This window comes from Solanum dulcamara, chromosome 11, assembly GCF_947179165.1.
Source record: "Solanum dulcamara chromosome 11, daSolDulc1.2, whole genome shotgun sequence".
Classification (NCBI taxonomy): Eukaryota; Viridiplantae; Streptophyta; class Magnoliopsida; order Solanales; family Solanaceae; genus Solanum; species Solanum dulcamara.
The window spans coordinates 56,976,556-57,047,839 of NC_077247.1; the positions used below are offsets into that span (position 1 = coordinate 56,976,556).

The following is a 71,284-nucleotide window of genomic DNA, read 5'->3' on the forward strand; positions in this document are numbered from 1 at the left end:
GATGTGTGATGTCAGACGGGTGGCTGCCACCGCACTGTGAAGTGGTAGCAGCGATTGGGCGCATCCCAGTACTCCGTTAGTCCTGAAAATTACATTTAACAAATTAAAAAAATGTAAGGTTTAGCCTAAATTAAGTGAAATATAAAAGAAACCGACATAGAGAAAGGAACCTGGTAAGAATAGTGGAAAGAGAACGGCGAGACTGAAGGCGCTGGCCGAGAAGGGATTGTACACTTGGTGAGGAACTTACTGTTGATGGTCTACTGCTGGAGAGGAGCGTCCGAGAAAACGATATGCAGCGCCTCGCCATGTCTACTGTATCCCACTGACAACGGTGTGATTCAGATTTCAGGGTTTAAGGGACGAGCTATCAAAATATCGGGTCGGGCTGTGGGCCTGTTATGAAACGGGTACATTGGGCTTCTTGCAAGAGAAGTAATTGAAGAGGGAGTGAGAAATTAATATAGAGCCCGTTTGGATTGGCTTTAAGTTGGTCAAAACCAACTTAAAGCCCCTTTTTAGCTTTTGGACATGTTTGTCTAATGCTGACTTTAAGCCATAAAGTTCTTAAAGTCAGTCAAAAATGAAAAGTTAGAATTCCTAACTTTTTTTTCCAAAGTGCTTAAAATCATTTTTTTTGACCATGGAAATTACTTTTATATCCTTTATATTTTAACTAAATTCCCAAACTACCTTTTTTTATTCTTTTAACCCTAAAATTCACATCATAAGCACTTTTATCCAAACACTCAACTGCTTATTAATAAAAATAACTTTCAGCACTTCAAGCTTCTAAAAGCACTTTATACATAAAAGTTACTTTTTTTAAGCCCATCCAAACGGGCTCATACTAGCAACTTAACTTTACTACTCCCTCTATTTGAAATTATGATATTCCTTTAATTTTTAAGAAGTGAAATTCCATATTTAGAAATTATATAGAAGTATTTTAAATTACAATTGTTTATATTATGATTATAAAAGTTGAACAAAAAACTGAAACTATGATAGATAAATGAAAAGATTGTTACATGTAAAATGAGATAAAATTAAGTATATATTTGTTAAACCAATAATGTGTGAATCAAAATTTATTCCGGTTTTATTAGAATATCGAACGAAAATTAAAAAAGAATATTTGATGAAACAGTGAAAGTGCGTGCAAATCTAATATGAATGCTTTCGTTATCAAACATAGCAACGGGTCACGGCTAGTTCCATAACCTGGCGAATCCCTCGGCCCTCTTGCCAGAGAATACTTGGCCCATTTCATATGTAAATGAGCCACTCAAATTAATGACTTAAATCAGGCTCAACTTCCAAATTTATATGAGTTTCAATTGTGTTTCGTGTATATCTCGCTAACATGGCACAAATTCACCATTTTGGCCTTTAGATTGAATTTTTATTTGTACAGCCCTATTTCCTTATAATGTCTTTACTAATACATTAAAATGTAGTAATTAATACAAGAGTCTTCTCCTCTCGTGATAATCAAAAAACTTTCCATACGTCAAAGTCTACTACTGCTTTTGTAATTAAAGTTTGTCTTCTAATCAAATTGAACTAACAATTTCATTCCATCAATTGTATTAAGAAGTAGCTAAGTATGAGTATAAGGAAGGAAGTTGTAGTGCAGTTAGTAGGATCACATTGTTAGCTGTAGTTAGTTAGGAATTTGTATGTAACTAACTACTTACAACTGTCATTCAGTTAGTGAGAAATGATCACATGGTTCACACCACATAGTCTATAAAAGGAGATGATTCTCCTCAATTATATTCAAGTTTTCAATGAAATAATATCTTCTCCCTCTCTTCTCTATATGGAGTTCTTCACATACTCTTTCATGGAGGTTTAACTTCCATGGATTCTGTTCTTAATGTGTAAGTTTACATGGTATCAGAGCAGCGAGACTGCAATCACTAGCTGCGTGCAAAGTTTTTTAGTTTATTTCACTGATTGAAATTTTGCCACGGGAGATGCAACAGAAACAGAATTAACAATAGCAACTTTAGGACATAATCATCCACTTCATCTTCAATCTTCAGATACACCAGGTGCATCTCTAATTGCGACAAAACTTACAGGTCCTGAGAACAATGGACTATGGAATAGAACGTTTCAACTTGTATTATTGGCAAAGAACGAGCTTGGATTTGTTGATGGATCTTGTCCGAAAAGTTCATACAAAGGAGAGTTAGCAGCTCAATGGGAAAGATGTAATAATATGGTTCTTTCGTGGATTAGTAGCATAGTGGCTACAAAACTAGTTACCACAATTGTCTATGCATCGAATGCAAAACGAGTGTGGGATGATTTTAAGAGAGGTTCGATAAATCTAATCTTACTAGAGTATATTAATTTTGGTCAGATGTATCTACTTTAAGGCAAGGTACTGATTCTGTTACTTTTTACTATTCTAAATTAAGAAATCTATGGGATGAATTAGATGTGTTAGTGCCAACTTCATTGTGTAATTGTAATGAGGCAAAATCTTACATTAAACACCTTAGTCAACAGAGATTATTAATGATCTTAATTGTCTTAAATGAGTCTTACAGTCATGTTAGAAGTGATATACTACTTAAAATGGTTGTGCCTAATGTAAATCTGGCATGTGCTATAGTGATTCAAGAGGAAAGTCAGAGGTTATTGGGAGTTATAGACATTCACAAAAAACCACTTACCATGTTAGCAAATAGAAAACAGAACATTAAAGGTAAAATGCTACTGGATGTTGCCTGTGAGCACTATGGTTATAAGAATTACTTGAGCAAGGATTGTTATAGAGTGATAAGATATCCTGCAGATTTTAAGAGTAAAAGGAAATAAGGTATATGAGCCTCTCAGGATGTCACTAGTGGATACAAATCAACTAACAATAGCCAACCTGGAGGTTTCAAGGCTCATGCCATTATGCCAATAATGATGAACAAGGCCATGGACTCACACTCATCGAAGAGGAGTACAACCATGTGCAAAATCTCAGGTATAATGCATGAGGAAATGTTGGCGAATACAGAGTAAATTTAGCAAGTAATGTATGACTAACACCTAGTACTTCTGCACATGACTGAGTCATTGATTCTAGTGCTACTCACCATATTACATCCTGCAGGGATTTGTTAGCTGAATTGAGTTGCCTAGATGGTCAAGGTTCAAGCACAGTTCAACTCCCAACAAGAAATAGAGCTAAAATAACAGGAATAGGACATTCTACAATTCTGGGAAGTTACACAGTCAAAGATGTGTTGCATGTACCTGACTTCAAGTTTAACTTGTTGTTAGTTGCCAAACTAACTAAAAAACTATTGTGTATTGTTAGCTTATTTCCTAATTTCTATGTACTATAGTCCCTCTACAGTGGTAAAGTAATTGGAATTGTTAGAGAATCGGAAGGTCTTTACTTGTTGAAGGATTCAATAAAAACAGTAGCAGGTGTTGCAATAAAAGATGACAGTTTAACTATTCTATGACACTTGAGACTTGGACATCCATCATATACATCTATGCAACATATGTCATCTCTGAGTCTTAGTTTGTCTAAACATATGTGCTGTCATATATGTCCTCAGGCAAAATAAAGTAGGCCATGTTTTCTTGATAGTTCTCACAAGTCTAGTGCTATATTTTAGTTCATTTATGTAGATATATGGGGTCCCTATAGAACTCCAACTTATGAAAAAAAGTAGTATTTTGTTACTATAGTAGATGATTACAGCAAATATTCATGGTCATGTTTGATTCAGTCCAAAACTAAAGTATATTCTGTATTAAAAGACTACTTGTTAATGATGAGTACTCAATTTGGTATCAAGGTGAAAATGTTGAGATTTGACAATAAAACAGGGTTTATGAATTCAAAATACAAAGATTTATTGCCTCTTTTGGCATTGTTCGTCAGACTTCTTGTCCATACACACCTCAATAAAATGAGGTGGTTGAAAAAAAACATAGACATGTATTAAATACTGCTAGAGCCTTAAGATTTTAAGCTTTTAATCTAATTATCTATTTGGGTCATTGTGTAAAAGCAACAGTCTATCTCATTAATAGGATCCCTACAACAGTCTTGAAGGTAAATCTCCTCATGAAGTCCTCTATGGTACGATACCATCACTGGATCATTTAAGGGTGTTTGGTTGTTTATGTTTTACCTCTATATTGCCCAGATCTGATAAATTTGCTCCTAGAGTAAAGAAGGAAATATTTATGAGATATAAATCTCACTCTTTTCATGTTAGTAGAGATGTGAGGTTCTTAGAACATGAATTTCTCTTCAAACTTGATTCAGCCTTCACCATCTCAAATGATCTATTCATTCTTGTCTCACAAGAATTGGTTGACTGTAACACCAACACTTGCCTTGATGTAGTTGCTGAGGTAGTTACTGAACCTACTGTTGACCTTCACCCTGAGGCATTTCAAAATGTATTTACAAATATGCTAATTCCAATAGTGGTAAATGATGGTACCACACAAGAAATTGAGGATACATCATCAGAACATAATGCAAGCCTTGGTATTTATGATACAACAGCTATAAGTACATCATCAAAACATGATACAAGCCTTGGTATTCCTGATACAACAGCTACAAATACTACTATTATTCCACCTATATCTGAGTTCACCACTGCAAGGCCAAGTAGATCTAGTAGACCTCCTATTTGGCATAAGGACTACATTGTCCCTCATTCTCCAAAGCAATCTCATGCATGTCTTTATCCCATAGGAAATTATATTGATTATTCCATGATAAGTAGTTCTTATAAGTCTTTTTCGACAGCTCTTTCAAGTATTACTAAACCTTTCAGTTTCAAAGAAGCATCTAAGTGTAAGAAATGGGTGGCAGTTATACAAGAAGAAATAGAGGCTCTAGAACTCAACAAGATCTGGACAGTAGTTGATCTTCCACTGGCAAGAAGCCTATTGGTTTCAAATGGATGTACAAAGTTAAACTTCAAACTAATGGTGCATTTGAAAGATACAAAGCCAGATTAGTTTCAAGGGATATAGTCAACATGAGGGTCTAGACTATTATGAGACCTTTTCTCCTGTGGTTAAAATGGTCACAGTCAGGACCGTTATCAGTGTAGCAGCCTCACACAACTGGCCTATTCACCAGATAGATGTCCATAGTGCGTTCTTACAAGATGATCACGCTGAAGAAGTTTATATGGACATGCCTCAAGGTATTCAGAGGCAGGGGGAACACAAGGTGTGTAAGCTAATAAAATCTCCATATGGACTAAAACAGGCCCCTAGGCAATGAAATCTAAAGTTGACTGAGGTATTATTAGTTACTAGTTACTCACAAAGTCCATATGATCATTCCCTATTCAAAAAAAGGATGGTGAGCCATAGTTGTAATCCTTATCTATGTGGATGATTTACTCTTGACAGGCAACAGTGAAAATTGATACAAGAATTAAAAGACTTTGTGCATAGTAAGTTCAAAATAAAGGATCTTGGTGACCTCAAATACTTTCTAGGCATTGAGATCATGAGGTCCAAGGATGGTGTACTACTTAACTAGAGAAAATATGCTCTGGAGTTGATCTTAGACACTGGTTTGAGTGGTGCAAAGCCAGTGAACACACCTTTAAAAGTAAATATTAAGTTCACCACAATAGAACATGATAAGCTAACTGGAGTTACTAATGATCCTATATTCAAAGGCATTACAAGCTACCAAAGACTGATTGAAAGATTGTTATATCTAACTATAACTAGACCTGATATAAGTTTTGTTGTCCAAGTACTTTTATAATTCATGAAACAACCCAAATACAATAAATCTAGAACTTGAAGCATTTTGTGACTCGAATTGGGCATCATGTCTTAATACTAGAAGGTCTGTAACTGGATACTTGATCAAACTTGGAGATTCTCATGTATCTTGGAAATTCAAAAGGCAATATACAGTGAGTAGAAGCTCTACAGAAGCTGAATACAGGAGCATGGCTGCTACTGTTGCTGAGGTAATCTACATACTTGGAATATTGAGATCCATGAATAAGCGGAAGAAGAGGAATAAAAGGAGTTGAATGTGTTGATCAAAACACCTGAGAAACCTCATTATGACAGTAAAGCAGCAATACAAATTGTCAATAATTCTATATTTCATGAGAGGACTAAATATATAGAAATTGACTGCCATTTTGTGAGGAAAAGGGTAAAAAATGGACTGATACTGCCTACTTATGTGAACATTAAACAACAGTCTGCTGATCTACTAACAAAGGGCCTAGGTGTAACACCTCATCATATGTTATTAGCCAAGCTTCGAGTCTTCAACATATACTCAGCCTAAAGCTTGAGAAGGAATATTAAGAAGAAGCAAAGTATGAGTATAAGGAAGGAAGTTGTAGTGCAGTTAGTTGGATCACATTGTTAGTTGTAGTTAGTTAGGAATTTGTTATGTAACTAATTACTTACGGCTATCACTCAGTTAGAGAGAAATGATCACATGGTTCACACCACATAGTTTATAAAAGGAGATGGTTCTCCTCAATTGTATTCAAGTTTTCAATGAAATAATATCTTCACCCTCTCTTCTCTATATGAAGTTCTTCACATACTCTTCCATGGAGGTTTAACTTTCATAGATTCTGTTCTTAATGTGTAAGTTTACAAATTGAAGATTAAATTTTAAGTCCTTGAATATTTAAATCAGAGTTATTAAAAGAAATATCAAAAAAATTCTCTTAATATTTAAAATATTCTAAAGATTAAAACTTTCAGCCCTTCTTGATGGAAAAAATTATGAACATTATTGTTACTTTGTTTATCTATGACTACTCAGTACTCACTACAAGACATGGCTATACCTAATCCAACCTAACGAAGCCATGATGTTGAAACTTAAAAAACAATTCAATTTTCTTAATACTTGAAAATTGAAAAAACTTGTTTGAGAGTATTTCAAATGACATAATGATTCTTATTCATAACACTTTGATTTTTCCTAAATAAAATTATTAACATAATTTAACTTTTACATTTTTTTTAATCTTCAACCTTAAATATTTTATGCGTTTTTCTCTTTAACCAAAATAGCATCGAATCGGCTACTTATCCTTCACGTCTGGTATGATTTTTTTAAAAAACACGACGTGGTAATCTAAACCAAATATATATAGAAAAAGTTTTTTCCTTTTTGACAAGGGAATTCACGGCCGCTATTTTACAGATGCGCACAATGTAAACTCTGCTTCAATGTAAAGTTTGCAAACCCATAAAAAAATAGGCTGCACTATGTAAATTTCGTGTGACAAGTTCGATCGAAAAAACATGTAAAACTTAAAATTCTCATTTGAAAAATCACCTGCTCAACCAATTAGGCCACCCTCACCCATTTTTATATATTTTTGTTTCTTAAAGAGTTGTAAATACTCTACTTGAACATTCAAGTGCAACTTAATTCTCCCACAACAAGTCATATATAATGTCAACATCATGCCATTGTTGTACTAAAAAACTTATAAGGTCATCAATCTCTATTTAATGAAATGTTTTAGTCAAACGAGTACACTTGTAACTACATATTGACCTTTATTTGTTCTTTGAATTTGTCAAAATTCCATCAAAAGTAGTAGTTGATACATCTTTTTTGTGACAAACCGTTGCAAATTAACATTGATGATGAGTGAACGTTTGTGCAATTTTTATTTTATTTTTTAAAAAAATATGATTGAACCGTATAGTTATCGATTCAATCATCTGTTCTCACCCTTTCTTTATAATTGCTATCGAACAGTGAGTTAAGAAATTACGATCATTTAATCAAATTATATATAAATGTAACTTTATTAATTCAAATATATTTTTATTAGTCTTTAAATTATGATTGATTAAGTAGTGTGTGAAATAAAAATATTTTGAAGTAGTGGCTAAAGACTTGATTAAATATGAATAGGTCACAATTGCTCAAGAAGAAAATATTAATCATTTTTTTATCTTTTCTCTTTGAAGAAAAGAAAAAAGAGCCGACAAGTATTAGTTTCCGGAGCCAGAGAACATGCATCGCATTTATTGACTTTGTATAAAATAAAGTTAAAGATTAAATTGATTTTCTACTACAAAGACGCGATACGTAGATTTTAGTCGCATTGGAATTTTAAACGGTGACGAAACGAATGAATCCTTTGCCTAGCATTCGAGCAAAGCGGGCCACACCCGCGCCTTAATTTGTGGCAGTTGGGCCGGCGTCTAAAATTTTCCCCTCTTCCTCTTTCTACGCTGTCAACTTGTCAAACACAACCCAAAGATTCACAAATTACCACCATTGTCACACTGTTAAATATTCTTTATTTCCCTAATACATAATATAAATCGGTTATTGACATATTATAAGTGTTTGTTTAGCTTATCTTATCGAAAATAACTTATAAACTATTTTTAATTTATAAAATGCTTTAAATAATTTAAATCAAATAAATTCAAATATTTTTTGAGTTTATTTTTAAATACAAAATAATTTTAAAATTATAAATTGTTTTCATAACTTATAAGTCAATCTAAATAGGCTCTGAATTTGATGAGAATTTTCCGTTTACTACTAAACAATCAACGAAATAAAATTTCAATAATTGCATGGATGACAATCATATTAAAGATGGTAGGTCTACCTTCACTACATTATTTATTCTGCCCCCATTCAAATCCTTTGCTTTGTTATGTTTGTTAAAAGAAAAGAGAAAGGAATATCATGAAAAGATATAGTAACAGTAAGAAAATTATTACTCCTGTTTCACAGGGCCTCCGTTGAAGTCTAGATTTGGTAGTTGATAAAGTTAGATCCGGATGACTAATAAATCCCTCAACTTTGTCGTCTATTAGCTCTATATTCTTTGCGTGATTACTCATGGATCTACTTTCTAATCCTTCCTATTTATAATAACGACGATATTTTGGAACAATAATTTTGTATTGATTTCTAAAATTGTTAGAATCATAAATATTTATGCCCATGATGTCAGGAGTATAGTAAACGCTGGGTGTGTCGGTAGTAATAGTAAAGAAAGAACCTAACCTAGTTTATTTTACACTCAAACGTCAGTTACAGCAACCACTCGATCTGCTAAAGAAGAATTTTTTATACTACCACTACAAGCTCTCACTTTCTTCTTCATTTGCTCTCTTCTCTACTGTATAGTCATTTCTTGTTCTCTGCAATTCTTCCACTGCTTGTTTCAGTCCATTTTTCATCAAATGCTTCCTCCTTACTCCGACGAGTCGCCGGATGCCGATGAAGCCATGCGCAAACCTCCCAAAGCCAACAACAGTGATTTTCTCAAGAATGCAATGACCAATTTCCAGTACCAGATTTCTACTCACCCACGATTCTGGCTTTTCACCTTTTTCCTCTTTTTCCAACTAGTAGTTCTCATCTTTACTCGCAATTCCCCTTTCCCTTTCTCAGTTCACTCCCCACCAAGTCCTCTTCCCCATTTCCCTTCAGAAATCGACGTATTTGCCGATATACAGAAACCCCATCAACGTGGAAATGTAATTTATCCATTCGGCGATTCTGAATGCGAGTATGGTCGGGTCTATGTCTATAATTTACCATCCAAATTTAACAAAGATTTAGCCTTGTTGACCTGCGACGATCTAGACCCATGGAAGTGGCAGTGTGGCCTTGTGAGCAATGACGGATACGGAAAGAAAACGACGGAGCTCGCCGGAATCTTGCCGGGAAATCTCTCCGCAGCGTGGTATCGTACAAATCAGTTCTCATCGGAGGTAATATTTCATTACCGTCTTTTAAACTATAGGTGTAGAACCAACGACCCAGAATCTGCTACAGCTTTCTACATACCGTTCTACGCCGGACAGGCTGTTGGAAAATACCTTTGGACCGATGAAATCGAAAATCGCGATTTGCTTAGCAACAAATTATTGAAATGGGTCCAAAGGCAAAAGTATTGGAAAAAATATAAGGGGTTGGATCATTTCCTAACTCTTGGTCGGATAACATGGGATTTCCGGCGATTAGGTGACCCAGAGAAACTCTGGGGATCCTCTTTTCTCAATCGACCACAGATGCAGAATGTTACGCGCTTCACAATCGAGAAGGCTCCATGGGATGCAAACGATATCAGTATACCTTACCCTACTGGATTCCACCCTCACTCCGAGAAAGAACTCCGGCAATGGCAAAACTTTGCGCTTTCATATAACCGGACCAGTCTTTTCACCTTTATAGGGGCGGCGCGTGGGGATATCAACAGTGATTTCAGATCGAGGCTAATGAGTTACTGTAGGAACGAGTCAGACTCGTGCCGAGTCGTGGACTGTGCCGTGATTCCCTGCTCTAACGGTTCATCAGAAATCCAAAAAGCACTTCTGAGCTCGGATTTCTGTTTACAGCCCAAAGGGGACAGCTTGACTCGGCGGTCGGTTTTCGATTGCATGGTGGCCGGTTCAGTTCCGGTTTTTTTCTGGCGGCGAACGGCTTACACTCAGTACCAGTGGTTTTTACCGGAAGATCCGGGAAGTTATTCAGTGTTTATAGACCCAGAAGCAGTGAGAAACGGTACAGCTTCCATTAAGGAAATTTTGAAGAGTTACAGTAAAGATCAAGTGAGGAAAATGAGGGAAAAAGTTGTAGAGACAATTCCAAGAATAGTGTATGCAAGGCCAAGTGGGGGTCTTGGGAGTGTCAAGGATGCATTTGAAATTGCAATTGAAGGAGTATTGAAGAGGGTCAAGGATGAAAACGAATGGAAGGAATACGTGGATATGGGCAGTTGAAGATGATGAATGTTGTAAAGTATATAAATCTTTCCCTTAGTATTCAGCTATACGTATACTGTTATAAATACAGGGACAAGTTTGAAGCCGGACGGGTAATTCTGTATGGCTGGTGATATGATTCTTGGTTTTCAGAATCAGCTTAGGTTGCTGGATGATGGAGAGCTCGGATTTTATACATGTATTACCAAATATTTTTAGAGATTTGTTTTGAGATCAGAGGAAAAAGTGAGGTCAAGTATTGTTATCTGCAGGTAAGAGTTATATATTGATCAGATTTTGGCAATTCTTTTCTCATTTCGTCTTTCAGTTCCATGTACTAAAATAAGGTTTCATATAGATCAACATTGCTTCTTGTCACTCTCATTTATAGTACTATGTAACTTTCTACCTAATGCAAACAAGTCGTTTGGTAGTTGGTTAGGAGCTAAATTATTGCTGCATTTTATTCTTTTCCACAGTTTCACTGAATGTAATGTTGTACAATCTGCTAGCTTAGAGTGTGATGACAGCTTTGGTATAACATTTTATAATGCAAAGAGGCGCTTCTCAAAGATCACAATTCTTACAGAAACAAAGGCAAAAAACACATGTACTCACGTAAAGAAATTGAAGAACAAACCCTCCATAAAACTTTTAAGGGCAAGAAGAAAATAATTGGATAAACTCTATTCAGTGTTCAAGATGAGCTTACATTTAGTGTCATGGTGAGTGAGGATTCATATAGTGGTGAAGCATAGTATGTTATATGTAGTTCAAAAATCATTCGGGAAAGAAACATTGAAGTCGTCTATTAAATACATTAGTTCTGAAATTCAATTGCATTCAGCTTATTGAAATAGATTCGCCAAAAAAAGTTTTGAGAAAAAAAAGAAAGAAAAGATTTAAACAGATGTCATAAGAAGAGAATATTTCTTGTACCAAAGATATTTAAAGGATGACCTCTGATCTCTTCTCAACTAGTTCAATTAGTAATAGTGAAGAACAAGAATTGGATTTGTCATCTTCTCTGTGTTCTGCTGCAATTTCTGAAAGCTAACTTTGGTAAAATTCATAAGCCAGACTACAATCCATTAAATTTAGTCCAATGAAAAAGGATCTAGAAGCAAATGAAGTGTTCGGTTGCAAACTCGGGCATGGGGTAGTGCTCTGTTTTAGGGAGAATTAAGAAGAAAAGTAGAACTCATTGTTTAGATCATGATTGAAGAAATAAAAAGAAAATGCAATCATTCTATTTATAACTTAGAGAAATCTTGGCGAGCAAGCAGCTAAATCCAATAGAGAAATTACCCAGAGTGTGGTTGGGGATATTATGCTAATATCAACTGTCAAGCCTAGGAGAATACTCTTGAAGACTTGGATTGGTAAAATATCAGAAAAATTTCCCTTCCATTTGTGCCAACTACAAACATATTAGTAGTTGTATAAATTCTATATATAAAACTAAAAAAACCTGGACTTTGATAGGCTAATTAAAACAAGTTGGAGCAACATAATATTTAAATTGGACCAATGAATTAAAAAAACTCTACTTGTGGTTCTGAAACTTGTATCCTCAAAACGAAGAAAACTCAATCTCCCACCAAGCCCACTACTTAAACTTCCAATTATAGGCCATCTTTATCTCCTAAAACCTCCTCTATATCGCACTCTTGCTAATCTTTCAACAAAATATGGCCCTGTTTTCTCTCTTCAATTAGGTACCCGTTTTGTTGTGGCAGTTTCCACACTATCTGCTGCCGAAGAATGCTTCACCAAAAATGATATTGTTTTTGCCAATCGCCCTCGTTTAATGATCAACAGATACCTGGGCTATAATAATACTACTGTCGGTGATTCCCCTTATGGTATTCATTGGCGCAACCTTCGCCGCCTCTGCACACTTGAAATATTCTCCATTAATCGTCTCAACAATTTTCAGCCCATTCGACAACATGAAATCAATCTTCTAGTTCACAAAGTGTTTCACAACTCTGGCGACAATTTTGGTACTCCTGTTGACCTTAAGTCCAAGCTTTTTCAGATGTCGTACAATATTATCATGAGAATGGTAGATGGAAAGAGATATTACGGCGCAGAGGAAGACAATGAGGAGGCAAATCATTTTCAGGAGATTATAGACGAGATTACTTTTATTTGCGGGTACATCAAATCCCATAGATTTTATGCCTGCAATATTTCATTGTTTTTTCAGGAGTATGGAGAAGATTTGGCCAGGCTTGTTCAAAACATTTACGCATTTGGCCAGGCTTGTTCAAAACATAGACGCTTTCTTGCAAGGTTTGATTGATGAACACTGTCATGATAAAAGCCAAAATACCATGATTGATCATTTGCTTTCCTTGCAAGAATCAGAACCAGAATATTACACTGATCAAATCATCAAAGGGATTATATTGGTAAGCTTAATTTCTTCACTTCTGGCATCACCCGCACTATAGAAGGCAGCATCAATTTCCTCTTTTTATACATATATGTATAGACTAACAACTAGGCTTTTGTATCCGCTGATTTAAAATTCTAGATTTGTTATAATCGACTTACAAAAGCAGTTGGCGGACACTTTTCTCATTAACTATCAACTGCAGGTCATGCTGAATGCGGGGACTGATACATCATCGGTGACAATAGAATGGGCAATGTCTCTTCTACTTAACCATCCAGAAGTGTTGGAAAAGGCCAGAATTGAAATAGACAACCATGTGGGTAAGGATCGTTTAGTGTATGAAGCGGATTTACCCAAGCTGAAATACCTTCAAAGTATCATATCGGAGACACTCCGGTTGTATCCAGCAGCACCAATGCTAGTGCCTCATGAATCATCTGAGGATTGCAAGGTCGCTGGCTTCCACATTCCACGAGGCACGATGCTCTTGGTGAATGCTTGGGCCATCCACAGGGACCCGTTACTTTGGGAGGATCCGGATAGCTTCAAGACAGAAAGCTTTGAAGGTATGGAAGGGGAATCATGGAAGTTATTGCCATTTGGTAGGGGAAGGAGAGCGTGCCCTGGCTCCGTAGTTGCTCAACGTGTGGTTGGTTTAGCTTTAGGAACTTTAGTGCAGTGTTTTGAATGGAAAAGGGTAAGCGACGAGAAGGTTGGTTTGACAGAAGGAAAAGGTCTCACTATGCCAAAAGCTGAGCCACTCATGGCTAGGTGCAAAGCTCATGACATTGTTCACAAACTTCTTTCAGAAATATCTTGATGTGTTTCTAGTGACTTCCTTGCATTTTGTTCTTGCTTCTTACCTTTAAATAAGTTCTGAATTAGTAATGTTACCTTGTATTTTTATCCTCTCATATAATATGAACTATCTAGATTTTTTGTTTGTCAATCAAATAAATTCAGATCCGCTGCTACTTTTTTTTGGTGCAAATAGTAGAACTAAGGAGATTATGCTGAGCTTAGTGAGTCGTAATGAGTTGAATCAATAAATGAATTGGGAAGGAAGCAGAAACAATGTTAAGCCTTTGTAGTTGATACAACTCTCAATTCCAACAAGTAATTGGAAATGTTGTCATTTAATGAAAAGGAAAAAATTAGGAGTGGCAAAAATCAAACTCAACCTACTCATCCGTTTAAGTTTGAATTGATTATTGACCTGTTCATTTATTAGCTCAATCTATTTTAATTCAATCTATTAAAAAATGGGTTGATATGTAAAAAATTGACTCGAGAGAAATCTTGTCAATATAATTTTAAAAAACTTTTATATATAGTCATAATAAAGAAAAAAATAATTTATTAGGTACTAAAATATTGTAAAAGACCAAATTAAAATTTAGTAAAAATTGAATTGAGTTGGGTCTTGACCCGTTCTATAAGCCATTACTCAATCAATTTTGACCCAACCCCTTTTTGGCCCAAGCAAACCTACCTAAATTTGATCCAACCCACCCAATTTTCATCACTAGAAAAACACACGTAGTTTCTTTCTAAGAACTGATCAAGCATTCAAAATGTGAACTCGCTGGTGTGCTCACCGTTGACCGCTTCCCATGCTTCACGGAGAAGCTGGCACTAACAACAATTGTAGCAGATTTTTCTAAATTTGGATAACAACAATTGTAGCAGATTTTTCTAAATTTGGATAATCTTGAAGCTATAAGCAAGGAACAAAGTATTTATCTATTTTCTCAAATTTGTGAGGAACATAAAGATGTGGTATGCCTCACTGACCAGGAAATAGATTTATCTATTTTCTCAATTTTTTGGATTTTCTTTGCATTATAACTTATTTTTTTTAAAAATAAACACTAAATATGAAAGAGAAATGTTGGTGCCGTTTTAAAAATTCTTGCTAAAACGTTAATAGCACATTTATTACTCTCTCAAAAGTCCAATCCATAATTAAATCATGCACTTGTAAAGACTCATTAAAGTTAGTAAAATTTTCCTTTAATTATTTTAGTATCAGAACTCCTTTCATTTTAAAATAAGTGAATTTTTAGATTTCTTTTATAGTTTAAAATTCGTAAATTGTTCAAAATTTAAGAGAGTTATTGAAAGGCAGTTGGAAATATCTTTTATTTTTGCCCTACATTTTCAAAGTGATAATTTTAAGAAAGTTAATTATTCATATTTATGATTTTACTTTAAATAACTTTATATTTTCAAGAATAGTTTGAGAATAACCAAAATGGAAAGTGGTGTTCAATTTATGATCTATTTTTTTTTAATATGTATGTATTATTACCTTAACAATTCACTTATTTTGAAACGGAGGGAGTATAAGTAAAATTTGTTGGATAAAATTGTTGATTGCTTCATTGGAAAATTAAAATAACACAGAAAGTATAGAAATTTCTTAGATGATTTTAGAAAGAAACTTTTATGAAAAAAATTCCGAAAGGAAAAAAACTTTATAGTTATCCGACGATAGTGACAACACAATTTTGTTAAGGATGAACCAAATCAAAGTTCTATCATATATATTTTTCTTTATTAGTTACCAGAAAAAAAAATATTTGTTACGATAAATGAATGTATATGTAAAAATATTAAGTATACATAGTATTGTAATGCCAGAAAATCATATTTTTAGCGCCTTCAAATTAATATTTCTTTAAACTAATTAAGAATATTTAAAAATATATTAAAATTATTTTTATGACTGTGCGAAGCATAGACATATTCACCGATATATATAACTTTATTTGCTTGGTCATCACTCGATTAGGTCTAGAAGGTGTAGATATATTGGAGTACAAGAATGCATAGCAAACTTTGACCCGACAGTCGTCGCCTCAAAGTCCAAATTCACTTTTATAAAACTGAAAAAATTTCTTTGATCAAACATACTGTATTATGTATGAAATATTTTGGACGAGAAAACGACCACTGAATTGAAAACTCTACGTTGACTCAACAACCCCATCACATAAACCAAGAGCGAGCAACAAATTGAGATATGTCCGAAGGCAAAAAAAATGGAAACAGCTTTGTTGTATAGTACTACTTCACTCTCAATTTTGTTTCTACTTGTGGTTCTGAAACTTGTATCCTCAAAACGAAGAAAACTCAATCTCCCACCAAGCCCACTACTTAAACTTCCAATTATAGGCCATCTCTATCTCCTTAAACCTCCTCTATATCGCACTCTTGCTAAGCTATCAACTAAATATGGCCCTGTTTTCTCACTTCAATTAGGTACCCGTTTTGTTGTGGTGGTTTCCTCACCATCTGCTGCCGAAGAATGTTTCACCAAAAACGATATCGTTTTTGCCAATCGCCCTCGCCTCATGCTTGCAAAATTCATAGGCTATAATAATACTACTGTCGTTGGTTCCCCTTATGGTGATCACTGGCGCAACCTTCGCCGCCTCTGTGCACTTGAAATATTCTCCACTAATCGTCTCAACAATTTTCAGCAAATTAGACAACATGAAATCAAGCTTCTAGTGCAAAGAGTGTTTCACAAATCTGGCGACAATTTTGTGATTCCTGTTGAACTTAAGTCAGAGCTTTTTCAGATGTCGTATAATATTATCATGAGAATGGTAGCTGGAAAGAGATATTACGGCGAAGAGGTGGATAACGAGGAGGCAAATCATTTTCGGGAGCTTGTCGAAGAAGTTATTTCCTATGGAGGTGCATCAAATCCAGCGGATTTCATGCCTGCAATATATCTGTTGTTTTTCAGGAGTACGGAGAACAAATTAGCCAGGCTTGGTAAAAATATGGACGCGCTCTTGCAAGGTTTGATTGATGAACATCGTCACGATAAAAGTAGAAATACTATGATTGATCATTTGCTTTCTTTGCAAGAATCACAACCGGAATATTACACTGATCAGATCATCAAAGGGATAATATTGGTAAGCTTAATTTCTTTGTTCATGCTAGTAGGCGTTTCACCATAGGATTTGGGACCCAAATTTCAAGTTTTAAATTGAAATCAGCTTTTGTTTATGTAATCTGCACGAAAATTCAACACAACTGCAGGTCATGCTGAATGCAGGGACTGAAACATCATCGGTGACAATAGAGTGGGCGATGTCTCTTCTACTCAACCATCCAGAGGTGTTGGAGAAGGCAAGAACTGAAATAGACAATCATGTGGGTAAGGATCGTTTAGTGGATGAAGCGGATTTACCCAAGCTGAAATACCTTCAAAGTATTGTCTCCGAGACACTCCGATTGTTCCCAGCAGCACCAATGCTACTGCCTCATGAATCATCTGATGATTGCAAGGTCGCTGGCTTCCACATTCCACGAGGCACGATGCTATTGGTGAATGCTTGGGCCATCCACAGGGACCCTATACTTTGGGAGGATCCTGAGAGCTTCAAGCCAGAAAGGTTTGAAGGTGTGGAAGTGGAATCATGGAAGCTATTTCCATTCGGAATGGGAAGGAGAGCGTGCCCCGGCTTCGGACTTGCTCAACGTGTGGTTGGTTTAGCTTTAGGAACTATGATACAGTGTTTTGAGTGGAAAAGAGTAAGCGAAGAGAAGGTTGATTTGACCGAAGGGAAAGGTCTCACTATGCCAAAAGCTGAGCCACTCATAGCTAGGTGCAAAGCTCGTAACATTGTTCACAAAGTTCTTTCGGAAACATCCTAATGTTTCCCAGGGTCTATCTTGCATGTTGTTAGTTTAAAAAGGATGAATAAGTTATGTATCATGTATCTTAATTGTCTAATGTAAGATGTACTATTTGAGTTTCTGATTTGTCATTCAGATGCTTTGGAATAATATACATATGAGGTGCTATTTCTTTTTAATGGTGAAAACAGAGGCAGATGGACTACGAATTTGATGGATTCAATTGAAACCATCATCTTGAAACGAAGCAAAAATATACATATGAAAGATCACTAAAATATCAACAGATCATATTAATTCAGAACCCATAATTTTAAACGTACAATGGATCAGTGGTAAGAACCTCAATGGTTGAACCCATCAATTTAAATCCGTCTCGTGTAAGAATTAGAAACAAGGTTATAAGCCTTTGGACTCAGTTATAAGCCTTTGTAAATAAGACATTAGTTCTTCTCAGGAACTACTCAAATTTCATATATCTAAACTTGCTGGTGTCCTCACGGCTGAACCTGTTTCCATGCTTCACGGAGAAGCTGGTATCTGACAACATTCCTTGCAGGTTTTGCTAAATTGGGATAATCCTTGAAGCTATCAGCAAGGAACGAAGTAAAAGGTGAGTCTAGCTCATCAAGCTCAACATCACTGGTGTATGTTTTTTTAAGCACAGATGAACCAGTACTCTTTGGAACTTGATTTCCAACCCTCTCTATAAAAGTGGTGAGAGATAATGCTGGAGGAGATGTATAGACCGTCCATGTTGTAGTGCACGGGAAGCTAGTGTGGTACTCTCCAGGTACATCCTTCACATCAGTAATCAGGAAAAAAAGAGTACGTAAGAAAGGGTGTGTGACATGATGGTTAATGAGTTCCATAAAAAGAGTAAATTGCAACTAAGCTTTATGGATGATAAATCTGCTGGTAATAAACAAATGAGAAAGAAAACTTACTTCAGAATCCAGGGTCTCAACAACATTTTTTGGAATTGGATTTGGACGGAACTCATCTGGGACAAAATTAGCAAGGACTCGTTTGATCAAAGCTGGACTAAATATTGGGCAGACCTAGCAACAGCAAGTTCACAAATAAGTATAGAGAAAATGGATTTCTAGAGATTGATCTATTGAAAAATTAAAGGGGAACAAGGACTAACTTCTTTTCTTGTGGATGCATCGATGAGCACTTCAAATGGAAGCATCATGAGGTTGCTCAATGCATTAAGGAGTCGAAAAGCCTTGAATGATTCTGTTTTCTTGTCATTTCCAAAGGTGCTACTATACTCTGGTGAATCCTCATCTTCAAAGCCAATAAGATCTGTAAGCCATCTAGACCAGCTTCCAACCTATCAACAAACCAAAATGGTCATAATAAGTAAATCATTACTCCCTTGAGAGTTAAATCAAGAGATCTTCGACATTTATACATATGACAAAATTGAACTCAAAATATTTCTCTGAGAATTAGTACAATGGATTGAAGAGAGCAAGTTGTATCACAAATATCAAGTAGCAAGAGAGTAAGGAATTATAGGAAATAATATAAGCATTGGACATTACATACATATGCACAACTATATTTTCACTTCTCATTACAATGATGTATATTATCAACAAATACTGGCTTAAATAATGGAAGTGCCTCATAAATAAATAATTCAAGAATAAAAAATGAGTATAAAACTAGTCAAGCTTAAGTTAATTTTTTCTACTCACAGCATTTTTCAACTGTGCACCAGCTCCAAAGCTTGATTTTCCAGGAGGAATTGGAAGGACTTTACGATCACTTATAGGATCAAATATTGGATCTGTTGGCATTTCTTCGGTGGATTCACGAAGAATAGCGTTGAACATTGCCACATCCAATCTACTCACCAGCTGTTTCATTACCTAGAAACACAATGAATACATTCACTGTAAGACATTGCTAGAGAAAAAAAATGCTGGGAAATCGGTTAAATAACTGGAATTACAAGTCTCACACACATGGAGTAGAAGTACTAGTAGAATGAAGTGGAAACAGACATCTCATTCTAATGAATCAACTCACCAACTTTGGCAGAACAGGTAAGCAGCCACATTTATGTCCCAATGCCTGAAGTGGACAAAGCCTTTCGCAGGCATCCTTCAGAGCCTTTTTCCAAAGTTTTACAGAAAATTTACCCTGCTCTTGATCACCCAAAGAATGTCTACCCCCATATGTTTTCTTTACCCTTGAGCCTCTAGTCTTACTAGTTTTTGCAGTCACAAACTGCATATGTGGAGTCAGAGTCTGCAGGCAAAAATAAGTTATTGCACCATACATAAAGAAGCACTTGTTATGACAGACAAGCACAGAGAAAATTTAGGTGATCAACCTGCCACCAAAGAGACTTGGTGATTTTGGAGAAGATCCAGCCTTCAAGTTTTTCCAATGCTTGAGTGAATGATTCAATATCCTCCCAGTTATAAGATTGCTTAACCAAATAATTCTTGTTCCCTTGGTTGGCAATGTATTTGATGCTTTGCTGCATATATATTTTCTCTAACGCAGACTTACCTCTGTTGACAGTAGTTTCAGTAGGTGCCCCTTCATTAAATTGTAGTCCTGCAGCAACCTGGCTAATGATTGCTCTTAACATAATGGAATTTGACAGCCAGAAAGTCAACCTGTTTGTGAAGAAAATAAATTAGAGAAATCCTGTAAAGCTCTTAACTTTATCCTTAAACATATTTGTTCCGCCATATAGACAAGATTTGTTGGTCTCTCCCTGAAAGATGAGTGCTAATGCACATATGAGGTTGATAAGTTGTTCCTTTTTTTGGGTCCACTCTCCATCCACTTAATTTAGATCAATGGAAGATTGGTGCTGATAATTAATTAGAAGCTGGCAATTTTGAAGTACCAAGAAACTTAGTAGCTTATCAATCAATCACATAAATGTACCTTGGAACATCGCTTCCACATGCTTTAGAAACCAAAGCTAATCCTGAGACAGCAGCTCTAGCAGCACTGGCCTGTTTAGCAGGGGATTTTGTTCTCCAAGCGTGGAGATAAAATCTAGCAAGGCGCCTGGCTGGGGTGTGAACTTTGTTCATCGAACTTCCATGCTCAGCAACTACAGAATAAAGGCCAACTTCAATAGCTGCAGCTTCTTTCAGTTCTTCCTCAAGCATCTGAATTCTAGACTCTGATTCAGGTTTGCTCTTCGACAAAACATTTGCAGGAACTCTTTTTTCAGTAGCTGAAGTAGTATTGGTAGTATTCTTTGTTTCTTTTTTCTCCGAAGTGTTCTTCTGTTCTTTTTTCTCCACAATATTCTTTGATTCTTTTTTCTCCACTGCAGTACTTTTAGCAGTACTACTAGTTTCTATGGGTGCCTGTTCTTTCACTTCATTCTTAATAATATCAGTGTTGCCCAAAAACACATTTGGACTCACAGAGTCTCTAATCTGAACAGACTTCACAGGCTTCAGTCGACCATTTGTGATCTGAACTCCAAGAGCTTTCCGAATGGAACTCATCGTGACTTGTCTTTTCATACTTTTAGCTATTTTGTTTTCTGACAAGTCTCTTGTGTCATCAAGAAGATGATCATCCTGTCCAAAATCATGTTCTGTTGTTTCATCCGGACCATTTTGACTGTCCATACCTACCTGACTATGCATATGTGAAGATGTTATTTTCGATATCAATCTATCAATGTATTTTTCTTTGGCGTGCTGAGTATTTTCTTCACTTTTGCTTGTTCCGCTGGCTGCCTCTTCATGAAAGTCACTCTGCATTTTAGGCACATTCAAATGCTAAACAGAAAATAACACTACAATGGACAGGAAGCACAACTTTGTATACAATTAACCAGACATTCTCCTTAACTCGATTGGTACATAACCAGTGAGACTGCAATGTAGATCAACTGACAACTTTGAAAAGCTTTTTTTGATATTTCCTCTTCTTTTATTCCCTTCTATTTAGGAACTGGAAAGCTGAAACTGTAATTACATATTAAAGTTCTAGAAGCATGATATGAACTAGACTCGTACGATCCCCAAGTTGCAGATGGTATATTTTGACCAAAACAATCTAGTAATTAGTAATAAAACACCTCAGAACATGCTTAGTGTTTTCAGATTTTCAATGGTATTAAAATGAAGTTGAAAAAACTGAATACTTGTTAACAAATCGAATAACTTTATGTACCTTTTCAAGACGAGATGGTGACGCCCGTGCAACCTTAAAAGAGAAGCATCAGTCAGTAAAAGAAGCATAAGCAGAGTTATTCAGAATGATATGATTTGATTGAACTTTGAAATACCTTTACATTGTTAGATGGTGAAGCCCAAGCAGCTTCAAAAACAGAAGAAGAAAAAGTTGAGGATGATTGTGAGGAAACATCATCATCAGTATAAGAAGCAAAATCAGAATCATATTCAACATCATCTATCATCATGTCTGATTCTTGCTTATCTTTTGCTGGCTGTACCTTAACATATAAAGATGGCTGCAGCAAGCTTTTCGAACTCTTCTTGCAGTTTAAAGGAACACTAATAGCTAAAGTTTCTCTGATTACTCCATATTCTCCAAAATTAATCGAAGCTGTCCCCAATAACGGACCTTGAGCTGCATTATCCTTTGTATACTCATACAAACAGAAGTCCAAGTTATTCTTTAGAAATTTATCTTTTGATTTTTTCTCGCGACATAAAGTTAAGAATAGGGTGAAAGTCTTGCTGATTTCAAGATAGTCATCCTCAACAGACGAAGTAACAAATCCAGAATTCCTATCACCATTCTCCCACTGAAGTAATACGGATTGAACAGATCTTAAAGACTCTGATGGAGGCCAAGGCCTGATCAGCTGGATATGTACAATGTAATCAATTTGGAATGAAGCACCCTTTTTCTTCTTCTTCTGTCCTAGAACCATGGCTTGATAATAAATCACAACGCTCCTTCTCTCAACGTAAATTCAACTAACATCAAACAAAGCAGAGAAAACCAATGTGTTAATAAACAACAAACTATAGAACTCATCGACAAAAATCAGAAGAGAAGATTTTTACCCAAAAGTTATATGCAATGTAGTATGTTGAGTTTGTGAAGACTTTAATGATACAGTGAACTTGGAGTATTTTTTTTGTGGAGTTTGTTTGTTGGGAGAATAATGAATATAGAGAAATAGAAAACAAAGATGAACAAGCAATGCGTGCGTCCAACTACATCAGAGAGTCATTTTTTTGGAGGGGCAGAAAAACAAAAAGAATGACTAAATTAATGTAGGTGACTTAGGACATGGCCCTAACGGCTTCACCACCGGCCAATATTGAAGAAAATGATTATAATTAACGCCTTGGACTTGCATTTAGTTAATTTTGTGGTTTGCCACTAATATTGACTAATGCCTACCATTAGCTAAATTTAATATTGGGTCTGTACAGGATAATCTATCATTTGTTCTTGTGCATTCGTCTGATTAGTGATTATTAATTGTAACATTAACACTTCCCTTTTGAATAAGCTTTGTCAAAATCTCCTTTATGGTCAAGGTACAAGAGTTAATTTATGTTATTGGTATAAGGTGGATGGATTCATCCATTGCTGATCTAGCGGTAGGGAGTTAATAAGAGGTGAAGACCACTATTCTTCTGTAAATTTTAATGCTTCTTCCTTTACTTTCTTTCTCAATTTTATTTTTGTTTTTTGGATTGAGTTGTTAATGTAAATTCTATTTAGGGATGAAATGACACAATGGCCAATCACTTCGACATAGTTCGCATCTTTAACTTTTTGAGTTCTTTTTCATATTAATCAATGCTAGGTATCGATATGTGCAGATTGCAGAAAACGAGCAACAGCCACAAATTAAATGACAAACGCCGTTTACTCCATCATCTTTATGAAATGAATGAAAACAAGAAGATCAAAGTTTGACGAATTGCGTGGAAAATGTGTGAGATATCGCAAATACCAAACAGGCTTGTCTCAATTTGCATCACCCAAGGAAACCTTACTTCTGTTTCCTGCGGGATTTGGCATCCCCACAAACAGTTCCCTCTTTCTGTTTTCGGTACCGTGTTTATCAACAACTTAATATGGAGGAACAAATCAAGAATTAAAGCCCCTCGCATTCATGTCAACCCAAAAAAATTGAAGAAAAAACAAAAAGAGATGAAAGCAACTCCATTTTTACTACCAAAAACATTTTTCCTCTTCTAAAATATCTTTCATATAGACGTATATGAAAATCTTTCGAAAATTGAAATACAAAGACTTATTTTCTTTCCTTGTATTGTTTCTACAGTTGGAATGCATAGCTAGTTCTAGATTAAGCAAAGGAAGAGAATTGTTACATATTATTAAGCAAAATATAATAGAATTTTTTGATACAAAATAAATACAAAAAGCTTATAGTTATCCAAGGAATAGTTAAGGTACACGCGATCAAGTTAAGTGCACGCAATCTAGTCGGAACATATAAGTCATCTCAACTAATATGCGACTGAGACATCACTGATTGATGCATATAAATCAAAGAACAGGCGGCAGAAACAGTAGCTCTGGTAAGAAAAGCAAATTACCAATTTCGAGCGTTTAATTAACCATCCAGATAAAGCACCAGCCACAAAAACATCATTAGCCCGCTACTCAAATAACATAAACAATAACATACATAAACCCAAAAATGGAGTCCGAAAAGGGAATGCAAACCTTAACTCTATTTTTATTTTTTTTTAGAGATCAACGGATCGTCCGCTCAAAAAAATATAGGAAAGCAGAGAAACAAAAGACAACAAAGGATAGCGACATATTTTAATACACATTGGATAAAAAGAAACTAGGCAATACCTAAATCATACCACTAAAAAAATCGAGTCTCAAATGAGCATCTGATACATGAGGTGGTTCCAACACCTTCCTTCCGGGTGACTAAAAGGACAACAATCGACTGCCTACTACCTTTATAACCTCCATCTCTCGTTTCTTTCTCCAATCTGTCAAGATTAACAAACAAATTCAGGAAAACAGAACAAACCACCTTCAACATCTGATTGCTCTCTTGACTTTCGATCTAATCACTTTCGCTCCGGCTGGGTTTTGAGGAGGTGAATCCAACCTGATTAATAAATATGAAACTGAACACAAATTTATAGTGTAATTAAACACATGGAGAGTCAATGAATTCATTGTAACAAAACCTGATAATCATCACTGCTTGGAATCCAGTCGTTTGTCGCCGGATTAGTCTTGAACTCTTTGGCTCTACCATTCTCATGACCACCATTCAATTGAAAATTGTAAATGTTTCCATTCGTCTGATTGGCCACCTTTATGAACCCACTACCAGTCTGCCAAAAAATTGAACATTAACCCAATAAAAATATGAATAACATAAACAATCTTTATATCTTGTATCCATCTGATCTCTACCCGTGGGTGCAGCCTATATTGAATATGGTTCAATTGAACCCAGAATTTCATTGCTACTCATAAATTCAAAAGTACTACTGTAAATTGTTTAGCGCGAAAGGGAAGAGTAGAGAACCGTGTGATGCTGTTTGTCGATGGAAACCAACTCATTATAGTACTGAGTTTCCACAAACTCATCTTGTTCCGAGAGATTAGTTTCCGAAAAGAGACTACCGCCCTGATCATAATCAAAAGGAGTGATCAGAAAGAGTGAAGTAATTTGTAGCAGGAGAAGTAATTAATAGAATACCTGAGATTGAAGAGATCGAAGATTGTCAAGCTCTGGAATAGTGAAATCTTCTAAAGGGGAAATGGGGATGAATGAATCAGGTTCACTGCGGTTAGGTTTGGCGAGTCTTTTAGGTGCTTGAGCATCGAACAGGGCTTTGACCTGGTTGGCGATTTGCAGTTGCTGATCTTCGTCTAAAACTTCGTCGCTCCGGCTAGGTTTAGTCACCGTTAGATGCCGTTCCATGATATCGTCAGAGGCTATTACGTGTAATCGGTGAGGGTCGTCAACGCCTACTGATATTAGTATATTTACGCACTCACTAACAACATTCCAAATGCCACTTCACAAAAAAAACCATGGGCGCAATCTCCACTGTTGCCATTTGCCACGTCCTTCGCTCTGACCAAACTCTTTAGGGGTCGTTTCGTGCTCTTTGTTTGGGTGCAAGATAATTTATTTCAAATTTAATAATTTATATTGCAATAAGTTATTTTTTTAGAGTGGAATAGTAATTTTATGATAATTTATTTTACTTTTGAGAGTGGAATAGTATTTTTTTGATAATTTATTTTAGGATAAAGTATATAAAATAATAAAAAAATACCCCATGAATTTTCTTTTATACATCATTTTTATATTTATTTATATTAACATAATTTTTAACAACTTTAATAATAACATACATAATCTTAATTAATTATTATTTTTATGATAATATATTTTTTATTAAAAAATTATATTTTATAAATACAATTTTTATTTAAGAATATATTATAGTAATTCTTATGTTTGTTTATATTTTAATTTCTCTTAAAATGTTCACTCCACTACTAAATTACATATTTTTAATTAAATAATTTATTACTCACTTAAAAAGTATATTCTATATATCAATTAAAATGTAGATAACTTTATAATGTAGATAATTTTAATAATATTTTTTTACTTTAATTAACTTAAAATAAAACTTTTATTTTAAGCTAAATAAGATCGGAGTTTTATTTTTAAGCTAAATAAGATAAAAAAATCATTTTTAAGTTACGTAGGTAGTGGTTATGATCGATTTGATAGGATAAAATTTTTATTTAAAGCTAAATAAGATGAAAGTTTTATTTTTATGTTAAACAAGATGAAAGTTTAATTTTAAAAACAAATAACACGGTCATGGATACACATAAATATTTAAGTTAAATAAGATAAAAAAATTATTTTTAAAAATGAATAACTAAAGTTTGCAAGGAAAAAAAAACTAAATAAGGAAGAGGGTATTTTTGTAAACAAACAACTTTTCTTGAAAATTATGCAATGAATATAATTTTGAATATGACAAACCAAACAAGCACTAAAAAATTGAGAAACTTACATAAATAGCTATAATAATAGGATTGTCGAATTTCAATAGTTATAAGTATGTTATTTATCAACAATGACTATAGTTTATATCCAAAATGTATATATATTTTTATTTCATTTATATAGTAATACAGCCATATAATTAATGCATTAAATAAAGTTAAAAAATCAGGTACTATAACTGACATCCTTTTATTTACGTTCCAAAAACTTTCAACTTCCCATTATTAAATTAACAACTATTAATTACCTATTGGAAAGCGCATGTACAAGTGAAATTAGAAAAGATTTACCAAAACTTTTGGGATAAAACTCTTTTTCTATTTTGTCTACATTATTCTTCTTTGGGAGATCATAACGGTATTCACTGTATTTATTTCAATTTTTGTTTTAATATATACATACTTTGATTTCATAAATGCATGCAAGTATTTTTATAGGTATGATTGTATTAAAATATCAATGATGCAACTCAATCTTGACTTTGAGTAAAATATGATACATTAGACAACCCCCGATAACGAACATACCACAAAATAATTGTATTCAATATTTACTAGCATATATGAATGCTTTTACATTGTAGCTGCTATCATTATAAAAACTTGATGTGTTAATGTATCAAATAGGTAGTATAATACAATGCATATATATTTGGATACATTATCCTTAAAAATATAATAATATAGTATATATATAAATATCCCTGCTATTAAACAGAAATTTGATGCATCATGCAACCCAACAAAAGAAAAAATAGAACATAACACAATTTGAAATTTTTTTTTATATAAAAATATACTAAAATCACTGCTAAAATCGTGCAAATCGTGCAAGATAATTTTGGTTCAGATAAAAATATGATTTTTTTTATAGAAAAACTATGAAATAGGGATATTCATGAAAGAGAAATCTTGAATATGGTAAAAGATGGGAAGATGGTAAAACTGGGGAATTGTACATGCACATGTGTGCCGTTTAATTGATTAGCTTGCACTAAATGTGTTGCAGTTAAAAATTTATTTAGTTACGTATAAAAAAAAATTATTACTCGTATATAATAAGTCTTGCTATTTAATATTTAATTGTATCCATATAATATAAAAAGTGTAAATTGTAGCTATTTATATTAAATATGTATTGATATTTATTCTATTCTGTAGATTTTTTTAAAAAGTACTCTCAGCATAACTTATTCTAATATATATAACTAATTTCATCATAATTTATACCCAAATCAAACGACTCCTTAATGCTTTATGTTTGAGCTCGGTTAGGCAAATAGAAAATTGTTTTCAATATTGTCAATAGTATAAAGACGAAATTAATAATTCACGTCAAATTTATGAACCGTTCTTTCATGATAAGAGGTCAACTGATCTAGCTTTATTTCTAGACTTTTACAAAATTACTTCTTTTTTTTATAATACATTTGAAAAGTTTTTTTAAAATTAACTATTTCAATTTTTTGTTGATTTTTTAAATTAATAAATTGAATTAAACTTTTAAAAAAAAAAACATATTTTTAGGCTCAACTTTTTCTCCTTTTTCTTGGTTTGGTTCACTTTGTTTATTTGATTCGGTTATTTTCGATTTTCTAAATAAGGTTTTTCCAACATTAAATATGTAATTAATACGTTCAAAATTTTATTTTTTTAATAGTAAGATATAATAATTATGTGATTTTAAAAAATATATATATAAATAAGTTATGATGTTATTCGTATCACTAGCCATAAAGATAATAAAAACTCATATAAGTACTGCTAATAAGGAATATTGAAAATACGTATGGTTCCAATTACCAAAAGTTGAACATTAACATAAGAAAAATAAGAACAATATAAATTGCTTTTATATCTTGGATCTATCTGTACTAAGGGCGTTGGCTAGGGGTGCAAGGTTCATCCGAATCTCTTTCACCAAAAAATAACACAACATATACAAGGTTAATATATATGTACGTGTTGAATCCTCTTAGCTTCTTTGTGTATTTATTATTTTATATTTTGAATTACCCTATGCTCAGCTACTGTCTCTAGCTAGAGGTAGATGCAACCTATTGAAAATGGTTCTTCTCGGTGAGATCGAAAATGAATTTGTGAGAAGGCTTTGATTCGTTTCACACTTGCACCGGATTTTTCCAAAACTTTTAAAATATTGTCTTGAATTCCACTTATATTACAAGTTTACAAGTTTCGGATTTGTTGCATGGTAGATTCCAAAAAAGGTGGCTTACTAGATTGTGGATAAATTTTTTATACATATTCAATAGTTTTGCAATTTTGACAGAAAAATACTATATTTTTTTAAATTCGTAGCTGAAACTCAAACTCCGATCAAAATTACATGAAGACCTTTTGAGACATTGAGATGAAAGTACATACATATGCACTGAAATTTTATGAAATTACTAATTCTCATATTATATTATGATCTCTGCATTAACTTCATTATCTGCAAACAAGAGGAATATAATATTAATTTTTTTTAAAAGACATTCCTACTTTCATCACATGCATACAATTTCGGACTCTGCACATAGATAGTCAAATAGTTGTGTGAAAAATAAATGAAATAATAGTCAAATAAGTTTTGTGATTCCAACGGTTAGCAAACTAGTTTGGCTAATTGTCCAAGGTGTAGGGCTGCTACTAGTCTGCTAATATATTTTTCAACAATGAAAGGCACGAGTTTCTCCCTAGACTATCATAATAGCCTAAAATGTTGAAAACTGCCAAAGCCGATGTGGTTGTGGCGTGGATTTGGATGTTACACATGGAACGAAGTTGACTAAAACCTGAAATTTTCCAAACTAAAAATCTTTCAGCACGTTACTGCGGTCCCAAAATAATATCAATGGATTTAAGTTATAATACCGTCAGTTTAATGAATTTTTTATATTAATATATAGTGTAATTTAACATGTTATAATATACGTCACTTCATATTTATTTTAGCACGTAAATGACGATGCTATTAATTTTTTTTACGTACAGTTACTTTTAAGTTATTTAATTTTATACATTTTTTTATACAATCAATCTATAGAATTTAAATGTGTGCAATATTCCTCGGAAGTCAAACATTAATTTGGTTTTAGTCGCAATAGAGGAAACAGTTAGATTTTATCATAATGTATAGCTGGCTGCTTTGACCATTAAAATTAAAAATTAAAAGAAAAAACAACAACTAAATTTGGACCCTGTTCTACAGGGAGGACGATAATCCGCTAAATCCAATATTTCTCAACAAGTTAGAAATTATAGCGTTTTTTATTATTTCTTTTTCAAAATTAAGAAACTGCTTGACAATTTCCTAATTGTGATAAATCAAATTAATCGAACGTCATATTCCTCACGTTCATTTGAATAATTGTCTGGTCAAAAGCTAGCCTCCCTCGATAACTAATATAAATTGGCAATGGATCACCAAATAATATACCTACCTACTAAACAACTCAACCAAAAGCAATTCTAAAGTTTGCTGTTCTCTCTCTATTTCTCTTCTTGAACAAGTATGGCTATGTTTACAACGAAATGCAAGAGCTTCATGTTGCTGCTTATTTTGTCTATCTCAATTAACTTTTTGGCCTCCGAAGCAAGGCCTCTTGATATCTTGAAGGTTCAAGGTTCTGCCGGGGCTTTTGATTGGTTAAATATGGGTACTGCTATCAAGAATGGCCTTAATCTTGGAAGTGGCCATAAGTTTAACAGTCAAATATATCTTGGAATTAAGAATTCAGGTCCAAGCCCCGGGGAGGGACACCATGTTACCACGGGCAATCATCAATAATTGCCACAACTATAATCAATACGCAACTTCATTTTTTTTTTGTTCGTAAGAAAGGAGATATATATATATATATATATATATCTGGTCACTTCTGACATTCTTTTCATGTATACATTATTTCATTTTTTTTGTTAGTAGACATATTAATTAGCACTACCAACTAGCTAGCTTGGTAATACGTGCATGTATAACGTGCTATATTTATATAGTGATAAATGGAATTAATGTGTATCTTACTTTATCTGTATTTTCCTGTGCTTCTTTTCAAGTTCAAAGCCAAATACATGGTCTCATCTCAAATCAAGTTGGACATTCAAAATTAGTTAGAAGGGCGGTGAACATTTACCATTTCTTTTACTTTTTTTTTTTATATATATATATCAACGTTGATTGTGAATAATGGGATATTTAAATTAAATTTATATGGCTAAATAGATGAAAATAATTAATCATATTGGACAAAGTGATTAATGATTATGATAGTCCTAAAAACACAATCGTATTCGGTCATCATCTAGCTAGAAAGAATCATTTAATTAGTTAAAGATTTGAGAGACATATTTTACATATAATTGGCGGCTTTTAAATCAGTTCCAAGTTCCAAATAAACTAACCTACAAAATGCTACTTCATAATGATATGGCAAAATTATACTATTAGTTAGCTTTTTTTTTTAATTAGGTATTAGTCTTTCAACTTTGTCTAGTCAATCATCACTTGCATCAACTGAAAAACAAAAGTCATAATTCTATATTAAACTCGAGAATAATACTCACAGATGTGAGCACACATATATACACTATTGTGCTAAGTGACGAATAGTGATATTTTCACGTCTTAATTAAATACAAATTCTCCAAAGGGAAAAAACTTGTAATTATCAAAACAAACCAAATTTTAACTTTCGCATATTGGGGTTATAAAACTTTTACATCTTTACTGAGATTAAACTTGAAATTACTGTTTTCCCCTCCAAAAATACCTAGTAAAAAGTTGATATTTGCTTGCATGGAGAAAACAATGAACAATATCTTTTACTTTTCATAGTAAGTGTTAATTTTCCATCAATCTGCAACCAGCAAAGTAAAAATGAAGAAGAGAAGAAGAAGCAGCAGTAGAGATGAAGAAGTAGCAGTAAAGAGTAGTAGAGTTTCATTTTTCTATATGTGTACATAATGCATTATACATGCCTCTTATATAGAGTACTCAACTTGTTCTTCAAGCTAACTTTGTAACTGATTTCAATTATAACAAACTAACAAACTCAAGGTCTAATTTGTAACTAACTTCTTCCAACTCATCAACTAATCTCCAACTAACTTTCAGCTCAGCTTTTAACTATTTCTACATTATTTAAAAGTAAGAAAACATAAATACATAATACATATTATCATTCATGATCCTCCTCCTTCTAAGTTCACTACTAATTAATTTCATTGTGTAATAATCTATTACACAATCGTAATTCGTAGTCTATATAAATGTAATTGCAAATTAATTAACAGGAAGTTGAAATGGTTGTTTATTGGCTAAGTTATTGGAAACTAAAAGCAGTTTTTTTGTTTAATAGATTTGAGATGTTTTAAAATCATGTAATAAATAAGTGATTATACCATAAATCCAAAATTATTGCGTTGGTTTAAAATTTGCGTTGGTTCAACTTAATCAAAGCCTTTTATAATAAACATTTAAAATTATTTCTTTGTTTTTATGTGTTAATTGTAAAATGGGCTTTGATGACTGTCTTTTCTCTTAATCCAATATTTAAATTTAAGTTTTTCCGAAAAGATTGAACAGGCACAATCAGTTTTCTAAATACTAAAAAAGACTTTCTTAAATGAATTGATATTTATTGATTAAATACAAATGGCTAATCTCTAAATAAATATACTTCTATATAAAATTATTTTGACAAAAATGATTCTTAACAACAATTTAAAAAAAGTCAGATCGACCAAACTTACGACACAGTGATAGAAATTAATAAAAGAAGAAATAGATAAATCAAATAAGAAGGGAAAAAACTCTTTTAATTTGTACGACATCACTATATTATATTTTTCTAATATAAAAAATATATGGGTTAAAATACGTGTTTGACAGCTGAGCGAATTGAGTGATGACATGCAACAATCCATGTCTAGTCAGGTCCAGCTCAACAAGAACGTAACAATGCTAGACATAATTAACATTACAAAGACGTATCTAGAGATGATGTTTTTATCTACTGAAAATTCGAAACAAACAATGCTGACTCATTTAATTTTGGAATGACGATACCAATAGCATGTCAACGACCGATCAAGGTAAGCTAGCTTGATCTACAACAGTGCCCGAAGAATCCAAAGTTTGTTCCTCCAATTTTATAACCACATGCATAATAGCTCTGCCATGCAAATAATCGTTTATTATAAGGAACATACGACACATTAAACGTTATTTAGGATTACTCTATAAATTCACCTCTTTCACTCACTTTGTAGGATATTTGATTTCATCACACTTACTATATTACGCACAGTAACTCAATCACTAAAGTTTCTTTTCATGACATTGCTTGACAATTTCATATGGAATAACTCGATAAAATCTTTCTTACTCTTCTGTTTATTGATTTATAGTGCTATTCTAATTAATATTTATTAGCAAGTATTATAGCCTTGGAGCATAATATTTGTTCATTGTAACTCGATCTCCAAATACAAGTTCAGTTATTATTCTGAATCATTAATTAAAAAATTAAATTATTATTATGAATCACTAATTTTGGTTAGGCAATACACTGAATAATGGTTAGTTGCAAAATCGGAAGGGGTATAAAGGGTCACGACTCACGCGTGTACAAATGCAGCAGCACAGATCCAGTGGTCCCGTCATTTTTGAAACCGATAAAGAAGTGGGAAACAAATTCCTCCGTCATATACGGCCAAAGGCGGAGGAGATACTAGTCGAAAGTCTCTGATAAACGGAAAAAATGGGTAACTCCAAAGACAACTCTTCTACCGACAGCGAAAACTCCTCCGGTGACGTTCCTGACGCTAAACCTAGTCTCTACTTTGAAGGCGAGAAGGTTCTCGCCTATCATGGCCCTCGCATCTACGAAGCAAAGGCACGTTTCTTGTTTTTTCTTTTCATCTTACACAGAAATCGCTAATTTAGTTTAGATATACTGTAATTAATTGCCGAAATTGAACGATTACGCTTTGTATCACACATATCTTCTTTTGGATTGGTCGTTTATCGAATTGGCTGTAACGGTTGTTTCATATCTTCTCTGATTTCATGTTTGATAATTGGTTGAGATTTTGTCATTGTTTTGTCATTTTGCTATACTGTTTGCTGTTAGAGATATGCACCACTCCGCATCCGGTTGTGTGATGATTTCAAGGGGCTATAATAACTTTTGGACTGCTCCATCCATATTGAATGCTAAAATTAAATAGTATTAGAGCCAAATTTTGCAAATTATGGTAATCCTGTTCTGTCACCAATAAGTCCGTTCATTGTTTTAGCTTTATAGAAGAAATTATGTGTTGTTTCTACTATTTGATGCTTTGAGATTCGCCTTATCAACTTAGCCCATTGCTTTACTAACTCTATCTAGACTTGGTGCTCAACCTATTGAGTTCTCTGTTTAGTCCACTCTCTCTGCTCTAATGCCTGTTAAGCCTTTTAAAAAATAAGGTAAACGTGTAAACCTTAGAATCATTAAACATTTGGCAGTGTGGAAGGATGTTACATATACGAACATCCCCATATAGATTGTGGAAGGGTTCCTAAATTGATTTAGTGATCGTGGGCTATTCTCCATCATGATTGTATTTGGATGATCTGATTTGCTCTCCATAGCAAACTTTCGCCTGATTATTTTCACATATTGTAGAAACAATTTTAATATCTTAGAGCCTGTTTGGATGGACTTATTTTAAGCAGCTTATAAGTTGAAAACTGCTTATAAGTTAAAAGAATTAGTAGGTGCAACCCAACTTATTTTTTTTGACTTATAAGGTGTTTTCAACTTATAAGCTGCTTAAAATAAATCTATCCAAACAAAATCAATTATTTATTGGGGCTTATTTTAAGCACAAAATGACTTTAAGTTGGCCAGCCAAACACTCAAAAAAGCCGAAAACAACTTGTAAGCAGCTTATTAGTCAATCCAAACGGGCTCTTATATATTCATATATTTACGCTGATTTTGTGTTTTTGTTTAATCCATGTAACTTTGGGTGACCTGAGTATAAGAACTGGAACTGAATTATGAAAAATCTACTTAAGCTTTTGACCTATTCCAGTTACCCGACCTTCTCTACAAATCATGTTTTATGCGAGGAGAAAGAAACTCTAGACAAGATATGGTTCTTATGCAGAGGATTGCTTGCTTCACCTCTTATAGTTATGTACTAATGTATTCCTGGCAAGATATAGTGCGTGATATGTGGGTTAGACGCACATCACGGGATCAAACCCTACAATAGACAAAGGCATGGTATTTATGTAGAGAAGGATATAGGGGTGGGTTCATTATCTACCGAGTTTTGAACCGTACACCACTAGCCGTTGGAAATTTCTCAGTTATTAAAAGAAAGTACTACTCAGCTTATTGAAATTACATATTAGTGATATTTAATTTGAGTTGTTCGGATTAGTTTTGTCTTTTCGTTGTATATTGGACCATTGAATTACTAAATTTGCAAATGTTGTTGGTATTATTTTTGTATTTTCTCCAAAGCTCGCACTTTACTTTGAGACTGCACACGCTTTGCTTCTTGCTTATAGCTCTCAAAATCGTGTTGTTTATTTACACTTTTGACTTTTGAAAATACTAATTGTGTATAAGTTATTATTTCTTACGAGAGAGAGTTTCATTTTCTCTATATGGAAAATAATCAAGTGTACAGTGACATAGTGCTTGCCTTTTACAAATTGTAGCACCTCGATTAAATCATGTTACTATATGCTTGCTACAAGATTTTTGCGACCCTCCAATGTGATCCTTGCTATTCTTCTGTGAAGGTCCAAAAAGCAGAGCTACGGAAGAACGAATGGAGATACTTTGTTCATTACCTTGTAAGTTTAATTTTCAAATTCTTTCACCTTATGCTTTATATCTGACAATTAAATTTGGAGTTTCTTTATTTAAAAGATGTGAAAAAACTTGCAGCATAGCCTTACATTTTTAGCTTGTTAAAATTTCTTTCAATATTCTTAATGGTATCGAGAAATAATACTCTTTTTATTTATTTTAATTTGCAGGGCTGGAACAAAAAGTGAGTTTATGAAGTTCTTGAAGAAAGTTCTTAATTCGGAAGTCTCTTAAATTGCTATTCACATCAGGATTGAAAGGCTGATGAATTTATTTTGTTTGTTGAATGTGCTGCCTTAATGTTTTTTGTTTGAAGTACCTTGAGCAAGATGAATGGATGTAATGTGATGCTAACTTGTTGATTGTGGTGGTTATCTTACGAATTAGATGTAAAATGTTGTGCTGCTCTGGATGTAAAGTGCAATTGTGAGTACATGATTTTGATTTGCAGAGCATCAGGTAGCACAATGAATTTGGTCTTTGTATATTAATGATGAAGTTTTAAATCTCTCATTTCAACTACATGCTCCATTTGTGTTAAATTGAATGTTTATCTTTCCATTTTGATCTGTTGGGGGGAATGTCCATTTTCCGTAAATGGGAATTATTTGAAGATTTCATACTTTACATGGGATCTACCTTTACTATGATCCATAAGCACTTTCTGTATGTTATTCTACCAAACATTTGCTCAATATTTGAAATAATCCTATCTACCCATATAAATTGAGGCCACGATGTTCAAATAGAAAAGGATGATAACAAGTTCTCTCAACTTTTTTGCCTGTGTAATAAGGATTAATTCAATAGACATTCACAATTTCATTGTACTCCCCCTGTCTTATTGTGCATGGTACTATTACTATTTGGATACTTACGCTCTTTCTTTGACTATGATTTTTTTAAAATATTTCTAAGAAAAAAAAATTCATTTACAAATGTCTATAACTTTGTAAAGAAATTAAGCAATTGTTGGCTAAAGTTTTGCTCTGAAATTAGAGTGTATGACTTGGTAATCCAGACCCCATAACTCTTTTTAGCGACAGGGAATAATAGCTATTTTACATTGCTGTGTACGTCTGGTTATGCAGCAAAAATTGCAAGTGTATTCTGCAACATTAATTACTGAAACTATATCTTGCAACAGTTGGGATGAATGGGTAGGTGCTGACCGCTTGATGAAGCACACGGAAGACAACGTCTTGAAGCAGCAGGCCCTGGACAAGAAGCAGGGCATGGAAAAAAACACTAAATCTGGACGTTCAGCGCCGGCAAAACCCAAAAGCTCAGGTGGTGTGTTTTCTCTCGGTTTATATTAGAACGTAGGCTATAGATGACCATTTTAGGTAGTTGTCTGGTCATAGAAATACTTTCTTGCGTAACATATCGAAATTTGAAACACTTTTATGGTATCAGTATTACTCCTGATGCCTTTTATTGAAGTTAAAGTCTGGAGAATTAGCTGATTGAAAAAAAAAATTGTTTGAACCAAATTCCAAAAGATTAGTTTCTTAATGATGCTGGTTATGCACCTCAGTAAAAATATGGAAACGCTACCAAAGTTAAGTTTGTAAATCATATCTCACATAACTTGTGATAAAAACATGAATTCTTTTTGTTGTTCTAACTCATCTTTTCATTTTCAAAGTTCTCTTAGCATATCTAACAGTGAATATTAATTACAAAACCAAATGCCTTCTGATTATGTGCCTCCTCTAAAGGAAGGATCACGCAAGGAGTGGGGGTTAGGTCTCAGGATTGAATGTCGTTCTTGTTACTAACTTATTTTTCATCTGCAGATGTTAAACTGGACAAGGAAGAAACTAAGAGCAATGGTATGTCATCTTATGATTTTGATCCTTATGCTTTTCCTGGAGCTCTTCTGCATTAGTATGTTGCGGGTGGAAGGTAATTATGTGGGTTGGACATTAGTCCTCCTAGAATTGTGTTTGCTTTGAGTTAATTTAGGCCTGATAGTAACAATAAGGCTAGAAGGTAGGAATTCCCACTGTCTTCCACATAAGTAAAACAGGTTGTTCTGAAGATGTAAAATCCCTTCTTTTTTTTGGATAAAGAATTTTTTTTCTGATTTTCGACACTCCCTTTTAACTTTTGTTTTTGTAAAGATATGGCACGTGGGCCTAACTCAACCCCAAAAGCTCATGAAGGGAGGATTGCCCAAGTCCATATAAGGAGACCATCAGTCCATTCCACATTGGTTGGGACTTTTTACCCACTCTAACACCCCCCTTCATGCCTAGGCTCAACTAGAGCGTGGACCGGGAGCCCAAACAGGGATGGACCTGGCTTTGATACCATGTAAAGATATGACACTTGGGCCTAACTCAACCCAAAAGCTAGCTCATAAGGGGAGGATTACGCAAATCCATGAAAGAAGACCACCAGTCCATTTCCCAACAAATGTGAGACGTTTTACCCACTCTAACAGTTTTTAAAGAAGGTGCATAGATACATCTTCTCTGAAAGTTAAGATAGGATACTGTAAAAGGGAGCATTGGACTTTTAAAAAGTTCATTAGACCAGAGTTCTATCAGAGCCTTGTAGAACTTAAATGTAGTTAAAGATATATTTCAATTTAACAAAATCTTTTGGAAAAACAATAAATGCTCGTCCATATGGGAAAGGAGATGAATGTAAAACGCTATCTAAAGAAAAAATGGAATAGAATCAAATGCTTTTATTTCGAACTTAGACAAGCAAGGAAACCGAGAATGGTCCCAAAATAGTCCTTTAAATTTGGGATATGTTATAAAATAGTCCTTGTTCTTTAATGGAACACTAATAGTCCTCCAATTATGTAAATTAAGCACAGTTTTAGTCCAACTCTAACTGAGGCGTTAAACACTAACCGAATTCATTCATAGACTCCCCCCCCCCCTTCCCAAAGACCCCAGCCACCTTATTCAGAAAACTCCCAGTTTTCTTCCCAAATTAAAGAAATATTGAAGCCACAGTCCTTAACTTACGATAGCTGCTATCAAAATTCAAAACCATACACACTACATTTCAAAGGCTAATAATGAAGCTCATACACATCAACCAAAGTCCAGAATTCATCTTCAGTCTGCAATTTATGATTGAACCAAACCCAAGTCATGGTGATGCAAGCTCCAGGAAATTTAGAACTTAAGTTAAATTACTAAGAAGATCGTTCCTTTGAAGCCTGACATATTGATTCTGTAATCAGAACAGTAAGTTTGAAAAACTAAAACTACATCTAAATTCTAAGGCGTATGATTGAATTGAATTTACATTAAACATTTTCATATTCATAACTGTCAAAGATTTTATAAATCCTGAGGCATACGATTAGTGAGAAACCGATCCCAGAGTTGTGCTTGTTCATTCAACAGTTTCTTCCTTTTATGTGATTCTACCACAAAACAAAATGAATTTTCCGAAAGCTGAATCAGGTTTTTAATTTTAATCCCGTTTCCTCATATTCTGTTAATGGATCTCAATTGAGTAGGAAACCAACATTCATAATTTATGTGTTTTCCTTTTAAAGATTGTGAATTTAGCAATTAGTACATTTTCTTTAGTTTTGCAATTAGTTAGGACTTTTTTCATTCTCTTGATTTGGGAAGAAAGCTGACAACTTTATGGAATGGGTGGATTGAGTTGGGCGTGTCTGGGGTTGTTCTGTTAAAATTTAACGCTTCAGTTAGAGTTAGATGAAAACTGCTCAAGCATTCCATAGTTGGAGGACTATTAGTGCTCCAGTTAAAGAATAAGGACTATTTTAATTCAAACTTTAAACTTAGAAGGACTATTTTGAACCCTTTCTCCCATGTAGCCCTAAAGCTCTGTCAGGCATCGTAGCCACTCGTTGTTGTAAGTGGGTCTGATTTGAGATTTCTTTTAACCAAAATTGCTTTAAATATTGGGAGGATGAATGTTTTGGAAATAAAGACTATTGATAGAATTTGCATTCAAAGGGGGTACTGATGAATCAGGTATCCTGGACCTCAACCCTAACTTCGGGTACTGATGAATCAGGTATCCTGGACCTCAACCCTAATTTCTTTAGAACAATTATCACTGCGCGTTGCTTTATTAATTTCTTTTTTAGTTGTAAAATTAATGTTTTAGACAGTAGTCTTCTTGTATATACTGCAAATCTTATCCCAAACCTAGTTATCATGTATTCTTTGACATAATTTACTTTGTTGATGATCTTTTGATACATTTTACATTTAGGCAATGAACATTTTTCTCAGAAAAAGTTTTATCTCTTGTTTAAGCCGCCTAAATCAAATGTTTCATTCAAGTATAAGAAACCCCGTATTATCTTGTAGTATTTCAATTTGTCTAGCAAATCAATTAGAAACTGTGGTAATTGCATTTATGAGGGTAGCAAATGAAGCACGTCGGATGGATGCCACGATAAGACACGGTTTTAGTGCGGATCATGTGACTTGGAAGACACGATGCATATACTAGGATGTTAAGCATTGGTGGAAGAAAAATAATAAAAGGAGGGAAAATCAGAAGGATCTCCAAGAAGCATGATATGATTGCAGAGAAGAAGTAATGATTGGCTTTGCTTATAACAAAACAAGGATAAGGGGAACAAAGGCCATTGCCTTAAATCTTCAATAGTTGACATGCCTTTGAGTGTACACAGAGAAAGTGGAGTCTCGTCTTTCTGTTTGTAAAATTAATCAGGGGTCATAAGAACACAAAAATTAGGGAAGAGAGGTAGTCATTACTAGAATCTCGTGCCTTTCTTTCTTCTTCAGAGAGACTTGCTCACTGATGACAACTTATACAAAAGGTTTTGGGTTATTAGATCCAGTTAAATGTTATGAGTCCTTGGTGACTGTGGAGAGTCCCACTTTAAATTCTCACAGTTGTGGGTAACATCCTTGTGGAGTGGATACAATTGTTAGGATACATGCAAGATGGGAAGGTAAAAGGCAAAACCGACAGTATTCTCCTTAACTTTCCTAATGGCGTTTGTCTACTATGGACACTCTAATATTGTAGAAGAAATAGCCTTGAGTTGGTCAAGGTATCGACTTTGTTCTAGTCTTGTCATGCTATGCTGGAGTACACCTGTTTTATCTTAGGATTATCAAATCAGACAGATATAGTCTGTTAAGTCTTTCAGTTTCTATTGGTGATATGCTTATAAGAAAATATAGTCTGTTAAATCTTTTAGTTTCTATTAGTGATCTGCTTATAATTAATTTGTCTCTCAAATTGAATTTTTGTTGCAGTTCCAAAAGGGAAAAAGCGCAAAGCTGACTCAGGCACTGAGGTTTGCTTAATTCTGGACTCTATGACACATTGTTTCTTTTTCCTTTTCCTCATGGTTATCGTTGACACTCATCTTGTGTTGAGAGGCCCAGCATTTTCTTCCATATAATATTGTTGTCCTAAATCGCTATGTAGAGTTATTTACTTTCCGCAGAATACTCCATTAGCACCTCCATTTTAGTCATCTTAAGCTGTCTTATTTAGGCACCACTATCCCATTCCTCTCTAATCACACTTCTTTTGCCTGTGAAGATATTTTTTATTGAAAAGTTTCTCAGCCATTATTTTCCATCTTGGGGAAGTTTCTTCTTGTTGATTATGTGCTGGATTAGCTTTTAGATAATCATAATTTATGTGCTTGAATTACATTGAAGGAAGTGGCTTCAAAAGACCCAGCAATTGCTTCGTATCAATACAAACTTAGCTAAAGATAGGGGACAATAGAAGAAAAAGATCCATATAGGTGATAGCTACTAGTTGAGGATAGGTTTCGGACTCGTATGGAAATTCTTTTTTTTTGGTAATGCGTAGTAGTAGTAGTTGTTGTTTTTGCTGTATAGTATTTGTGCTTGAAAGATATTGATTTGTAACTTGGTTATTTGATGGCAGAAGGGCAATGTATCTGCAGAGAAACTTGTGAAGATTCAGATTCCATCTACTTTGAAAAAGCAACTGGTTGATGATTGGGAATTCATCATGCATCAGAATAAGGTATATATGTGTAGGATAATGACTAGGTTTATCTGTCGTATTTTCTGTTGACAAGCTCAAACAGTTGAAGACACAAGTGACAACAACTACACTTCAGTCCCAAATAAGTGACAATGAGAAGTTTCCTGTAGCTCATCAATAGGCTGTTTGTTAATAGAACACCTTTCAAAAGTATCAATACCGTCACATTGTGCAGTTGATAGAAAACCCGTTTGTTAAATCTTGCACGAGACCTTTATGGAAACTGGAACTACGTGGGACACAAAAAACTCGGATTCCTCTGTTTAGTGTTTCGTGGAGATGGACTCCTATAATTGTATCTTTATCAAGTAATATAGCTCCAATCATACTATTAAGGTTGATTAGCGGGAGCCGTGCTCCAACCAGACCCGAGTCCTAGTATTGGACACATTGTCGATGCGATTAAAGTCTTTTCTTGTGTTAGTAGCTGGGTTGGAGCATAGATGAGTGACCGGACATGGAAAAATGGGAAGCCCATAATAGAGCAATCAACCAGAAGTAGAATTGTTGAATCATCTTATCTCAACTTGAAACCCCAAAAAATGCGCAGACAAATAGATAAGGCGATGCCTAATTTTCTTTTGAGATCTTTGCTGATTTACTAGACTAAGTTCCTCCCTGCTAATCTGAACCGGATTTTATTGGATTAGAAAAGTTTGTACCGGATAATATGACACTGATCTTTCCAGCTATACATCTGTATTCTTTCCTACAAGTGGCATGCTGGAATTGATCAAATTTCTTTTCTTCATTTTGTTCTGACTATGTTAGTTCTTAATGTTGGTTGCTATACAATTTTGCCGGTGATGATGTCTGATGTGTTCTTCTTAACAGCTTGTGAAGCTCCCGCGATCTCCAACTGTGGATGATATATTGACGAAGTACCTTGAATACCGATCCAAAAAGGACGGGATGTAAGTTCACTGCCCTTTTCTTTTCATGTAAGGGTGGATTTATTGCTGAGCTGAAGTTATGCATTTTTGTTTCATTTTGGCATCCTGTAGTTGCATGGTCAATGTTGGAATATATTGGTTCTTTCAAAAAAAATTATTTATGATGGGTGTTGTTTGGGCCAGCTTGTGCGCACCTTGACAAATTCTACTGGATACCTGTTACCTCCTACCGGTACAAATATTGGGTAGCTCAGGCCACCAAGGCTTGGGCAAATGCGAAGAAATCACCTAGTGATTTTTGTCTGTATTGGTTTTGAACTTGAGACCTCATGATTCTCTCCTATTTCATGGACCACTAGTTCACACCTTTGGAGCAAAACAAAGTCAACTCCTTTGGATGATGTTGGTTCTTTCAAAACTTAGCTTCTAACTCTGTAAGAAAAACTCATGCATGCTTAAGGACCTATAGTCTAGTGTATTATACTGTCAATTCACTAAAGTATGCTTACTAGATGTCAAGTTACTAGTTGATTTATTGCTAAATGGTGAGGATATTCCAGCTAAGGAAGTAAGTTACATTTGAACTTGTTGAACTGCTTTTATCAGATTCATATACACAACCAATTAGCTTCAACTCCTATGTGTCTGCATTAAGCAGTGGCGGACCCACATGGTGTCCAGGGGTTCATCCGAACCCCCTTCGGCGAAAAATTATACTATTTATACATGGTTAAAATATTTTTTATGTATAAATAGTAGATGTCGAACCCCCTTCGGCTAGTTCGTGCGTCTACTTTTTCAGATTTTGAACCCCCTTATTAAAATTCTGGTTCGACCACTGGCATTAAGCCATTGGAAATTACTACAGTTTCAGAATAGACCTAGTTTTCCTTCTTGTTGACTACATTTGCAGAAGTAGATAATATCAAAGACCAACACTATTTGGAGAAGTATATCATTTCTGCTGGTCACAAGTACCTTCGCATGAGCAGTGAATGCAAACACATTGTATTTAGTATGTCATAAAATGACTTTGGAGGTATAGTTCATTTAATAAAAATGTCTTCCAAATGTTTGATCCTCTCAGGATGACTGATTCAGCTGGGGAGATACTGAATGGAATTCGATGCTATTTTGACAATGCGCTGCCTGCTCTTTTATTGTACAAGAAGGAGCGCCAACAGTATCATGAGGCAGTTTCAGATAATGCCTCTCCATCTAGTGTATATGGTGCTGAACATCTATTGCGCCTTTTTGGTATGAAAAAGTACTAAATGTTCATATTGTTTAATTGAACCCCAAGACAAAGATATGAACCTTAAAAAATATCACGCTGCAGAGGATAAAGCAGAATAACCTTCATATGTTTGTTTGTACGCTTGTATATCTTTACTTAATCAAAAGATATTTTATTACAAGATTGTAAAGTCTTACCTTAATTTGTTTGCTGATGTTGCAGTAAAATTGCCTGAGATAATTGCATATGCAAAAATTGATGAGGAGTCATTGACTAAATTGCAACAGAAATTTCTAGACTTTCTCAAGTATATGCTCTTTTCCTCTACTTCTGGTCTAGTTGTTTTTATTATTATTATTTTTGTTATATGTTACAGAATTTCTTTCGGAAACAGCCGTCCTACCTTGGTAGGAGTCAGGTCTGCGTACACTTTACCCTCCCCAGACTCCACGTTGTGGGATTTCACTGGATCGTTGTTGTTGAATTGCTGCCTAGAAACAGCCCACAAGCTAAAGTGTTCACTGTGGGAGCTGTGTAAGGAGGGTCCAATTATCTGCTGCATTGGCTGGCTTTACCTAGTCTTGTTTGACAATTGGTCTAATCACACGCTTCTCCTCTGGAAAGCACCAGAAAGTTCACTAGCTTATTTTTGATTCCTTTTTTAACTTCCCTGACAATTTTCAAAAAAAGAAAACATATCAAGTATTGACAATATTTAATACTCCATAATATTCTTCTTCTTTTACTTCTTAATATTAGGCTAGAGCGACAATTTCACAGTGATGTTCAGTTCACCATACCAGAAAAGTACGGGGGGGGGGGGGGGGGGGGGATGTTCAGTTTACCATGCCTTACGAAAAGAGAAGGGCGTCTTAGTATTGTAACTGATGAAATGTGAAAAGGAATAAAAGATATACATATGGTTTCTGTTTTCTGTAAGAACCAGTTCAACAGCAACATTAGGTTAAAGAATTCTATTGTACTATTTTTCTTGCTGAGATTCAGTGCTTCGAGGATGACTTGGATTTGAGGAAACACCTATTATGTTGTTGTATTATCTTGCGAATGAACCTTGTACTCGTGTGATTGCAGGTTTTTGCAGAAAAACCAGGGCACTTTCTTCCTATCTGCTTATGATGGTCCTAAAGCCTCTGAAGGAAGTGGTAAGGATAAAGAGAGTTGACCAGTCTACCAATTTAACTAGAATCAGAATGAGTCTGCATCAGAAGCATTGGCGGTATTTCTTGAACATGCCAATATGCTTACTCGGGATGCCCGCAATTATAGGCAAACTCTGTTGTTGTGTGTGGTGATCTGTATCAGTAGATCATTTTTTATTCCTGGAGAACTATTCATTTTCAACTTATATAGTCAGGTGATCAATTTTCGAGAGGAGAGTTCTGTCTGTTACAAAGATTATTGATTGTTGTTAAATTGCATGCACCTGTAGAGTTTAGTGTCACGGACTTAGACTTCAACTAAGACCTCCGTGCGGCACTTGACAACTTATTCACGAATTTTTCACGATTTTGCAAGCTCGAGTAAGCCTTTAAGACTAGATCGCTAAGGGAACGCTAGATTGTAAGAAAGACAAAAGAACTTTTATGGAGAAGGTTTTGTATTACTTGAAAGAATTCTTGATTTCTAGATGATTTGCTACAAATGAATGCTCCTCTATTTATACTACTCTTTAGGGACTTAAGTGTAAATAAAAATTACTACACAAGTCCTTCTATATTTACAAACTAATCTCTCTTCTAGATTTCTCTACAACTAGAAGATTTTAAGGACTTTCCATGCAAATCCATGGAATTCTAAAGTCTTCCAAGGAAATTCTCCATATGTCTCTAGAACCTTCCACTATGGACTAGCATTTTTCCTATTTAAGGCTTCCACATGGGCAACTTTGTGACATGTGGCACTTACGTGGTGCTTATGTGGCGTGATGATGTGGTGGGTCATCACATTAGTGCCATAAAAAAATCTAGATGATCGTGAACTCTAGTACTTCAGTTACAAGTTTTAGCAGCGTCTGTACCATTTAGCTTTACCATAGCGTAGAGGGGCTGTAAGGGTTTTATTGCTATTTTATACTCAGATTGGACTCATCAACTTGGCTCTAATGACTACATATGATGCTGTCTTGAAGGACTATTATTTTGCTGTTATGTAGAGCTGTTCTTATTATTCTATTTTCACCTCCCTTGAAGGGCGGAACTCGTTTAGAAAGATTGCTTGTTTGGTCATGTATAATTTATTTATTTTTCCAGAATCATGTCTGGATAGCATTGTTATAATTTTTCTGGAATTCGAAAAACTCTTAAGTACCTGTTTTCATATTTTTCACTCTAAATTACTCACAAAATTCAATATTTTTTTAACTTGTATTCATGTTCAAATGCAATTTAAATTTTCAAATATCAATTTTTAACCTTTTTCAAATAGTATTATTTTTTGAAAATTTCACATTTTTATGTTTATTTCGGCGCATTTCACAAATACCCGAGAATTTGGTTGGTGGTCCTAATTAATTTGTTGCATTTGGACCCACTTATTTTTCTGTTACATTATGTCTCCTATTTAAAATACTTGGTACTTTTTACTTCCATTTCTTTCCCCTTTTCTTCACATCAAATCCTCTAGGTAGCTGTAGCCGTGGAGGAGGTATATAAGTATAACCTTCTCGGAGTCGTAAAGACTGAAAGGTAATTTGGATTTTTATTTTTAAAATGCTTTGTTGTGGATTTATGCAGAGACAAATATAAAGTTTTTAAAAAAGCTCACTGAGATAGCAGTGACTGCAAAACCAAGAATTTCAAATTTGAAAACCACACTCTGAATAGTTTCTTAATTATTACTGGTTATTATTATGCTTACCCATCGAAGAAAAAGTGTATATATTCTTATAGGCTGTTAAACGTGCATCCTCGGTCAATGCATTAGAGATCTCTCTTTTTTTTTAATCATCTAAACTTATCACTTTTTATTATTGTATCAAAAAACTACATTATTCAAATTCATTAGAGATCTCTTTGGCGGATGTAAAATGAGAATGCTAGTAATTATTTTAGGAAATATATGCACAATTTTTTTTTGTAGAATAATAGGGAAAAGAACATTTGTATTCTAAAAAGTGAAACTATTTACAAGCAGTTATTCTCTTATTTTCATATTTCCTTGTTTTTAACTGTTAATTCATGTTTATTGCTTGATACTATTAGAGTATATATATACCTTGATGGTATCAAAGAGAAGTAAAGAACACTACTCAGTTATTTCTATATACTATTAGAGTGTATATATATATATATATAACAGACAGTGTTTCAGTGAAAAAATTATTCAATTACTGCTTAATACCACCAAAATATATAGATACAATCAGATTATATAGATAATATCAGAGTATATATATAGATACCATCTAAGTATATGTATACTCAAAAATGAAGAAGCAGTGGTTCGATAAATAGAATAAAAAGACAGACGGACAAATAATTTAGATCGTAAATTCAACTCGAATAAATATTTTTGAATTTGTGTAGTTTTCTCCGGACAAAAACGTGCTGAGCTAACGAAAATGGGTCCTTGAAAGCACAAAACTTTGACAAGTAGATCCATGACTAGACCGTTGCCCAAGTGAGCACATAGTGTTGTGTAGATGATACAACAATAGCCACACTCCACAATTGCAATTTGCCCATTATTATTATTGAGAGAGAGAAAAGGCAACCAAAAAATAAATAAATGCCTTTTCAGTGAAAATATTCGGCAAAAATGGAAGCTCTGCGTCTTTCAACTTCCTTCACAGGGACCAATTGTTCAATCTACAAATCCAGAAGGAGACTCAAAGTCAACCGGAATCTCCTGCTCTCTTCATTGAAACCCAAATCTTCAATTTCAATTCGGAGCTCCGTTCAATTCCGTGGACGCATCCACTGTTCTGTTTGCAGCTGCTCCTCTCATAGTCACCATCATCATCACCATGACCATAGTCATGATCATCACAATCATCATCACCACCACCACCATGATCATGATGAAGGTGATGGGAAGCTCACGAAATTTCAGGAGGTATTTCTCAAGTTCGCAAATGCTATCAGATGGACCCAGTTGGCGAATTTCTTGAGAGAGAATTTAGAGCTTTGCTGTTGCTCAGCGGCTTTGTTTATTGCTGCTGCTGTTTGTCCTTACTTTCTTCCCAAGCCTGCTGTACTGCCTCTCCAGCGTGTTTTCTCTCTCATTGCCTTTCCTCTCGTTGGGGTATTATATCTTTTCTCTTTCACTCTTCACATATGGTTCCAGTCAGACTGTACAATTGGCTTGTTTAATTGATTGAATAATTTATTATACACTTCTAGCTTATAATACAAACTTGGGGATACTATTTTGACTATGAAGATACTCGAATTTCTAATGATTATCGAGACAATCAAATCAGTGGTTTTCCTGACATTATAATGGGATTAATTAAGTAGGAGAGTTATGATAAGTCTAATCTGTTAGTGACAAATTTTAGACAATAGATTGAATTACAGAATTAGTACTGATTACAAGGTGTCAAGTACCCTACATTTGAGAACAATGAATGTTAGATCTTTTAAGTCCTCAGGTTACAGGATCTCTCTTCAATGGTGTTGTATGATGTTGTGGATATCAAATTTTGTAAATCCATGCATAAAGAAATTACAATTTCTATGTATTCTCTTAAGATGAAATATTATAATTCCTTTGGCAAGTGCCATAATTAAAATGTCACTTTATTGTCAGGTCTCAGCGTCACTTGATGCATTAGTGGACATTACTGGTGGTAAAATCAATATTCATGTACTGATGGCTCTCGCAGCTTTTGCATCAGTTTTTATGGGGAATGTATTGGAAGGTGGCTTGCTTCTTGCAATGTTCAATTTGGCTCATATAGGTAAGTAAAAAGTTTGGGAATGTCCTCTGGAGGACTTGGAACTTTTTTTATCTAATATATATTTGTCTGTGCAGCTGAAGAGTATTTCACTAGTCGCTCCAAGGGTGATGTAAAGGAATTAAAAGAAAACCATCCTGAATTTGCTCTTGTGCTGCAAGTAGACAATCAAACTTTCCCTAGTTTCTCTGACTTGTCATACAGTGAAGTTCCTGTGAGTGACCTGGAAGTTGGCTCATTTATATTGGTTAAAGCTGGTGAGGTCTGTATCCTCACTTCTTTTCAGTTTAGTTGTGTTAAAAACTCTTCTTTTTTATCTCTCTTTCTTTTGGGTTAAATGTGATATTTTGCATTAGGGTGTGTTTGGTATGGAGAAAAACATTTTCTATTAATTTTTCCATGTTTGGTTGATTAAAATGTTTTCTCTAGGAAAACAAATTCCTTAAAAATGAGGAAAATGACTTCCAAAAAGTAGGGAAAGCAAGTCCATAAGTGACACTCAAAGTTCATTGTCTCCTTTCCACACACCAAGCAACAAGCGTTCCCAACCCCACCCGTTGACCATCCCACCCCCCGCCACCCTGAACCCCCACCCCACTCACCTCCATAGTCTTTTGCTAGATTATATATAAATGTTCTTGGGATAATAATTTTTTTGCTTACTTAACAAACACTAGAAAATAATTAAGAAACTTGTTTCCCAAGAGAACATTTTCCTTCATACCAAACACACCCTAGATTTTATGTTCACATCTGTGCATTTATTCTTACGGAAACTTAGATCATAGGTTGTTTCTATAGCTTGCTCCTTCTACTTCGGCTGACAAAGTGACAGAATAAATAGCAGCGAGTTAAGTGTCTTACGTAGGGTTTCAAGTTCTCTATATGTATGTGATCTGACGACTTTTACAGTTTGCAATACAAGACATACCTATGATTTTTTGTGATAATGTAATTATGAGCAGCATACCAAAACATAGAGAGTGTACGGTAACACATGGTTCTCAACAATAGTCACCCAATCATCTATACAAGACATACCAATAATTAAACTTTGAAAGGTAATGACTTAATTCTTAAAGTTAACATCAATATACAAGAATGATTTGGCAGCTGGAATTATAAGAATATTAGGACTAACACCTGTTGAACTCAGAGATTGCAACATCTAGGTTATTGTAATATCAAACTTGGAGGAGACCATTAGTTACTTTGTTTTTCTCATACTGACTCTTAGCAGGGAAAGATCACTCCCTAAACAATTTTTTGCCTGTTAAAATATTTATACTTCTAGATTATATATATATATATATATATATATATATATATATATATATATATTCTAATGTTTGAAGCAGTCTTTCGATTTTGATCATGAAAAAAGTTAATTATGTTTTTTTCCATGATCAAATTTTGTTTCTACAATTTGTATTTGGTTCCCATAATTCTGTATTCTTACTTGTACGTTACTACATTTTGTGCTCCAACCCTTATATTATGGTTAGCTTCTATACTTGTCTAACTCTTCCTGTTGCTTTGATCAGTCAGTACCAGTGGACTGTGAAGTTTCCCGAGGTAGATCAACAATTACTATTGAACATTTGACGGGAGAAGTCAAACCTTTAGATAAGAAAGAGGGGGACAATATTCCAGGAGGTGCGCGCAACCTGGACGGTATGTTGATCGTGAAGGTACGCTCTTCAATGTTCTCGTATTTGGATTGCATTGAATTGATTTAAGTTGAAGCAAGTTAAGAAAATTGTCAGGTTGTAAAGAATATGGAATTAAAAAGAAGATAAATATTTCTTACTTTTTCCTTTTCTTTCGGGGAAGAGAGGGATTTGTCTATCTTAGAATTTCCCTAAAAAATTTTCAGAAAATTCAATTGTTTAGATTAAAAATTTTCGTTGTGTTTATTCCTTGACTCTATTGTGGACTAACCTTTTAGTATCAACTCCTTATTTGACATTTACATTCTGCTCCATGATCTTTGCATAATCATGTGTCAAGTATCACTCTGTCAGAATGATTTATCCAAAAAAAAAAGAAGAGAGAGAAGAAGAAGAAGAAGAGTCCTCTATCTAGTGCCTGTGATATAGAAACTGGTTTGCTTGTTAGTTAATTTCTGAGCTGCTTATGCTCATTTTGATTGAAAATGTTTGGTAGCTCGTCAGTCACAATAGCAGTTTAACATCTGCAATAGCTTATGCATTACTAAAATACAGGCCCTGGACACTGTTTGATTATGTGTGTGGTTAGTTTTGGAACAATCATTGCAAGATAATGTAAGAGAGGTAGGGTACCGGGGTTCTACTGCTAATAACTTATTTTGCAATATTTAGGGATAATTTTAGTTGTGGAGTATTCAGTTTAAGAATGTTGTTTGCTATCTTCCCTCAAGAGAGATTCCATAATGAAGGTGATGACATGTGCTTGATGAACTTGGATTCCAGACATCCATCTCTTCCCATCTGTCCTGAGAGAAGCTTGAGTACATGTGATGGATGGAGTAGGAGAAATTGCTACAATAAGGAATTATGATGCATTATGATATAAAGCTTAATGGATAAGTGACTTTTAAACTAACAACCCATTAAGTGACTTCCTTGATAAAATAGATTCTAGAACTTCCAGAGTTGGAAATCCAAAGGGATGTCATTCTAGAGTCCCTAGATCAACCAGCAACTATTATTTAGAACCATAAGATTTTTTCAGTCCAAAATGTCTGAATTTATCCAAGAAGCGACTTCAAAGTTGCACCATGAAATTGGTACCTCAAAGTTAAGGTCCTATTTCAATAAACAATGTTAAACAGCTAATCAAGGGGTTTTGAACTCAAGCATTGTTATTTAAAAACCTTTCAGTCCAAAATGTCTGAATTTATCCAAGAAACGACTTCAAAGTTGCACCATGAAATTGGTACCTCAAAGTTAAGGTCCTATTTCAATAAACAATGTTAAACAGTTAATCAAGGGATTTTGAACTCAAGCATTGTTATTTAAAAACCACCCAGTTTAATTGGTCTCTGTAAGTCTTTTGTGACCCTTAGTTTTTCTATAGGCAAAGAAGACATGGAAAGAGTCCATGCTCAGCAGAATTGTGCAGCTGACAGAAGAGGCTCAGCTAAGTAAACCAAGACTCCAAAGATGGCTTGATAAATTTGGCGAGCAGTACAGTAAAGCAGTTGTGTTATTATCTCTAGCAGTTGCTTTTCTTGGTCCTTTCCTTTTCAAGTGGCCTTTCTTCAGTACTTCAGGTACTTTTAGGAGTCTTATTTTGAGCATATACTTCTTTATTTGTGTTTAGTTGTTGCTATCTGCATCAGTCTTGTTTGCATTACTACACAGACCCTCCAATGAAGAAGTAGGGATTTTAATACATATGCTTTTAGGTGTTAAATGGGTTAAACAACTGTTACTGAACTTTGTGTGCACACTTGGGCTTGGGCATGGATATCTGATACATCTGCAATTCTGCCTAACTGTTTACCCACTATCAAGTAGAACTTCTTTTTTTATCATTTGTAATGCAAGTGAAAAGCAGGATGTTTCTATATGGATGTATCCATTTCATCATATTATCTCTGTACCGATTGGTTACCTGGTGTTTTCTTTTCTTTCTGTTTTTTCAGCTTGCAGAGGATCAATTTACCGAGCATTGGGCCTCATGGTAGCTGCATCACCTTGTGCATTAGCTGTGGCGCCATTGGCTTACGCAACTGCCATCAGTGCTTGTGCAAAAAGGGTAGCTTTTCAAATTGGAAGACAGTCGACTTATTAACCTTGTGGTGTTAAATCCTTTTCACCAGTCTTCTTTTCAATATTTTCCTAATTATGGCAAACGTGTATAATACCTCATCATAATCTTCCCCTTTTTTTGAACTTTACTCATCCTATTACTATTATAAATATGTTACTGTCAGTTCTGAGCAGAACTGTTTCTAAATATTGTTCTAATTCTGCCATTCTGGTAATTTGTATAATTCTCATCATGTTTTCATTATTATAAATGTTATTGCCAGGGTCTGAGCAGAGTGAATCATATGTTGTTTCAGGCTCAGCCATTTCTGTTCTCAGGTTGTGATGTGGTGAATTTTCTTTATAGGGTATATTGCTTAAAGGTGGACAGGTGCTTGATGCCTTGGCTTCATGCCATAGTATTGCATTTGACAAAACTGGTACTCTGACAACTGGGGAGTTCATGTGCAAAGCAATTGAACCGATACATGGACATGCTAGGAGTGTTGGAAAAGGATTTGCTTCTTGTTGTAACCCCAGTTGTGAGAAAGAAGCACTTGCTGTGGCAGCTGCAATGGAGAGGGGTACAACTCACCCAATTGGAAGGTGTTATGAATGATAAGCCTCTATATATCAGTTTACTTATTTATTCGTGATCTCATTTATCTGTTTATTTATTCGATATGCCTCTATATATATTAAATACTGTCAACTTTTAGTGTCTAGCTTAGAAATCCCTGAGACCTCTTAATACTTAGTCCTCTTTGCTTCTTCATTCATGCAGAGCTGTTGTAGATCATAGCACTGGCAAAGACCTTCCTTCAGTTTCAGTTGAAAGTTTTGAGAATTTACCTGGTAGAGGCATAGTTGCAACATTATCAAGCTTTGAGGTATTCTTTTTCGTATCTGCTCACTATTAGTTCTAATTTTCTCCATTCAATATTTTTTCGTTTTATTAATTGTTCGGAACTTTAAACAATCAACATAGATGAACACCACATGGGCCTATTGATTTCTGTTGTGTGCAATTTTTTTTGAGAGGGTCACTCTTTCTTTTCATCTGTGCCCTGCTTTTTTTTCTTAAATTAAATTTGCTATTTCTCAATTCAATTTTAAAAAAAACTTAATTGTTTACTGTATCTGGCTTGTAGCCAAGACTAGGAGGTGGTAAACCATGGAAAGCTTTTCTTGGTTCTGTTGAATACATCACCTCTCTTTGCCACTCTGAAGATGAATCAAGAAGAGTTAAGGAGGCAGTAAGCACATCATCTCATGGAGTTGATTTTGTCCGTGCTGCTCTCTCTGTTAATAATCAAAAGGTCAGTTGTTACTAATGAGTATTAAGAATTGAGAAATCTACATTTGCTTTTGAGGGTTTTCATTTTTTCAGTTTCTTTCAATTGGATGCAATAAACTACTTGTACTTCATAACTTTACAAGATGATTTGATATTACCATTCATTTGTGAGTATCAAAATGATCCTTAGCATGTTGATTTCAAAGGACAGTTTGGGTGACACATGTATTTGGTGGGTTGTGATTCTGTAGCTTATAGTGATGAATTCTAGACTAGTTTATCCCATTTATATAGATGGAACAAACGTTTAGACTAAAATTTTGTGGAAAGCCGTCTTTGGGCTAAACAAATCTAGAAAGTAAGTCATAACATGTTTAACCAAATAATTTATACAAAGGATTAAAAAGAATCCATGAAACAATATTTCAACATAAACTACGGCATAAATTGATCAAAAAATTATAGCAACAAATAAAGCAGTATTAAGCAAAACAACAGCTTGAGGGTCGGGGTAGAGAAGTGGTTGAGAGATATACAAAGGAGAAAAAATGTCAATTAATGCCAAATTTCAACAGATAACTTTTTTCATGTCACCTAACATGGGTTAATTTTTCTATAATCCAGATCCAAGATTTTTGGAAGTTAATCGAAGGCAGGAATATGTTCAACCCACTCAGTCTCTCCCCTATACCCAAAATCACAAAATCTCTAGACTGTATCCTTGATCCTTCTATCCGACCCCAAAAGCATGATTCTGGGCTTCCTATTTTCTGGGAAGCATTAGCACTTGGTTTGTTATACCGACCCTGAGCCTGAACCTCATCCAAAGCCAGCTAATGCTCAAAGTGGACAATCAAGAAAGAACTTTTCTTCTTCTCGGGTCCTTTGAACAGCAAAATGCTTCAGTCCTCACATCTCATCATAGTTTTAAAATCTTTTAAAACTGTAGACCTCAAGAACATCACCCCATCAACCTTTTGACATTATAATTTTCAAATTTTTGAGTTGAAATCAATCATTTCTATATAACCTTAGAAACTGAACTTAATAATTGGAAACTGCATGAAGAATTCTATCTGAAGTGAGGATTCATCAAAAGCAATGCTATCTAAATTTATGATTATATTTTGGTGATTCATTTTGTAAACATATGGGGAAAGTATGATCAAAATTAAAAGTGTGATTTGCATAAGGTCAATCTGATCAAGAATTACATTTTTTTATCAGATAAAAGGTATGTGTATTGATTACCAACATCAAGTGAATGTTGATTAGAATGTACAATAAGAACCATTACCTTACTAGTTGTGTAATGTGCTAATACAAAATCAACAATGGCTTCTATGTCGTTAAATGAAGCCATATTGCGCCAAAAAGAAATGTAGAAATGCATATGTACTTTAACTATAGGTTATAGCAACAGGTTCTTTTTTGCTCTTGAAAGATTTGGTCAAGAATTACTTTGCGACCAGATAACTTGTCAAATTTCAATAGGCCTCAAATCAACTGTCTTTAATGCTATGTTTTCTCCTTAAGAATCAAGAGATAGTTGACCACAAATTTCTCTCAAATACACCCTGAAATTTACAGCAACTAGTAATTAAATTAACCTTGAAATGAAAAACTCTCAGAATATAAAAACTGAACAACTACAACTCAATAATGCACATAAATTTGAATTGGAAAAACTATTAAATACACTTCTCGTAAGAGTGAAGGATTTTCTTGCTTGTATTAATCATGCATGCTATATAAAGTATTCTCTATCCTGCTTTCCATTTTTGTGCTCTTTTTGGAGTAAATGTGATTGTGCATTTCAAATGATGAAGTAAATGTGAAGCAGTAAAACAATTCCTGCAATATCCCCTATAGCCTAGTGGAGCCAAAAGAGAGATTGACTCCATGAAGCACAGGCTAAGCCCCCAAAGACTGGCCTCCGCTGAGTGGATAACTCACAGAGGCGGAGCCAATGTGTTTATTACGGGTTCGGGCGAACCAGTAACTTTGGTCCAAACTTTGTATTTGTCTTGGATATGTACAATTTACTAATTTAGAACTTCAAATCTTGGATCCACCTTTGAGAACACATCTCCCATGTCAGCTTGTCTCCCATTAGCCCTTTTCTCATACCCGTTTCCTACTCGATGCTTCTCTTTATTTAACTTGGTGTATTTCCTAGATTTCTTATACAAAATCGGAAATCAGTATGAGAAAAATCATAAAGTGGAAGAGAGCAGCTGAATCAAAAAAGTGGAAAATATATAAAAAGCTCTGTGTTAGAGCCACAAGCTAACGTGTTAACTCATAAGCATTAACATATCAAGGCATATAAATAGTGAAGCAACATTTCCCTTATAATTGGGTATTGAGACCACTTTGCAATCAAATCAAATGTCAGCTTATTGGATTTTAAGAGTTCTTATGTAGAAATATTTTTATTTTTTTGGTTAAATTATGTAGAAATATTTAATACTTGTTAGAAATTTCCCTCAAGCTTCTCTCTCAATGCCTAGTGGGCAGACCATTTTGCTGATTTTGTCTTAGTACCAGGTAACTCTGTTTCACTTTGAGGATAAACCTCGACCTGGAGTTTTAGACGTCGTACAGACATTGCAGAATCAAGCTAAACTTCGTGTCTTAATGTTAACTGGTGACCATGAGGCAAGTGCAAGGAGAGTTGCTAAAGCAGTGGGCATCAAAGAAGTGAACTGCAGCCTAAAGCCGGAGGATAAACTTTATCATGTTACAAGCATCTCAAGGGATACAGGTGAGTCACAAAAGCTGTCAATGAGAGGTCCTCGTTTCATGTTTTTCAGGCCCATGTAAATCTCCAAATTTTAAACAAAAAAGTTATTTGTGAATCGCACTTTTTTCACTTAACTAGTTCATGTTCATATTTAACTCCCATTTTAGTACTCATGCCAAGTGACAACTTATCAAAAACTTATCCGATTAATTTATACATAGATTGGGCAGCTGTGGCTGACTGCTTCTTCAAAGTTGATAAAATGTTCTATGAACCAGGAAATATCTGTATAGCTGGTGGTTCTATGCATTGATGTATTGCTTGCCTCTTTTTAAGCCGTACAGCTTACATATACTTTTAAAACATCACGGGTGAAACTGGACAAAATGAAAGTTACATACTTTCCAAGCTATTCTTCTGTTCATGGCAGCAAGGAGAAATCACAAATAGGATAATCTTAGTCATAATTCTCATTTTTCTCAACTTTAGGGTCCCAGAGCGCCAGAAATGTGGATGTATTGGATGAAAACTTGAGTAGATGCTAATCAACAAAAACTTTTCACAGTTACATGTGTCGCTCCCATGCTAGCTAACCAATACTTTTGAGCAGGAGGCCTTATTATGGTAGGTGACGGCATCAATGATGCCCCAGCACTTGCTGCAGCTACTGTTGGTATTGTGCTGGCTGAGCGAGCTAGTGCCGCTGCCATAGCTGTTGCTGATGTACTGTTGTTACAAGACAATATTTCTTGTGTCCCATTTTGTGTTGCGAAATCTCGCCAGACAACATCCTTGGTAGTTCCTTCTCCTTCTCTGTAATCAACATGTGTCTTTCTACTTGTATCTGATACTCGGCCCCTATTCTTACAGATCAAGCAAAATGTGGCACTTGCTTTGGGTAGCATTATTTTAGCGTCTCTTACTTCAGTTATGGGGTTCCTCCCACTCTGGTTGACGGTATGACTCTATTCCAGATATTTCTCACCTTAAATCTATCCATCTCATATCAATCAATCAGTATATCTGTCCAGTTTGCTGTTCGTCTATAAGCAGTTATTAGGTGCAACACAAGTTTTTCCCTATGTGAAATTTTCTTATTTCTAATGGTCCAAGTCTTGTTGTTCTTGGACAAAGAATAGTTAGGAATTACAATCTTCCGTGATCTTGCAGCTATGGAAAATGACAACTGTTTTTCTCCCTAAGCTTGGAACGCTACCATAGTAAATTCATCTGATTTGGTATGTCAACATTGCAGGTGCTCTTGCATGAAGGTGGCACACTTGTTGTTTGTCTCAATTCCGTTCGTGCGCTAAACCCTCCAACATGGTCATGGAGAGATGATATTTCACAAATCATTGACAGATTGCGGTCTCTAATTATGTTTTTGAGACATGGCACACTACCTAGCACCATTCAGGCAGCTCATTTTTGATCATTGACTTGCTCGTTAGCTGCTCACAAAGCACCATGCATGTTGAGTCATATGTATATTCTTTTGTCACATGTTTCTGAACTTTCCATGATATTAGGGTGTGATGAAATTTTACTGTAAAAAGGTGGTCGGTCAAAGTAACTGGCAAAGCATCTAATTTTAATGTAGGACGTTAGGGAACAACCATCAATCATACGGATGTTCCTCGTCACTTCTATGAATCTCTCCTTAAAACGGATTTCTGGTCTTATCTATTCGAATAACTTGGTCAAACGTTCAAATTCAGTTATGATTAAGCAGTTGAACTGGACGGCTTTTTCATGTATTCACAGATTACACGAAACTAAAAACAAAATGAAATTAATGTCAAATATGTTCAACTTAATTGTGAACAAAATCTTAGGTTTTTATTGGTTAAATAGTGTGTGTACTCAAACCTTTGGTTTATATTCCTCCTTCAATTCTCGTTTGCACTTTCAGGTTCATGATACTCAAAAATTTGAATATGAAAAAGGTACATAACTCGTGAAAAATAATAAAGTTAATAACTGTGCTTCATTCAAATCATTCCTTCCCTTGGCGGTAGAAGTGTTCTCAAAACATATTTACTTTTAACTAGTTTTTCTTGGTTTCTAAATCTGCCTGAATATAAATTAACAAAACGTATTTTTTTAAAATTCTTTTTGATATTTTTTTTCTTATTTGTTCCAGCCTTTGCATTTCTGCCATCATTGGAACATGGGTTTATACTCTCCCTGGCCCTGTACAACACTCCACCAAAACCTATTTCTTCTTTTGACGACGATTCAACAGTTGAAGCTTAAAGCCAACATGTGCCCTAAAAACAAAGATAGAAGGAAACAAAGGCGGTTTCTTTCTCCTCGTATATATCCCTAATCGAATTTGCTTAGTCCCATGCGATTAGCAGCTCTATCCCTGAATCCATCAGAAGCAGCTTGTTGCATACACAATCCAAGCCCTAAACCACTTGGTTGTTTATGGCTTTGTTGCTGAAACTGCTGATGTTGTTGATAATGCTGATGCTTTTGTTCAATTCCCATCATGTAGTTCCTCACCTCTGTCTTTATCATCTCCTGCATCACCCCTAACAACTCCTGGCTAAACGGCACAAAAACCTTGTCTTGTTGTTCTGCTCCTCCTGCAGGGTTCTGATGAGACTGTTGGATTGCAGAAACTCGTTCGAATGGCACCGCCGTGGCCTGAAGTGGCGGCGTTGGAGGAATCTGCATCGCTTGATGCAACAACTGAAAAGGATTTTTCGACTGAGTCGAATCGGCCGAACGATTAGAGAACTCGGCTGAGTCAACACCAGGAAGCGAAAGGCTGAGAGAGGTGGGAGGATCAATCGGCGGAGATGAGATATCAATCGACGGCGGAAATACGCCGCCGGTTCTAGCAACAGGCTTAAACACATGAGATTGAGATGAAGACGTAACATGAAGACTCGAATCACTATCCGAACCCGATGGACTACCCGGACTGAAATGAAAACCGGAAACCGGCATAGCGGATCCGGCACTGACAGATCTCTTCAAGGGCGGTTGCTGATTTTCAAATATTTGATCGGCGAGTTCGTTACCTTCATCTGCACTAAGCGAAGAGCACTTCCTCTTCAAAGTAGAGTTCCAGTGATTCTTAATAGCGTTATCAGTCCGCCCATTAAGAAGCCGGGCTATGGTTGCCCATTTGTTACCGAATCGGGCATGAGCCCGAATAATAGTCTCATCTTCTTCAGGAGTAAAAGCCCTATGCTCTACCTGAGGAGATAACTGATTACACCACCTCAACCGGCAAGATTTGCCGGATCTCCCCGGAATAGATTTGCTTATAAGAGACCAATTTCTAGGGCCATGTTTCTGAACAAGTTGCTGTAAAAGCTCATCTTCTTCGGGGCTCCATGGACCTTTAACCCGATCCATATCTCTCTTAGAACTGTTTATAGTATTAGCCATTGCTTCTCTCTGTCTGTCTTTTTATTTAGGAAGAGAAAACGTGAAGAAGAGGAGATTTATATATGGAAGAGAGGAGAAAAAGGTAATATAAGGGATGACCGGTTAAGCCGGTGAATAAGGAGGAGTTGTAAGCGTTATGGGCACCGATTGGTATTTAAAATAAAAAAGGAAAAGATAGGGAAAGCGGTTGATTAAAAGAGATGGAATACAGCTGTAAACAGGACACGCGTCATAAAAAAAGATACACTGATTTACACAATAACAGATGGAGTGGTGTAGGCTGCTGTTTTCAGTTTTAGGGAGACTGTTCCTCCTTTTTTTCTATAATATAAATTCCCACTCACATACGTATACCAAAACGAGATTTGCTTGGTTCTAATGCAAAAAAATAAACGTTAGAAATGTAACGCATTCAGAAGTTGTTACCTCGTTATTTTGGACATCGCCATTATTAAAAAAATAAATATTAGGAGGACTCATCATGATAGCGAAAAACGTTGAATGATAAAATATTACAAGTGTTACATTAATCCAACTGCATAGGAGGAATTATTTGGCAGTTCAAATTAGGATGAAAATTCTATATAGATTTAACAAGTTTTATTTATTTATTGAAGAAAGGAAATAAAAGGAAGTGAGTAGTAACTGAAATCATGAGTCACAGTTTTATTTAATTTATAAATTTATTTAAGTAGAGTATTTAATAAGTATGGAGTTGAGTGGAAGAGAGAGATTAAGGTAACGGTTGAGAAGATGATTGAAAGGACAAAGAAAGAGGCCATCAGCTTTGACTGAAAGCAAAGCAGAAGTTGCAGTTGACAGCCTGGACAGCATATAACTTTATTAATTTTTTATTTTCTTGGGATGGGATATTTATCTACCCACTCCTTTATTTTTATTTTATTTTTATTTTGTAACCCCTGAAAATGAAACGGCCGCACGGACGTGATGACATGGCACAAAACGACAAGTTCGGTCGCCGAATCGGAAGGAGAATCATTACTACAATCCTGTCAGTCCAGCCTGTCTTTTTTATTTATATTATTCTTTAAGCCCTTCAACTTCTTTGAATATACACCATACATCCCCATCCTTCCAACGGCCTTTGTCTCAACTCTTATCACAACCATCACCTGCAATAACCCGTCTATCGGTCACCGCCTCTCCTTCATTTGGAAAAAATAGTAAATTTATGTTGAATCAAACTCCAACGCAATGAATTATAGGGAGGAAACTATTTATTTTAATTATGACTAATTTTCACTTGTGAGAATAAGCATTTATTTTTAACTATGATAAATGACATGATTGGTTTGGAAGATAATTGTTTCTTAATTGTGGCCGATGGATTCATAGTAAAAAGTCTACGGTAAAATGTTATTTCATTAATAGAGTTGATGATTATAAGAAAATTCAATTTAATTTTATTTTTTATCAGTAAAATTTGTGACTTGATACAATTTTAACTACAAATCAGTCTTCACCTAAAATAACAAATTTATACCATGATTTCAAATGCACATGGAAACCGAAATTCCTGCTAAAAATGAACCACTCATCATAATATTTGATGGCGAAAAAAGAGAAATTGGAATACACTTTATTAATATATTAATATTTTTTAAAAATTATAATTTATAATACCTTTCATTTAAATTTCTAACTTCGAATATTTTAATATGAAATTAATTTAAATGTAAAGTTTTGCTAAATTTACTCTTAATGAGTAATATGATAATTATTTTGGAATGGAGAGTAAAACATAATTCCTCCATTTGAATTTACATATCAAATAGTTTTAATTTGATTTTTACTTTTACTTATTCTTTTTGACAAATTAAGAAATAATTAGTTTTTTTTAATTAACTTCTCAACTCATTAACATTGAGTTAATACATTTTAATGATATAATAAATAAATATGTTTGAAGTACTATCAATAGAATTAAAATAATAAATTCACTATAGCAATAATTAATTTTTTTAATAGAGTGTTGAGTTAAAATTTCACAAATAAATCCGAGGATGATGAAATTATTAGTACCAGTTGATTTTTGAGTTTAACTTTAGTGCATTGTTAGTTTAGTATTTTCTTACACCATCAAGTAATATTGACATGCTATTGCAGATTACTAAATCTTTTTTAGAAATTTTTAGCACAAAATAAATAAAGAATAATATTTATTTTCTCTTTCTTCTCCATCTCTCTGTTTCACCCTCTGTCTTCCTCATGATTAAATAACAAAAAATTATTTTCTCCCATAAAACTTAAGTGTCTTTTGAAGTGCCATTTTTATTTTTCCACTGTTGCATCTCCTATGGAACACGATTTTTTTTGGATAATTTCATTCATCTTCCATCTCTTTCAAATCTTCTTCTTGATTACATATTATATTATAATTATTATAAATGTAAATCTCATGAATTATGGTCTTTTGAAACTAAAAAAATAGAAAAAGAACATGAATAATTTAAGAAAAATAGAAGAAATAAAAAATAGAAGAGAGAAGAATTGCAACACTATACTTTATTGCAACACTATGCTTTGATACTATCATGACAATAAAGAGAAAAGTGGTGGACTAGGAAAGAAAAGAGTCTAGAAACTAGGAAGGAATTTGGATTATGGTATAATTAAGATTCAAATTACTTTTAATGTTTTTCTACTTATAATTATAATTTTTTTTAAAAGGTGCAAATATTATTTAAAAAAATTATGATAATTATCTTTTAGGTTAACTGATGGTGCAAAAAATCTTGTTCAGTGCACAAAAGTTAAACTCTTAGGGGTCGTTTGTTAGAGTGTAAAAATAATGCTAAATAGAGTGTATTAACAATGCTTGCATTTTTAATGCTTGTATTAATTATGCCTACATTAATTATAGATAGAATATTTCTTATGCATTTTTTAATTTAATGTATTAAAAATAACATGCATTGCATAAAAAATTTATTTATAAAAATATCCTCAATATTATGGTGGAAAATATGTATAAGAAATTTTAAGGGTTAATTGAGTCTTTAATCATGTTAATGCATGCATTAAATCCCCTTCCATTACTAATACCTAGAAATCAATGGTATTAGTAATACACATCTTAATACACAATAATGTGTATAACTAAGAGTCTGTTTGGATTGACCGAAAAATAATAATTTTGAAGTCAACAAATAAAAAGTCAAACTTCAATGACTTATAAGTTAAAAAATAAAAAGTAAGGAGAGTAGTACTTTTGATTTTTATGTTATTTTAAGTCAAGTTTAGGGTATTTTTAAATTTGTCAAATACTCTCATAAGCTAAAAATGACTTAAAAGTTAGTTTGATCAACTTTTAAGCCAATTCAAATAGGCTCTAATGTAAGCATTAGTTACACATAATATGAAAAAGTGTACCAAATAAAATACGACTCTCTCCATTTCATATTAAGTAAATTTTTAAGCAATTTTTTATTGTTCAAAATAATTTAATTGTTCAAACTTCAAGGTAGACGTTTGAATCTTTTTTTATATTTGTCATTTCATTTATTGAAATTTATATTTTCTATGAGATAAATCACACTACTTGCAAAATTATATTTATAATTTTACAAAAAATAATAGTAAAAAATATGATTCAAATTATGTCCTTAATTATTTTACTTAATATATGTATATTATCTCACAAATACACTTAATATAAAATAAAAAAAATATTAAGTCAGTGATGATTGAATGAAAGAAAAACCACTAGTAGGGATATGAATAGAGTCTCGCTCAGTAAAGAGAATTGTAAAGAAAATATTAATTTACTTAATTAACACATGCATTAATTTTACTAATAACCCCTTAAATAAATGTATGAAACCGTGGTTTCCGCATAAAGATTACATGTACGGATCAGATAAGCACGTTCTCGTACACGCATCCCAAAAACGCTAGTCACTTTCCTACGGACCTTCCCTTCTCATCCACTTTCCTTTTATTTAATTTAAATCATCACTACTCCATTATAGAGTATAGACCCCCTAGATTTTAGTGTGAATACTCAAAAGGGGTAAAGGGGATCATAGTATTATTAAAATTTAAAATATTTAATAAAAAAATCTCATATTAGTTAATTATTATATTAAAAATTTAAAATATTTAATAAAAAATATCAACTTACTCCTAAATAAAAAGGTAAAGAGCGGGGGGTAGGGGCCAGAGAAAAATTTTAATAAATGGAAAAGATATGCGTATCCGTTGCTGTTACTCGCACGTCGTACCTACTACCTAATGCCCAGCTGTTTGGCAACAGGCCTGTTGGGTTGCACTCCCCTTTTTCCCTGTCTCTAATATGATCTTCGACAATCTTACTTATTTTTTGATCCATAATCGTCCCTAAACTGATACCAAAATTTCCACACGGTTCGAAATGTTTGCTAAAATCCAACCCCAACAACAGATTCCAGCGAAGGAAAACCTTGGACTTAATGTAGTTTTCAAGTGCCTTATGAAAAATTTAATTAAAGTCTAAATCTGTGATATTAGGTACCATTTCAAATTAGTAGCACCAACACAAATATCGTACTAGTTCGATAGGCATAAATCATAAGGCCCCGTATCAGGTAAGCAATCAATTCATTCGTTAAATAAATTTTTTGGATGAGCATTCTCATTGCTTTTTACTAATGTCTCTTCCAAATACCAAAAGATATCAATATAGAACAATTACCGGAGTTTATACTTTTGTTTTCAGGTAAAAACTATTCTTCCTTCGTTTTTAAAATAAGTTATCACAAAATCAAAAATATCTTGTTTTTGTTAATATCTCTATTTAGATGAACGAAATATTACATAATCTATAAATTAGAGCTTTTTTTTGTAAAAATAATAATAATTAGTACAAATACTTCTATTTATAGGTCTGAGTAAAAACTTTTAAGGTGAATTTTAGGAGCGTTTATGAAATTTTATTTTATTTTTGGAATTGAACTAGGAGATACTTGTTTGGCCATAAAATTCTGAAAAATTATGTTTTCATATTTTTTCAAGAATTTTTTAAAATAACAAAACACGATTTTCACGTTTTACTTAATATTAATCACAAAAATTCAAAAACAACTCTAATTTATTTAATGATCAAACACAAATGGTTCAATTTTTAAATATTGTTTTGCATTTTTGAAAACAAAACCACTAGACAATGACATATAATCAAATGCCAATTTATATATTAGCTCAATTAATTAACGACTTTGAGTTGTTATTTTGATTTCTTATCTTATACTCTCCTTTGCTATTTTTTCTTCCCTTATCTCCAATTTTGAAAAGAAAAAACACCACAAAAAAAGTGATTTTTTAAAATGTATGTCCAAATTAAAATCTCCAGATATTATGAAATGGGAAGTAAGTGTAACTCATCTAAAATAGTTTTACAAATAAAGTGTGGAACTACATTTTCTAAATCGGGGGCCTATAGGCGACAAACAACTTTTCTGGGGAGTTTAAATGGAAAAAAAAACAAAACGGAAAGGTAGTGTCGGAAAGCAACAAAAAGAAAAAGTAGTCTAGTATGGGAAATCGTACTTTTGTAACGCCCTTCGTAACAGTTATCATATGACGCGTGGCAATCAGCTGTAACTTCTTATCGGATCATCTTAATTACTTTTCCTTAAACCGGGTTTTTCTCGCCAACCCGTGTTAAATAAAAACTGTTGCAGTCATGTGGAAAGAGGGGAACTTAATCACGTGTGACAGACCTGGTAAAAGGAGACACACGTGCGTCTTGCATCCTCTGTAGCAACAGAAAAATGGAATCTTCATTCTTATAAGTTTTGCACTATAAATTAACATATCTAACCTCACATTCTTATCTAAATATAGCGTAAAAGTCGAGGTTAGCAGTGTAATTTAGGAAAGAATGCACTTCTTTATTCCAACCGTTTTGTCGTTTAGTAAGTTGGGTTCACGCAGCTCACGTGAAGAGAAGGGTCAAGGACCTTTCTAGGCATAAATGGTTTCTTAATTAAATAAGAGCACATATATATAAATAGGAAAAAAACTCAAATATGTCATCAAATTTTAAAAAAATATTTATTTATATAATTCGTTAAAAGTTTAACTCATTTATGTTATTTTTATTTAAGAAAAGATTCATGCATGCTATTATTTATTTTGCTATATTTGAACAATTTTTATTTTAAATAATAATTTAGTTAATGATGTTGCCGAATCATAATTGATCACGTGTGCAAAATAGTTTTGCAAACGAAAAATATTCTTAGTTTATAAATAATGCATGTATGAACCTTTTCTCAAATTAAAATGACATAAATGAGTCAAACTCTGAACGGATGGCATAAATAAGTCTTTTTTCAAAGTTCGATAGGATATTTGGGCATTTTCCTTGAATAAAAATTAGTTCTAAATTTGCGTCAGAATTCAAACTAACCCATGATCATTCATAAATATTTTCCTAAATCTCGTAACATAGTAACTTATGTTTTATAAATTAATTTTTCGATATCTCTTTTGCATGGAATTTCTTACGAACCTATTTTAAGACAAGTGAGTGGATAGCCGCTGAGAAAAAAGCAAAAAAGGTTCTTTATATTTGAGTAAAGGCTCAAAGTCATTTTTCCATTTTGCTATATTGATGTATTTTCGGTTTTTTCTCAAGCTTTCCCCAATTTTTTAGTATTGATTTTATCCATAATTTTAGTGTATGAAATGTTCAATCATTTTTTTTATGTTTAGTAAAAATAATAATTTCATGTGAGAAAATATGCGAAGAAGAGTGTTCTGTGTTATGTTAAATCAAGAATTTATTTTTGTTTTTTCGAATTATATTAATTTATCATAGACAAATAACACTGAAAGAAAAGAAAAAATTATATTATTACATGTAAAATTTGATGTGATGAATATAAAAATAAGAAAAAAGAACAAAAATAGACAGAAGTTTGAGTACGGACCAAAATTGTACTAATACTACAAACACAAAGAATTATTAGTGCTCCATGTAAAAGTACAAAGACGACTTTGAATTTAAAATCAAAAATAAGGGACTGTTATAAGCTTTTTTCTCGATAGCTGCTTGACAAATGATATTTAAGACATAGCCGAAAATTTAAAAAATATTTTATGTTTCGCCATTTCAAATATACTAATTTGAAATTAAAAACTACCAAATCTAAATTCAAACTTAAATATTTGAAATCGACATGTTATATGTGCAATTTGAACTTCATACATAAGCCTGACTGAATAGATTTAGACATGATTATACAAAATTTAGCGGAGGACCCGTTCGTTTATTTAAATAAATATGTTGATTTTTTGCCAAGGTTTGATCTTAGAGATATTAAATAATAATTGTGAGGAAGGAGAAGAAAAACCAGCTCTGGTTTTGTCTAAAGCTGCTCTCTTTAGGCTAAAAGTTAAATACTTTAAAAAACTGGCTACGAATTAAATAGTGGTTCTCTGGCGCAATGACTATTTTTCCAAGTTGGATTGTACGTAATTGCATTCTGTAATAAGGAAAAATTACTTAATTGAGTGTTTTTTAAAAATTAATTATTGATTTTAGCGATATTTTTTATTTATTATAATTTATAGCAATACATAGCAATATTATGATAAATCTACACTTGTATTAAAAGTGAATTATGCATACAATATAAATGTATTATAAGTGTTTTAAAATGTATATTATGTTTGTGTAGTAAGAAATTGACATAATGTATTATAAATCTATTAAAGTATGTAATAAATGTATTATCTACCTATAAAACTTGCATTATATATGTTTTATAAATAGTTTTCTGCAATATGTATTAAAACTTTATTATAAATGTATTATAAGTGTTCAGTGAAATTTTTTTTTATTGCTATAATGATAAATATTTTCTTAATATTGTATATTTATGTAAGTTTCCTTTGTAATAACATGAGTTAATCTTTTAAGTCGTTTAATAGAGGTATAATCTTCTCTAAGATATATATCCTTGTCGTTACAATTTTAAGTCAGAATTGTCCATAAGTATGTTTTTATTCTCGTAGTGGTAATGTTTACATGGTTACCAAAAAAAAAAAGTAAAAATTAAAGAATCAAACTTTGACAGTTAGATTTAACAAAACGGTAAATAATATACTAAACTCTTTTATCTCTATGTATTTTAATTATTTATATAGCTTTTCTTCTCTTTCGAATAATAAACAACAATAAATTAAAGCTTCAATGCTCATGCCAGTTTACAAAAAAAGAAAGTCCTCCATTTGAACACCACTTTTTCTGCAAAACTTTTTTCTTTTTATGCAGTCTAATGGGCAACTTGATGAATTCTCTATAGTTTTACCTTCCCTCTCTTCTTTCTTTTATTTATTTATTTTTAATTGGACGTATCCCTCTCTCACACGTACATTTTTTATTTTCTTTTTTTAATTCTCTAAGAGGTAGTTTGGATAACTTTCTAATTTTATAATCCGAATAATTTATCACATTTAAATAAATTTAATCGTGAAATATTTTTCCCTATCTCATTAACCAAACGAGCCAGAGTCTCTATCGTTTTGGCTTCTGAAATTGCAAGCAAATACTAATACCAAAAGCGCGTCTCTATGTAAGTGGACTCTTATTTCTGACTAGATTTAATTTGTATAACTCTTTATTGTAAAATTTGTTTGTCCTTTAGAGGGAAATAGATATTAATTAGAGGATTAACTAGCAGTACTAGGGAATGATTAAAAATGGTATGATAGAAAGGGACATTTAGGTGCACTATCAAATTAACGAAATTATAAATAATGATCAGTCATTCTCAATCTGGATTGCAATAGCTGGATTATTATAAAAAGGAATAATATGCAATAATTATATGGTACTTAATTGCATTAATTAATCTTCTAGCCTATACTACTCAATACTCATATACGTGCAATTGCCTGCATGCTTATTCACACAATTTTAGAACAGTTCATATAATATAAGGTAATGATAATTTTTTCAGGAAAGTAAGTAATACAAAACTATTAGTCTCATCCCATCTAATTAAGATGAGTAATTGAGTTATTAGTTTTCTAGATCGATCTCCGAATGTGCACTATGATAAGGTGTGTTTCGCTAATTATTAGGTGATAGTTTAAGTAAAAAAACTCACACATTTAATAATTCATGTATGAAACTTAAAAAACAAGGATAACTTAGGAATTTTTTTTTAATCTTGACTCTATTTTTAAAGAAAACATTGGTCCCGATAATAATTGTCAGTATTATTGGCGTCTGATAATTTTGGTATCAGAAAAAATGACATAATACCAAACATACGGTTTTGCAGGCAGGGAAAGAAGTACCATATATTTGCATGGGCTGGGAAAATCACAATCAATAGAACAGGTGTCTTCCAATATATATGACATGATTAATCTGTATGAGACAAATTAATGGGTCCACTCTTTTCTTAATCTCAGAATAACTGCACAATTAGGCAAAGCGAAAAGATTAAAGCAATAAAGAATGGATTAATTTAGTAAGTGTAGTAAAGCAGAAGCATCAACATTATAATGACAGTTACATAGAGTAGCTAGCTAGTTAAAAAGGAGAAAATTACTTGATTTGCACATATTAAATATTTTTACACTATTACGTTATCTAAAATATTAAAATTGCAATTTGTAAGTTGCAACATAGAAAGTGAGGTAAATTATTCCGTACTATATAAAATTCTAGCAAAATAAATTGCTAGCCCTTTAAATTTATTAATATATTATATTTGGTCACTCGAACTAATGTATGTTTTTAATAAACGCCTAAAAACATAATAATATGTTTTTTTAGATATTTTTGATTCAAAATTTAAAAAGTCTGTGTACGTGCTCCAAACTTTTATTACGTAAATAAGTCAACAAATTAAAATATGTCATCTTTTTTAATTATATACATTAACTCGATAAGATATAACACATCATAACTACTCCTATTGAGGTTGATACGTTTAATCAAAGAAGGGGATCATGTATCTTTTAAGTGATAAATTTACCTATGTAGTGGCCGATGCTTCAGGACACATTTAAAAGCTTTTTTACCTCATATATTTAGGTCATCAATTAAAATATATTAGTAATTTGAAATGTCTAAATAAAATATATTGACAATTTAAAAAAAATATCAATATTTTGTTCTAATTTTTATTTTTTTAATATGAGTTTAAAATTGAGTATACTTTTGCTAACAGTAGCATTAATATGGTTTAGGTTGATTGATTAGAAAGTACAAACAGTAGCTTTGATTATGGCATTGAGCAATCAAAACCAGCACTCTCTCTTTTTCCCGTGATGAAATAAAGTTGAGCATTTAATTGGTCAATTTATAAATTTTCAACTTCGAAAACCTTTTTTTGTGTGGCCATTATGACTTTGTAATTATTGAACTTTATTAATTATTCGACCTAATCCATGTCAACAGTATCAAAAGTCGTGGGACAGTTTCCTTAATGTCCTGACTTGAAGGATTAAAATAATACTTAAAGAAACAAAACATACAAACATTTTGTCCTTATTACGACTTCCTATATAGCTACAGAAATTGCATCTCATTGTTACCTTTGTTTTTGGTACAAGCTACAATTTAGAGCTGTAAAATCAAATATGAAACTCCATACACCTTAAAGTTCATATGACGAAAATAGATTTGCTCCTCCTCCGAATGAAATTCAATGGGATCCAGAGAGACCATGTCTTCATCCATAGGATCCCAAAAAATAGAGTTCTTTAATTTGAAGCTCCGCACTTCAAATTGTTGATTAATCATCAGAGATGGCTTAGAACCAATAGTTCATTATCTAATGGATCTTGACTTCCACTCCAGTTGACCTCTCTTGTTTCCATCCCACCGTGAGAAGATAGAGAGCAATGAATTGTTTCAACACCGACTCGAATTGCTTTTTTCTTTTATTGAATTAATCCCAGTAGATCCATCGGGCAGGGATAATCATTCCGGTCTATCCGTTATATAAATAGGCAAATGTTCTTTAAAGCATTACGCATGGAAAGTTGCATAATTTATATTATTTTTATTTGGTCATTGGCCAGAAAAATTCTGATTACATCCATCTTTCATGAAAAATACTTAATTTATGTGCAAGGTGGGCAAGTGGAATAGTCCTTTTTATTATTTGTTCATGAAAAATACTTTATTTATTTATTTATTTCTTTTTGTTCATTGGAGTGTTATATATGATAATAATGATGAAACTAGAATTTTTATAAAAAAGATTTGTAATATATATAGAGAGAAATAAATACATGAATAAAAAATTTAAAATAATTCAATATTTATCGTACACACATAAAATATAATTTTA

The 71,284-nt window shown here is 33.6% G+C and overlaps 7 protein-coding genes and 1 pseudogene across 9 annotated transcripts; 5 read left to right on the top strand and 3 right to left on the bottom strand.

Moving 5' to 3' along the window:
* Positions 1-8,928: 8,928 nt before the first annotated feature.
* Positions 8,929-11,179, top strand: LOC129873085 (xyloglucan galactosyltransferase XLT2-like). The gene has a single exon (XM_055948089.1). It carries the CDS (start codon positions 9,220-9,222, stop codon positions 10,762-10,764), a length of 1,545 nt encoding a protein of 514 aa, XP_055804064.1. The 5' UTR covers positions 8,929-9,219; the 3' UTR covers positions 10,765-11,179.
* Positions 11,180-12,464: 1,285 nt separating this feature from the next.
* Positions 12,465-14,118, top strand: LOC129873086 (cytochrome P450 81Q32-like; annotated as a pseudogene).
* A 1,893-nt stretch (positions 14,119-16,011) lies between these two features.
* Positions 16,012-17,988, top strand: LOC129873799 (cytochrome P450 81Q32-like). The gene is made up of 2 exons (XM_055948984.1): positions 16,012-17,082; positions 17,210-17,988. The coding sequence occupies exons 1-2, from the start codon at positions 16,195-16,197 to the stop codon at positions 17,825-17,827; spliced, it is 1,506 nt and encodes a 501-aa protein (XP_055804959.1). The 5' UTR covers positions 16,012-16,194; the 3' UTR covers positions 17,828-17,988.
* A 90-nt stretch (positions 17,989-18,078) lies between these two features.
* On the bottom strand, positions 18,079-23,414 carry LOC129873798 (uncharacterized). The gene is made up of 9 exons (XM_055948983.1): positions 22,098-23,414; positions 21,983-22,015; positions 20,729-21,561; positions 20,160-20,451; positions 19,853-20,074; positions 19,519-19,692; positions 18,960-19,148; positions 18,757-18,870; positions 18,079-18,609 (listed from the first exon to the last, which is right to left on the bottom strand). The coding sequence occupies exons 1-9, from the start codon at positions 22,707-22,709 to the stop codon at positions 18,307-18,309; spliced, it is 2,772 nt and encodes a 923-aa protein (XP_055804958.1). The 5' UTR covers positions 22,710-23,414; the 3' UTR covers positions 18,079-18,306.
* Positions 23,415-24,408: 994 nt separating this feature from the next.
* LOC129873301 (uncharacterized) lies at positions 24,409-25,844 on the bottom strand. 2 transcript variants are annotated; one of them, XM_055948370.1, is made up of 4 exons: positions 25,500-25,844; positions 25,326-25,427; positions 24,979-25,128; positions 24,409-24,774 (listed from the first exon to the last, which is right to left on the bottom strand). In XM_055948370.1, exons 1-4 carry the CDS (start codon positions 25,722-25,724, stop codon positions 24,742-24,744), a joined length of 510 nt encoding a protein of 169 aa, XP_055804345.1. In that variant the 5' UTR covers positions 25,725-25,844; the 3' UTR covers positions 24,409-24,741. The 2 variants fall into 2 exon arrangements, with proteins under 2 accessions (XP_055804345.1, XP_055804344.1); XM_055948369.1 differs by having other exon boundaries at positions 24,409-24,896.
* A 7,607-nt stretch (positions 25,845-33,451) lies between these two features.
* LOC129873401 (protein MRG1) lies at positions 33,452-45,322 on the top strand. The gene is made up of 11 exons (XM_055948489.1): positions 33,452-33,738; positions 35,646-35,699; positions 35,886-35,899; positions 36,863-37,005; positions 37,515-37,550; positions 40,959-40,999; positions 41,608-41,709; positions 42,565-42,644; positions 43,711-43,880; positions 44,083-44,167; positions 44,953-45,322. Exons 1-11 carry the CDS (start codon positions 33,604-33,606, stop codon positions 45,041-45,043), a joined length of 951 nt encoding a protein of 316 aa, XP_055804464.1. The 5' UTR covers positions 33,452-33,603; the 3' UTR covers positions 45,044-45,322.
* Positions 45,323-46,490: 1,168 nt separating this feature from the next.
* Positions 46,491-58,228, top strand: LOC129874249 (probable cadmium/zinc-transporting ATPase HMA1, chloroplastic). Of its 2 annotated transcripts, XM_055949509.1 has the most exons (14): positions 46,496-46,565; positions 47,406-48,123; positions 48,631-48,781; positions 48,856-49,040; positions 50,323-50,469; positions 51,839-52,034; positions 52,410-52,522; positions 52,883-53,121; positions 53,300-53,405; positions 53,667-53,834; positions 56,363-56,579; positions 57,169-57,353; positions 57,429-57,515; positions 57,814-58,228. In XM_055949509.1, the coding sequence occupies exons 2-14, from the start codon at positions 47,638-47,640 to the stop codon at positions 57,988-57,990; spliced, it is 2,457 nt and encodes an 818-aa protein (XP_055805484.1). In that variant the 5' UTR covers positions 46,496-46,565; positions 47,406-47,637; the 3' UTR covers positions 57,991-58,228. The 2 variants fall into 2 exon arrangements, with proteins under 2 accessions (XP_055805485.1, XP_055805484.1); XM_055949510.1 differs by lacking the exons at positions 57,169-57,353; positions 57,429-57,515; positions 57,814-58,228 and adding an exon at positions 57,048-57,159 and having other exon boundaries at positions 46,491-46,565.
* Positions 58,229-58,523: 295 nt separating this feature from the next.
* On the bottom strand, positions 58,524-60,054 carry LOC129874250 (transcription factor MYB44-like). The gene has a single exon (XM_055949511.1). It carries the CDS (start codon positions 59,961-59,963, stop codon positions 58,884-58,886), a length of 1,080 nt encoding a protein of 359 aa, XP_055805486.1. The 5' UTR covers positions 59,964-60,054; the 3' UTR covers positions 58,524-58,883.
* Positions 60,055-71,284: the final 11,230 nt, after the last annotated feature.

Coding starts and splice junctions, on each gene's coding strand:
- LOC129873085 (XM_055948089.1), top strand. CDS start 9,220: ATGCTTCCTCCTTACTCCGACGAGTCGCCGGATGCCGATGAAGCCATG.
- LOC129873799 (XM_055948984.1), top strand. CDS start 16,195: ATGGAAACAGCTTTGTTGTATAGTACTACTTCACTCTCAATTTTGTTT. Junction 17,083..17,209: donor TCATCAAAGGGATAATATTG/GTAAGCTTAATT, acceptor ACACAACTGCAG/GTCATGCTGAATGCAGGGAC.
- LOC129873798 (XM_055948983.1), bottom strand. CDS start 22,709: ATGGTTCTAGGACAGAAGAAGAAGAAAAAGGGTGCTTCATTCCAAATT. Junction 19,693..19,852: donor TACCTGTTCTGCCAAAGTTG/GTGAGTTGATTC, acceptor TTGTGTTTCTAG/GTAATGAAACAGCTGGTGAG. Junction 18,610..18,756: donor TTGAGACCCTGGATTCTGAA/GTAAGTTTTCTT, acceptor ACTGATGTGAAG/GATGTACCTGGAGAGTACCA.
- LOC129873301 (XM_055948369.1), bottom strand. CDS start 25,724: ATGGAACGGCATCTAACGGTGACTAAACCTAGCCGGAGCGACGAAGTT. Junction 25,428..25,499: donor TTCGATCTCTTCAATCTCAG/GTATTCTATTAA, acceptor GATTATGATCAG/GGCGGTAGTCTCTTTTCGGA. Junction 24,897..24,978: donor CAAGCAGTGATGATTATCAG/GTTTTGTTACAA, acceptor TTTATTAATCAG/GTTGGATTCACCTCCTCAAA.
- LOC129873401 (XM_055948489.1), top strand. CDS start 33,604: ATGGGTAACTCCAAAGACAACTCTTCTACCGACAGCGAAAACTCCTCC. Junction 37,006..37,514: donor GGCAAAACCCAAAAGCTCAG/GTGGTGTGTTTT, acceptor TTTCATCTGCAG/ATGTTAAACTGGACAAGGAA. Junction 41,000..41,607: donor AAGCTGACTCAGGCACTGAG/GTTTGCTTAATT, acceptor ATTTGATGGCAG/AAGGGCAATGTATCTGCAGA.
- LOC129874249 (XM_055949509.1), top strand. CDS start 47,638: ATGGAAGCTCTGCGTCTTTCAACTTCCTTCACAGGGACCAATTGTTCA. Junction 52,035..52,409: donor GCCTTTCTTCAGTACTTCAG/GTACTTTTAGGA, acceptor CTGTTTTTTCAG/CTTGCAGAGGATCAATTTAC. Junction 56,580..57,168: donor AAGCATCTCAAGGGATACAG/GTGAGTCACAAA, acceptor ACTTTTGAGCAG/GAGGCCTTATTATGGTAGGT.
- LOC129874250 (XM_055949511.1), bottom strand. CDS start 59,963: ATGGCTAATACTATAAACAGTTCTAAGAGAGATATGGATCGGGTTAAA.